The 56,621-nt window shown below is 40.3% G+C and overlaps 1 protein-coding gene across 3 annotated transcripts; it reads left to right on the top strand.

Moving 5' to 3' along the window:
• Window positions 1-1,381: 1,381 nt before the first annotated feature.
• Window positions 1,382-44,632, top strand: CAPSL (calcyphosine like). 3 transcript variants are annotated; one of them, XM_043978195.1, is made up of 6 exons: window positions 1,382-1,502; window positions 24,331-24,467; window positions 30,635-30,812; window positions 31,094-31,303; window positions 34,965-35,068; window positions 43,872-44,632. In XM_043978195.1, exons 2-5 carry the CDS (start codon window positions 24,331-24,333, stop codon window positions 35,064-35,066), a joined length of 627 nt encoding a protein of 208 aa, XP_043834130.1. In that variant the 5' UTR covers window positions 1,382-1,502; the 3' UTR covers window positions 35,067-35,068; window positions 43,872-44,632. The 3 variants fall into 3 exon arrangements, with proteins under 3 accessions (XP_043834130.1, XP_043834128.1, XP_043834131.1); XM_043978193.1 differs by having other exon boundaries at window positions 1,406-1,502; window positions 24,284-24,467; XM_043978196.1 differs by having other exon boundaries at window positions 1,438-1,502; window positions 24,280-24,467.
• The last annotated feature ends 11,989 nt before the right edge of the window (window positions 44,633-56,621 follow it).

Genomic DNA, 56,621 nt, shown 5'->3' on the forward strand with positions numbered 1-56,621 from the left:
GTGATACAAATTTTTTTTCCTTGTGAGAATTGTCATAAGTGATATCATATAAAGATACTTTGTCAGATTTTTTGGGAAAAATTTGTAAGGAGCTGGCAAGTAAAGTATGTTTAGAAAAGACCACTTCTTATGATTGCTTAAGAGAAAACAAAGAAAAGGGAGTAATCAAACGTAAGAGATTGAACTTAACTCTTACTGCAAGGAGAAATATGAAAAAGTTTCTCAGAAATTTTAGTCAGGATCTGGAGTAAATTCAAAGATTAGGGACTGTTTCCAGAAGAAGCGAAGTTATACATTATTATATTATCTTTATCATCATAATCAATAACAATAATAACATTTAAATGGCGCTTTAAAGCTTGTAAAATGCTTTACATGTTTTCTCATTTGATCTTAACAGCCCTTTGAAGTAGGAGCAATTATTATACTGATTTTACAGATAAGGAAACTGAGGCACAGAGAAGTTAAGGGATTTCACCAAGATCACATAGTAAGTGTTGTTTGAGACAAGATCTGAACTTAGGACTATGTTGACAGTGTATGGTGACTGGCAGTGAACTTCCATATAGTGAAAATATCGCAAATAGTTATTTTTGTTCTTGATTTCTTGTTGCTTTTGTTAACAAATTGTTCATATCAGCCAATTTTTAAAAATTTATATAATTATAGGGAATTAAGAGTAATGATTCTTGGGAAAGAAAGTTTCTCTAATGGGGGTTTGAATTAACTGCTGAGAAAGAGATTGGAAACAAGTAAGGAAATATCTACCCCACCCATATACCACAAGGCTGATACATTGGCAAACCTATTGCTTTCTTACCTTGTACAAGGTGAACAAATGGGGCTGCCTATCCAATCAGGTGACTTCATAGTGTGATTTGGGGGGAAGGGCAGATTGAAAATGAACTACCTGTAATGTTACCAGGCCACTCTGCAGTGCTATCACACACTGTAACAAGATCTTTCCAGTGCTAAGTCACACACTGTATGTAACGAGATACTCTTACAAGAAGTCATCTGAATAAGTCAAAAACCAAGAAAGGGGTTCCTTGGAAGAAAGGAGTCCAATTTGCAACATGCAAAAATCATGTGGGCAGTGGAAATAGTAGTCATCCTAAACCCCAAATTTCAAACTGTTCACACTGAACAGTTTCTAGCTACCCTCTCTAATGAGGTATTGAGGCGCTATGGCTTTTACAGGGATTAGCATTGCCTAGACAACAGGTTTGTAAACTTCAAGCTCTGAAGTGGGGGTGGAGACAAGGATTGCCTGATGGGGAATTTTGCCAATCAGTTTTCGGTGTCACTTGTGGGACTGAATCTGGGAGCACAACCCTCCAATTGCAGCTGAGAGGGAGTTCCTGAGAGGCAGGCGGGAGTTGGGCAGGTGAACCAGGGAGGAGGTGTAAAGGGGATGGGAAGAGATGGGTTTTCCCACATGAAAGAGGCAGCGTCCATAGTTTCAGTGTGAAGCAACTGTTTGCAGCAGGTTAACATTTAAGGTAAATTAATTGCTTGATATGTTATGCTATTGTGATCCAGTTTATTTTCTCTAATCCTAAAAAGATGATAGATGTTATGGCACCTTCTGAAGGGGAAATTTTTAAAAGATGAACGTATCCATCTGTGTTATTGTTGCTACTGGGAAGTCATCCTTAGAGGTAAACAGGTGCTGGTTACTGGGGGAGGCTCCTCCAAGCTTTACAAAATGGGGTAATGCCAATAAGGTGCCACAGATCAAAGCTATTTGTATTAAAGTATTAAATTGCGAAGTTAAATCACATTCAATTAGGGGACATCAGACTTAACAAAATTAAAAGATAAGCTGGAAAAGTGCTGAACCTGGAATCTCAAGACCTTAGTTTAATTCTCTGACTCTGCCAATGACAAGTCCCTTAATCTCACTGGACATCAATTTCCATAACTGTAAAAGAGGTCTGGGCTTGACTCCCTTCTAACTCTAAATCTATGATCCTATTAGAAAGTCCTATTGCTAGAGGAGATGATGGATAAATATTTGTTAAAGCCACAGTAAAGGGGATTCCTGCTTTTGGATCCAGGTAGGACCAGGAAGTTCATGAGGTTCTATAATTCTTATATTGTCCTTTTGGATTCAAAGAATCACAATTGAACACTGAGAGGCTTTTTAGTCCATCCATCTTCTGTCTGTCAGGAGCACTGGTGGACTGGAATCCATGTATTTTTAGAGGTCTTGTTTTCTCTTAAGTCTCATTACCTTATATATACTTTCACTTTATTATTGTGAATTGTGGGTACTGTGCCAACACATTGTTTTGGATCAGATGTTACATGTTTATAATTGTTGAGGAAAGGGTAGGCTACTTGAATATATGAATTGTAAGCAACTGCGTAGTGGAGAAAGAGAAGGGAGGAAGGGATTGGAGGAGAAATAGTGGATGATGTGAGTTGAGACATTCATTTGACACTGGATCAAGTTGTTTTTCTAAACTCCCAGAATCTTTGAGCATCTTTCTGAGTAAGACCAACACTTTATAGCAATAATCTTTTTCTTTAAAAAAAAGTGCTACTTACTTGTCAGATTTTGTAATGGAAAAGGACTGGTCAGACTGAGGAGATCACCATCCAGAATATAATAATAGCAACAACAATAATAACTGCTTGCATTTATATGATACTTACTTGTGCCAGGCACTGTGCTAAGCACTTTACAAATATTGTCATCATTACAGATATCATATATGATATTGGAGCAAACACAGTGTTTGTGAGAAGAGGACCGATCCTATTTGCAAAATGATTAGGTCACACAAGAGGGACTGATTCAATTTAACAAGCATTTATTATGCACCTACTCTGTGCTAGGCACTTGGGTAGCCACTGGGGATACAAAACCAAAACTAAGCAGCCCCTGTCAACCTCTCTACTGGGGGATAATGACATCTATACATACAGATGAGTCAAAACAAAATATATACAAAGTTATTAGTCGGATTAAGAAGGAGTATGGGGGCGGCTAGGTGGCGCAGTGGATAAAGCACCGGCCCTGGATTCAGGAGTACCTGAGTTCAAATCCAGCCTCAGACACTTACTAGCTGTGTGACCCTGGGCAAGTCACTTAACTCCCATTGCCCCGCAAAAAACAAAAACAAAAAACAAGAAGGAGTATGAATTACAGAAAAAATCAGGGGCATCTTCCTGTAGGAGGTCACAACTAAGCCATGAAGGGAGTTACGGATTCCAAGAGGTGGAGGTGAAAAGGGGGAGCATTTCTTGAATGGGCTTCGCTCCTCATCTGCAACTGCTTTTCCTGTTTATAGCCTCCAAAGCAACATGCTGGCAAAAAGGATGTCCATGGTAGCCTGCATGAGAAATTCTCTCAGGCTGACATCGTATCTTTTAGCTACTCCCTGGCTTTCCTTGCTTTCCTGTTTGGGAATATTCCGACACAGAAGTTCTTTATTTCCAGTCATGCTCTTTCCAGAGCACAAGGTTAAATCAAACAGAACTTTCTAAAGTGTTACCAGCTGGAAGACATAATTATGAGAAATAAAATGAATGATTCTGTGCTGACTGGCAATGTAAAGGAAGTAGTAGTAGGTTAAAAAAGAGTTGTCTTGCTGCCTTTTGTTTTAATATCATAACCATTTCTGCATATGGAGTCCCTTTCCTTAGCATTGAACCCTCTCTTAAACATATTAAAAATAACCAGTGTGGTAACTGCATCTGACGGGTGTATACAGAATTCTGTTCTCTGCTGAGAGGAGGAAGATATGTTTTATTATCTGTTCTCAGAGATCAACATTGGCTATTCTAATTACTCTGAGTGTTTCCTCTCCTCTTCTGTCTCCTCCTCCTTCTTCTTTTCCTCCTTCTCCTTCTTCTTCTCCTCCTTCTTCTCCTTTTCTGCCTTCTCCTTCTCCTCCTTCTTCTTTTCCACCTTCTCCTTCTCCTCCTCCTTCTTCTTTTCCTCCTCCTTCTCCTCCCTCTTTCCCTCCTTTGCCTTCTTCTTCTCCTCCTTCTTTTCCTTCTCCTCCTTTTTTCTACTCTTTAAAGCATTTTCAGAAAATCTACATTATTGTTGTCATTGTGTATATTGTTCTCCTTATCCTCCTTCACTCTTAAATTCATCTGTCTCTTTATGTTTCTCTGAATTTCCCATTTCTCTTTTCTTTGCAACAATATTCCATTACTCCATAGACTACAGTTTGTTCAGCTACTAGATATACTAATTTGAACATGCGCCTGGTGGTATCACCCTCAGTTGAGGTCCCTCTGATTTTAGAGGAGGCTTTGGCCACATAAAAGATTGATGGGCACCCTGAATTATTTATATTAAACACTCGAGCTAGGTTTGCACTGGGCTCATTTTTGTTTGGTGAGGCAATTGGGGTTAAGTGACTTGCCCAGGGTCACACAGCTAGTAAGTGTTAAGTGTCTGAGGCTGAATTTGAACTCAGGTCCTCCTGAATCCAGGGCCAGTACTCTATCCACTGAGCCACCTAGCTGCCCCTGCACTGGGCTCATTCTTGCCAAATTTAGTGGGAACTTTTACATATGAAGAGCTACCTAATAATCCCAATTATGCCTCATTTTATGTAATAAGTATATGTCTGAATCCTGCCATTTACTTAGACTCCTAAAGATTGATAACAGGAAGGACTTTAGAGATAATCTATTCCAATACTTTAATTTTAAAGATAATGAAATAGGGGCTCAGAGAAAGTAAAACTTCACTTCTGGGTCCCACAAGGTCTTCTTGTACTGTTCACTTTTCCACATGGAAGGAGAGGGAAAATGTCAATGCTAGATGGATGGCCTGCAATTTTTTTATTGGAAACTATGATTTCAAATTCACATAGTAAATTAGCAACATAGCTGGTTCTCAAACCCACATTTTTCTGACTTCTAGGTCATAATTCTTTCTGATATATCAATCTGTATGTAAATAGTCAGATTTTTAATGCTCAAGAAGATCTATGCCTGGCAACCCCTATTATCCATACACCAAATCCATGAGTGGCATCATGGGTCCTTTTGGTGCCTGGAAAAGTCGACACCCAGGTTAGTAAGGGTGATTGTAGGTAGTGTGAGTGGCCTAGTTTAGAGCTGGTCTGTAGTAAATGTTAGACCAGTGAAGGATGGCAAAAGGGCGATGCTCACATTTACCATGTAACCTTACTACTAGTATTTAGTGTCACTGGAATTAAACACCAGAATTGTCATATTGACCTTTGCTTTTTAATCCTTCTGGTTTCTTTGGAAAGTGACACTGGCATTTTAAGGTTGCAGGTTACAGGATGAATATCTAAGTGAATAGAAGGTAAATTTTCATAGAATGGCTGATTGTATTGCTTATTAGCTGTGAAAGAGTAGCCATTAGTGCAGGTATACAGCTTTACACACATTGGTGTTTGGAGAAGACCAAAGAAAGGAATTTCAACTTGGGTAGGTCTAACCTACCCATGGAATAACCCATGGAATGGGTTCGAAAATTCGGGGCTGCAGCAGTCTTGAGGAATATCAGCTGATTTACTTCAATAAGCATTTATTAAACATATATAATATGCCAGGTGCTTGACTGGGTCTGGGGGTTGCAAAGACACAAACGAAAAGGTCCTTGTTCTTGCAGGAAGTTACATTTCTTCTGGAAGAGTTTACCTTCACAATAGTGAGTAACTGGCAGCCCTTTACCTACCCAAAGCAACATAATCATTCAAACTATTTAATTCAGGACCAGTGGATTATTTCCCCTCAACTTGTTTATATCAACAATCAAATATATGCCTGACAAATTTGTGCTTTCCTGTGTGTGCTTATCTCTTTAGTTTGCTAACTTTCGGTCTCTAGGATCAAGATCTGGCAGATTGCCTTGGTTGGGAACAAACTGTGTTTTCCTGGCAAATTCCTTTGGGACCCAGGCTAGAAGAGAAGAGGAACATAGTGACATAGGGAGAAGTATAACTACTTGAAATAGCTTGGACCTGCTGTGATCCTCAATAGACGTCCAATCATGATGAGAACTTGTTATCCCACAGGACTCAAAGCCTTTTTAAACCTGGGAATATTTTCCTACAGCTTCTCTCTATTTCAAATACAATAAGATCCTAGGACACAAATTCAATAAAGCAACTTTCTAAAGCATTATACACTAAAACATTTAATTGTGGGGGTATTGAAATGGTCCTACATAGACTGAACCATAGTGTTCTAAGGGGAATATTAATCTTGGATTTCCACATGGTCCTTCAAACCTCTACTGAAGTTCAAGGAGGTGCCTTTTATACAGGTCAGCAAGTTCTAAATCACTTCCAGGTCCCACGATGAATTTTGTAATCATTTTTTTTTCCCATGTGAAAGGGGAGGACATATGTCAATGCTGGATGGATGGCCTGAGGGTTTTTCTTGGTTTTGGTCTAAAACTATGATTTCATTAGTCAGTGAGTCAATAGGCATTAATTAAGTGCCAGGCATTGTGCTAAGTTCTGGGGGTACAAAGAAAGGCAAAAGCCAGTTCTTGCTCTCAAGAAGCACACAGCTTAATGAGAGAGGCAACAAATAAACAAACATGTTCAAACAAGATATCTACAGGGAAATAATAAATGGGGGAAGGCACTAGAAGTAAAGGGAATCAGGAAAATCTTCTTGTAGAAGGTAAGATTTTAGTTGGCACTTGAAAGTAGCCAGGAGAGGGAGAGATATCCAGGAAAGAGAAACAGTCAGAAAAGATAAGATGCCTGGAGCTGAGAGCTGGAATATCATGTTTGAGGAAGAGCAACGATTCCAGTGTCACTGAGTCACTGAGTATGTGGAAGGGAAATAAGAATACTAGAAAGCAGGAGGAGCAGATCGTGAAGGGTTTTACAATCTCCACAGAGGATTTAAAATTTCATGCTAGAGGTAATAGAAAGTCACATGATCAGACCTCTGCTTTGGGGAGGTCATTTTTACAACTATGTGAAGAATGGACTACCACCACCTTGGGAGAGGGGTAACTATTTATGAACATCCTTAGAGTTTTGTTTTCAAAGCAAAACAAATTATTGAAACAGCATAGTAAGAAAAGCGGCACTAGAACATTTCCCTAATAATAATTATAATAACAATAGCTAATATTTACAAAGTGCTTACTACATGCCAGGCATATGCTAAGTGCTTTACAATTATTATTAAAAACCCTGGGAGGTTAGTGCTATTTTATTCCCACTTTGTAGATGAAGAAACTGAGGAAAACAGAAGTTGAGTGACTTTCCCAGGCTCACTCAGCTAGTGAATATCTAAGGCCAGGTTTGAACTCAGGTCTTCTTGACTTCAGGAGCAGCAGAGTTTGTTTTGCTTAGGAGTAATCACTCCTTTGATTCCCTCTCTTTCCCTCCTATTTCTCTGTTAAGTGAAATGTATTTCTGTACCAATCTCTCTCTCTCTCTCTGTCTGTCTGTCTCTCTGTGTCTGTCTCTCTGTCTGTCAGTCTCTCTCTGTCTCTTTCTCTCTCTTCTCTCTCTCTCTCTCTCTCTCTCTCTCTCTCTCTCTCCTCTCTTCCTATCTGTCCCTCTCTCTGTGTGTCTCTCCCCCTCTTTCCCCTTGCCCCCCTTTCCTTGTTTGTATAAATGCATACTTATTCACCTTAATTATGTGAGATAATTTACCCTAACTTTCTTTCCCTTTCACTAATCTCCCTCTCTTCCCTTGGCATTCTTCCTTACTTTATTCTTCTTTTGTGATCATCCAAACATCACAATAATACCTAGGTCCTCTGTCTAATTAGACTCCCTTTATGATCCCTAATGATGGTAGGGCACAGAGGGGACACATGGATCATCTCTCTATATTAGAATGTAAGTAATTTATTCTTTTTTTTTTTAAGTGAGGCAATTGGGGTTAAGTGACTTGCCCAGGGTCACACAGCTAGTAAGTTTTAAGTGTTTTAGGCTGGATTTGAACTCAGGTACTCCTGACTCCAGGGCCAGTGCTCTATCTACTGTGCCACCTAGCTGCCCCAGTAATTTATTCTTGTTCAGTCAATTATCATTTTTTGTTTTATGTTTACCATTTTGTTTCTTTTCGCTCCCATGTTTGAACTTCAAAGTTTCTCTTCTGCTCTAGTCTTTTCATCAGGAATGCTTGGAAGTCCTTTGATTCATTAGAGATCCATTTTTCTCCCTGTGGGATTAATACTCAGTTTTGCTAGGTAAGTTATTATTGACTGTAAACATAAATCCTCTCTGTTCTGGAATATCATGTTCTAATTTTTCATTTTCTTTATAGTGGTGGCTGCTAAATCATATATGACCCTGACTTTGGCTCCTCAGCACTGTAATTCTTTCTTTCTGGCTGATTACAGTGTTTGTTCTTTGACCTAGAAGCTCTGGATTTTGACTCTGATATTTCTAGGGGTTTTCATTTTGGAGTTTCTTTCAGGAGGTGACTGGTACATTCTTTTTATTTCTACTTTACCCTCCAGTTCTAGGAGATCTGGATTATTTTCTTTTAAGATTTATTGAAATAGAATGTCTTTCTGTGTCTTTGACTCTCTGTCTCTGTGTCTCTGTGTGTCTCTTTCTGTCTCTGTCTCTCTCTGTCTCTGTCTCTGTCTCTCTCTTTCACTCTCTCTCTTTTCCTCCCTTCTTCCCTCTGGTTTGAACTCAAGTCTTCCTGACTCCATAGAGTTTATTTTGCTTAGGACTAATCTCTCCTTTGATGTACCTTTCCTCTCGTTCCCCCTTATTTCTCTGTTAAGTGAAATGTATTTCTGTACTAAACTCTGTCTGTCTGTCTCTATCTCTGTCTCTCCATGTTTTCCAGATAGTTTGATGAGTCTTAGTCATCTCTTGACAGTTTTTGCTATGATATACCTTACTTTTCTTCTATTTTTCAGCTTTTTGACTTTGTTTTAATATTTGTTGCTATTTCATGGAGTAATTGGCTTCTAATTGGTCCATTCTAATTTTCAGGGAATGTGTTGATTGGGCAAGGTTTTGTACCTGTTGTTCCAAACTCTTAATTCACTTTTCAATTCTTCTGTAGTTCCCATTTCTTTTCCAATTTTCCCCTCAAATAATTTCATTTCATTTATAAAATTTTAAAACTTTAAAAAAAACTTCTTGCTTTATGTTTTCCAGGAATTCTAGTTGAATTTGTTCCTAAGCCATGTTTTTCTCTGAGGCATTTCTTGTAGATGTTTTGGAATCAATATCTTCTTCTGGGTTTGTGTTTTGTGTTTGTTGAGTGTCCCATAGCATTATGGTGGAGTTCTTCCTTTGTTTACTTTTTATTCCAGTCTACTTCCTGACTTCAGACTTGATATTAGGGCTGGGCTCCATGGCACCTCTGGAAGGGAGTTCTGGGCTGATCCTCTTGCTGCTTTCTTGGGTTATTTTAGTATTGTGTTATTCTAGGATCTCAGGGAAAAGTCTGGGGATTTGTAAACATCCAGTGCTTCCAAAGTGGTCTCATCCAGGGCAAAGTGTGATTGCTGCCCCACTGACCTGAGCTCTGCAAGTTCTTGACCTGACTTTTGGTCCTAGCAATGAGAGATTGATGTTGTACTCAGCCTCTATCAGCCAGACAGGGAGTTGATCTGGTTTCATAGAAAGAGAACTGCAAGCTCCGCTTTGGCCTCAGATTTCTGTCTTTGGTATTGTTCTACCAACTGGGCTAAATACTAAAACTGAGATCCTGTTCTGCTCCTGGGATCTGAGCCAAACTGTTGCTTCTTAGCTTCCTCCTTTCTAGATACACTACCTTAGGCCTCCTAACCTCAGAATGCCACCTCCCTAGACAGACCCCCCTTTATAATCTGCCCTGGATCTGTGACCCACAACTGAGTAGTGGGCAACATAGCTGCCAATTAACACTTGTCCCTATCATAGAACCCTGATATAGATATAGGGTTAGCTTGGTCTGGATCTGAGATCTCCTCTTGTCCTGGTGCACAGCCTCTCTCTGAGCACTATAGCACTCTGTGCCCAGCATTCTCTTGTTCCAACCCAGTCTTCAGGACTAAAAATCTCTATGTCTCTCCCTATGATGATATGGGCTGGACAAATGACTCCCTGTGACTTTTTCTGTATTTCCCCATCAGAATTAAGTCTGGGGCCCTTTCTAGATCTATTTGGAGGAGGTATGGGTAGAAACTTGGCTTCATTGCTTCCTATTACCATGCCATCTTCCAATCAGTAATTCTTATAAAACTCATCATCTTAGAGCATTGTCAGGGGGTTGGGGTGAGCTGAGTCATTGAACTGTTATATGATATGCCTGCAGTCACACAGATAGCAGGTATGCAGGGCAGGATTTCTTGACTCTAAGACTGGTTCTTTGACTGATGTCCCTTGCTGCCTTTCCTGAGCATGAGCATTAATCAAATTATAAAAAAGAAGAGAAGTTGGAAGTGATTTTACAATTCCCTTCCTAATTCTCAAAGAAAATTGAGACACTCCTGAAATAGTTCAACTCCCTTTCTCCTCTCCTCCCCCAGGTCTGATACTTAACAGCAAAATTCATAGAGTACTTATTAAGCACTGATTATATGCAGGGCAGTTAGGAGGTGCAGTGGATAGAACACCAGATCTGGAATCAGAAAGACTTATTTCCCTGAGTTCAAACCCAGCCTCAGACACTTACTAGCTGTGTGACCCTGGGCAAGTCACTTAACCCTGTTTACCTCAGTCTCCTCATCTGTCAACTGAACTGGAGAAAGAAATGGCAAACCAGTCCAGTATCTTTGCCAAGAAAATCCCAGATGTGGTCATGAAGAGTTGAAAACAACTGTAGATACATACATATATGCAATGCATTGTTCTGAGCACAGTGTGTATATGTATGTTGTGGAGATATGATATAATGTGATATAATAAATAAGGAAGCATTTCAAGGCAGAATGGCCTGCCCCAGGAGGTAATGTGTTCCTCCTCACTGATTTTCTTCAAGCGAAGACTAGATGATCCCTTGTTAGGGATGTGATAGAAGAGACCTTTGTTTAAAGATAGGTATGATTTGCTATCCTGAAGGTCACTTCCAACTCTGAGTTTTTGTAATTCTGTGGTTTTGTAAGATTCAATTCTTGCCTTCAAAGAGCTTCAATGTAGTAAGAGTCATAAGGCATTTGCACAAGAATCACATGCCTTTGATTTTCTCCCTCTAGATGGCTCCCTAGGGAAGGACATTTTCTCTACCTAAGTAGATCAGCAACTATTCTGCAATTTATAGTCTTGGAGTCCAAAAAAAAAAAAAAAAAGATAGGAAGGGAGGGGGGCGGCTAGATAGCGCAGTGGATAAAGAGATAGAAAAAAGGATGGAGAAGAGGAGAGAGAAAGAAGAGAAGAGAGAAGAGAAAGGGAAAGAAGAGGGGTAGAGAGGAGAAATGAAGAGAAAAGAGATAGAAAAAAAGGAGAGAAGAAAAGGAAAGAAAGAAAGAAGAGAAGAGAGAAAGGAGAAGGAGAGAAGAGAGAAGAGAGAGGGAAAGAAGAGGGGGAGAGAGGAGAAATGAGAAAAGAGATAGAAAAAAGAGGAGAGAAGAAAAGGAAAGAGAGAAAGAAGAGAAGAGAGAAAGGAGGAGAGGGGAGAGGGGAGAAAGAGAAAGGAGAAGGAGGAGAATGAAGAGGAGGAGGAAGAGGAGAAGGAGAAGGAGGAGAAGGAGAAAAAGGAGGAGGAGGAGGAGAAGGAGGAAGAGGAAGAGGAGAAGAATGAGGAGGAGGAGGAGGAGGAGGGGGGAGGGGAAAGGAGGAGAGCAGAGATGCTTCTGTGAAATGTATAAGTCTTTGGCCTCTCTCATTCCTTCTCCCTGCCTTTTCACTATCCTTGCTTATTCCAAACCCCCTTTGTATCATGGTTATTAACATATGTATCTTCCTCCCACCATTAGTTCATAAACTCCTTGAGAGTTAAGTCTTTGCTATATATTTGTGTATCCTCAGTGGCTAGCATGATGTCATTAAAAAATAACAATAAATTGATGCTTTCTGTTTTTATATCACAGTGATTATTGAATATATTCCTTTCTCCTCCTCTACCCAGTGAGTTGGTAACAAAGATTAAAAAAGAAATAAAAGGGGCAGCTAGATGGCACAGTGGATAGAGCACCGGCCCTGGAGTCAGGAGTACCTGAGTTCAAATCCGGCCTCAGACACTTAATACTTACTAGCTGTGTGACCCTAGGCAAGTCACTTAACCCCAATTGCCTCACTAAAAAAAAACAACAAAAAAAGAAATAAAAATCCAATGTAACAAAACCAACCAACACATCAATTGTGAATCCCCTGAACTATTCAAAATTCCATACCTACAGAGCTCCATCTCCCCCTCTGAAAATGTGTAACTAAATTTTCTTATTGCTTTTCTCACTTTAACATTGATCATTTTAAGCATACATCAGTTGATCTTAAAAAAATTATTTTAGTTTACATTGTTGTTATGTATATTGTTTACATCAATTTGTGTATATTGTCTCTGTAGATATAACACTAGAGTCAGGAAGACCTGAATTTAATTCCTGCCTCAGGCACTTACTAGGTGTTTGGCCCTGGGCAAGTTATTTAACCTCTGTTTACCTTAGTTTCCTCTTTTGTAAAATGAGGATAATAGTGCCTACTTCACAATACCTTTATGAGGATAAAATAAGATACTGTTTGTAAAGCACTTTGCAAACTTTAGAGTACTATATGAATATTAATTATTATTTTCCTGATTCTCTTTACTTGACTGTTTCACTTCATGTTTCTTCTCATCCTTCTCTGAATTCTTCATCCTTATCCTTTCTTATGGTGCAATAATATTCCATTACATTTATATGCTACAATTTGTCCAGCCATTCTCCCAACACTAGACACTTATTTTGCTTCTAGTTCTTCCAGCACAGTAGGTGCTAATGTTTGTTGAATGACTATTAAATGAAAGCTGTTATGAGTCATTGGTTTTCAGTCTGAGGGCTTGTCTCTTGTTTCTAGAGTTTGGAGTTTTGGAGCCATTTTGGAGACTGCTATTGGCCTCATTGCCAATCAGTGAGCTGCAAAGTTCTGCTAGTTCAGAGCAATAGAATTGTAGACTTCTCTTTGGTCTGGGATTCTTGCCCTAATTATTCCTCGGAAGGCTTCAGACTGGGCTGGTAGCTGGAACTGAGATGTTGGTCTGCCCCTCAGGTAGAGGGGCTGTTGTTTGCTTCTAAACATGTTCATTGCTCAGCATATAGCCTAGGGTCTCTGATCAGTCCTTACCCTGGAATGCTACCACTGGCATTCTGGGATACATTCCTCTCCCCAGTCGGCCATGGCTCTGGGCTCTGTGCCTCAGTATTGAGCTGTGAACGACAGTTAGCATCTGTTCCTGTATCTGCATGGGGCTGGTGTCCTGGTTTGGCTCTGGATCCTCATTTTATTCTTAGCACAGTCTTGGTCGTCTTTCATTCCCTGGGTGCTAGGATACACATGTACCTCTGCATTCCTGTCCCATCATCAAAGTCCATAGACCTGTCTCTGTTTCTTCCTATGGAGACTACCATTTTTGCTTGTATTTCCCTAGCAGAATCCTGACTGGGGTGGAGGACTTTTGGGATGGGGGTAGAAGTGGGTTTTGAGCTCTCCCCTCCAAGGTGAGACAGGGGAATCGTGTCTGAGAGGGGGAATGAGAAGGGGACATTCACAGGAAGATTAGGAGAAGAGGGAAGTGGGGGAGCCCTCTGTCACTGTCTTCCCTCAGCCATCATAGCCCCAGAAGCCACCATGATGCTCTGCTGGAAGCTCTTCTGTGAGTTACTCAGTACCACTCGAGTTGTTTGCTAGGCACTTAAAAAATTAAAAGGATTTCCTTTCAAGGTTTACTCAAGTTTTATTTAAAGTGAAGGCTCTTTTTCTGCTCTTGTACAATGTTTGAGAACCTCCGCTTAATAGTCTTCAGTCTCTCTCAGCTGTGGGAACTTCTATCACTGTCATCATCATAGATTGAGAGCTAGAAATCAAGCCCAATCGCCTCAATTTATAGATGAGGAAATCGAGGCCCAGAAAGGTGAAAGGCCTTGCCCATTGTCACACATATTGTAAATGACAGAGTTGGGTTTTGAACCCAAAGCCACTATCCCTAGATGCCCAGATTTATTCCATTTTTTTCTATGGTCTTCCCATAGTAGATACCACAAAAAACTTTAGTACAAACTAATATGCAAGATATGAAAAGATGGGACTGCCTAGGAAACAATGGATAAGGTCAAGCTCTGCATTGTGAATTTAAAAGATGTATTAGCTAATACCTGCTTAGCAGTCATATGTTGCTATGCTGCTTTGGTGGGCATGGTTGCCAATCACTAGTATTCTCCTCCCCCCACTCACTTTTGGGGTCCGGACCCCTTGGCCGTCCACTCACTCGCTGCCTGTTTTTCCTGGAAATGACTTTTTTTTGGGGCTGGTGGTGAGACAATTGGGGTTAAGTGACTTGCCCAGGGTCACACAGCTGGTAAGTGTTAAGTGTCTGAGGCTGGATTTGAACTCAGGTCCTCCTGACTCCAGGGCTGGTGCTCTATCCACTGTGCCACCCAGCTGCCCCTGGAAATGACTTTTTTTTAAATCAAAATACGCTCAGCAAAAAACATGGTAGAGCCTCTATCTCATTACTATTGTGATGGAGTTTGGTGGAATATCCTAGTACTCTCTGCTTGCTGCTCCCATCTTCCCTTGAGATAAGTCCTTTGTCTTTTCTCCTGGTAAATCATATGTCTTTTCTTTTGAGGTCTTCCATATAATTGACAAATAAAATGGCCTATTGCTTCCAGTATTAACTGGCTAACAAGACTCATTTGCCATGCTCCTCTAGACCTAGAAATAGTCCCTAGTAGGAGGTATGAAGGAGTAGTGATCCATGTTGTTAGAAGGAACACCCTCAATGACTGAGGTCATGGATCTAATGAAGTCATTCCTAAATTGGCAGAAGTTATCCTTAAACCTTTGACTACCCCAGAAATGCAACTTCATTTTTGCTTAAATGATATTGGGGGGGGGCTGGGTGGCCCAGTAGATAGAGCACCGGCTCTGGAGTCAAGAGGACCTGAGTTCAAATTCTGCTGCAGACACTTGACACTAGCTGCGTGATCCTGGGCAAGTCACTTAACCCCAATTGCCTCAACCCCCACAAAAATGATATTTCGGTAGGATATAGGAGGACCATAGGAGCATGAAAATGAGGCAGTCAGAAGCATGTCACCTCTAGCCAGGGTACTGAGACACAAAGGCCAAAATGCCATGGGGCATTGGAGCAAAGGAGAGCCTTACAATGTGGATAGCCAGACAAGTGGAATGCTGAAGCAAAATAGCAACACAGCAATATCTTGCATTTGTTTAGTACTTACAATAGCCTTCTTCTTCTTCTTTTTTTTAGTGGGGCAATGAAGGTTAAATGAGTTGCCCAGGGTCACACAGCTAGTAAGCGTCAAGTGTCTGAGGTCGGATTTGAACCCAGGTCCTTCTGAATCCAGGGCTGGTGCTTTATCCACTGTGCCACCTGGCTGCCCCTACAATAGCCTTCTACTAGTTATATCTGCCCCAAACCTCTCCCCACTCCAACTTCTCCACACACAGATGCCGAAGTGATAGGCTTGAAGTGTTGGTCTGATCATGTCACTCCCCTACTCAATAACTGCCAGGGGGTCCCTATTGCCTTGAAGATCAAATACAAATTTCCTGTTTGGTGGTTAAGGTCCTTTATGATCTGGTCCCAACCTATGTTTCTAGCCTTTTTAAACATAACACCCTTTTGTGCGCTGTATAGTCCAACCAAGGTGCTTTTCCTGTTCCTCACACCTGACATTCCACCTCTGTGCCTAGAATATACCCCCTCCTCATCTCCATCACTTAGAATCCTAATTTCCTGCCAAGTTCAGTTCAAGTGAAGCCATCTTCATGATCTACCGCTGTGAGAAAAGGAAGACTCTGAAGTGTTGGGTGAGGTGGTCCCTTAGTGCCAAACATTCCAGTCACTGTTGCTGACACTGCCTCCCCCCATTCCCCACATGGCATTTGGGATCCTTCTCACTGTGAGGGAAAAAAATTGGACAAATCATACACCAGATACAGGAGGGTGGGGGCAAAGGAGTCCTGCCAAGGTGGATAAGATCCATTAATTATAATTCATACTTCTTTTTAAACTTTTCTCTTCAGGTCAGTCTATTTGTTTTTGCCCATGCTTAACTCACCTCTCCTGTTTCTGCATCTGTAAGCAGTCTTTTTGTCCTGGTTGGAATATTTTCCCTAATTCTCTCATTCTCTCTGTTGTTCTACAGCCTGCACCCCCCCCTCTCTCCTTCCCTCCTTTCTTTTTCTCTTCTCTCTCTCCTCTTCTTTCTCTTCTCTCTTCTCTCCTTTTCTCTTTTTCCCTGATTCCCTCCCTCCCTCTCTTTGTCTTTTTCTCTTTCTCCTCTCTTTTCTCTTCTTTCTTTCCTCTCTCTTTCTCCCTGCATTTCTCTTCTTTCTCTCCTGTCCCTTCTCTTCCCTTTTTCCTCTCCTTCTCTCCTCTCTCCTTTCTCTCTTAGATCATTTAGCCCAAAGCCTTCATATTGTGGTTGAAGAAATTGGCCTAGGTAGATTATGTGATTTGCTCAAGGTCACACAGGTAATAAGCATAAGCACTGAATTCAAGTGCATTGACTCCAAAGCTAATTGTTTGCTTTTGTTCTATATAGTTTATTCCAGCAGTATCCAACACCCTCCTTCCTCCCTCCCTCCTCTCACCATTCACATCACTGTATAACTAAGTCAGTTGCGCATATGTGTACATAAGCACTTGTGTTTATACCAAATTGCATTTGTCTTCTCTCCACCACAAGAATGTAGAACGGGCAGGCCTTGTGGTTTGAAAGGAGGACCTAAATCTTCAACTGAAGTCTGTGGACTGAGTTAGTGTCAGGAACTCATTGACTGACCCATGGGCCTTGAGAGTCAAGCACAAAGCTTTAATGATAATCGACAGAATGACTTGCTGATGAGCTCCAGCAGAGGGATATACATTCCAGTATAAATAGATGTTCTCTCATGAGAACTCCCATTTCTTCTCTTCCCAATTCCCAGTGACATGGATCCAGCTTTTGTTTCCCTGTTGCCAGGTAAACATGTTTCCTTCCCCTTTACTTTGAGATGAGCCCAAGGCACTGCTTCTGACAAAGAATGCTGTGCTATTGTGAATAGTCTTGGAACATGGCTAGGGACTGTGCCTTTCTTTACATACTGAGGGCTTAGCACAGTGACTGGCCCATAATAATTTAATTGTCGACTGACTGACATGATGAAAGTGAAAGACCCCAGTGCAGAGTGTGAGTGACACCTTATCCAGGAGCTGAGAATCAGAAGTCTTACCAGAAATTTGTAGGTGTGCTTTGGGTCCAATTGCATGGCATCTTTGTAGTTTATCTAAGTGACACCAGGGGGCGCTCAAAGACAGCTTAATATCAAATAGGTCTAGGTTTTTCTGAGTACTTGAGTTTCTTTCTTTACTTAAGATCAACTTGATTCTTTCTTTTGGACACTAATGGATCCTGCTCTGATTATTTATTTCTAAGCATGAAGAGGAGACAAATCTCCAAGATCCTTAAGCTCCTCACTTGTGATCAGACCCTGAAATCATCAGTTCTATTCAGGAACAGCAGAGAATAATTGAACAAGTGAAGGCAGCTGTGTTCCAGCAGTCAATCAGCATGCACTTATTAAGCACCTACTGTGTGCCAGGCACTGTGCGAGGTGCGAAGGATACACATACAATGACTTAATCTCTCCCGGCAAGGAGATCACATTCAAATGGTTAAGAAAACATGTCTACATATAAGTATAGAGAGAGTAAATAAAAAGACAGCAACTTTCAGAAGAGGTAGGTGGCAGCTCCCAAGTACATAGGCTATTTGTTTCTATTCCCAGAGGAAAGAGGGCCCTTGAAGTTACACCATTCTAAGAAGTAAACTTGTCCTTATAATGAAAAAGGAGTCAGAGAAACCATAAGCCAGACATTGTGAAATAATTCATGACAGTCACAGTTTAACAGTCCCTACAACAGAACTGAAGATGAGGCTAGACACCTGGGCAGAATGATGCTGTTAACAGAAACAAGCAAGACAAGAGGAGGAAAAGGTTTGAAAAGGGGAATGATAATGAGTTATGGTTGTGACACCCTGAGTCTGGGATGTCTGTGGGATATTCAGTCGGGGGTGTCCAAAAGCTCCTTGGTGATACAGAATGGGACTTCTAGCTGGATATATGGATTTGGGAGTCATCTGTATGGAGATAATGACAGAACCCATGGGAAGTGATAAGATCACTGAGAGAAGATATGGAGAGAGAGAAAGGGGGCCTCTGGACCAAGCTGTGGGGCTAGCTCTGCCCTAGTGAGGAGGCAGGATTGTAATGGTATTCTGTGGAAGGGACCTGAGGTGTCATCAGACGGGGAAGAAGAGAAGCAGGAGGAGGCATCATGTCACACCGGGAAGAGAGAGTACTGAGTAGAAGGGGGCTGATCCTCGATGGCAAATGCTCTTTAAAGCTCAAGAAGGAAGGAGGTGCAGAACGGGCCATTGGAGCCAGTGCTTAAGACATCCTGGGTAACATCAGAGCGAGCAGTTTCAGTAGAATGGTGAGGTTAGAAAGGGTTGAAAAGTGAGTGGGAGGAAAGGAAATGAAGGCTACTACCCTGCCCCCAGTTTCTTTAAGTGGTCTTTTTTTGCATGATTTTCTATCCCCTCGCGGGGCAGCACTCTCCAGGGCACAAACACTATTTTTTCCAATATCCTTCCTAAAATGTGTTTTCCACAATGAAACACAGCACTCCAGGTGGGGTCAAACCGTGGACAACAACAAAGTAACATCATCACCACCCTTCTGCTAAAGACTGAAGTAGCTTTTGCACTTTTGTAGCTCTGTCACATTGTTGCGCTATATTATGCTTGCAGTCTACTAATATTCCCAGATATTTTTCAGATGAATTGCCATATAATCCCCCCACCCCCCACACACGCTCCTCACCTTGTGCTTGCAAAGTTGGCTTTAAAAAAAAACTTCAAGTCCAAAAAAGCAAAATGTATAGCTAGGGAAGGCTAACCATGTAAATTTGGTAGCAGGATACCATATTATCACACCTTCCTTCTAGGAGCTGTCCATGCTATCTCATGCCCACAGTACCCTCCTTTTTTGTGGGGCAATAAGGGTTAAGTGACTTGCCCAGGGTCGCACAGCTAGTGTCAAGTGTCTGAGGCCAGATTTGAACTCAGGTCCTCCTGAATCCAGAGTGGGCACTTTATCCACTTCGACACCTAGCTGCCCTTCACAGTATCCTTTTGATCCATCAATCATCTTTTCAAAAGTGGGCCAGGTATTCTACAGGATGCTGCAGATAATGATAATGAAGGAAAAATATAATAATGAATGGGATAATGAAGGGGAAAAAATCAAGCCATCAACCTCAAAGAACTTATTGGGGGAAACAGTTTGTGCACATACATGTATATGCAAAATAGATAAAAGGTAAATATGAGGTAATTTTAGGTGGGAGAAATGGGCTGTAAAACAAGATCAGGAAAGATCTCTTGTATGAGGTATGGTTGGAGCTGAGTTTTGAAGGAAAATGGGTAGCTAGAGGGTGATAGTGAAAAGGGAGGGCATTCTTGGTGTGGAGAATGGCCTGTGCAAAGGTGTAGGAGATGGAATTTTAAATATTTTGAAACAGACACGTCAGCTGCTTTTACTATTCTGTTTTTTTTCTCAAGGCAATGAGGGTTAAGTGACTTGCCCAGGGTCACACAGCTAGTAAGTGTCAAGTGTCTGAGGTCAGATTTAAACTCAGGTCCTCTTGAATCCAGGACCAGTGCTTTATCTACTGTACCACTTAGCTGCTGATCTATTCCATTTTAAAGATGTGAATATGGAAGCAATGGATGACTTATCAGAATGGCTAATGGACGTCAAGATTCCTGGCTCCAACCACTGCTTTGAAGGAAAAAAAGAAAAGTAAATTGTTGATCCAAGAAATGGAATATTTCAGAATAAGGAAGAAGAAAGGAAAATTGTAATGAAGGCTGTATCAGTTATTCACTTAAGCAAATTAATGATTCTGTAGGGAGAAAGTTTAGGCTGGAGATGCTGGAACTGTGGGAATAGATGGGAATGAGGCCAGGCAGAGAGACTGGAGCCCATCTAGAATGGAAATTGGGAAGCATATTTAGGAGTCCAATAAGAAGCAAAATGAGGATGAACTTCTTGAGGCTTTGGTTCTAGAGAGGGATTTTAATAGATTCAATAGTTTATAGTCTACTACATTTAAATAGTTCCGGTTTCAGAAAGGGATGAAATGATCCTCCAATGAGATTTTTCTTGCCAAAATCACCCATTCCTTCAAAATGGTGATGTCAAACTCAAATAGAAATGGAGCCATTAAACTAAGTCTCCCAGTATTTCATATTGACATAGAAAACCACAAATTAATATTATCTATGTTCTATTGTATTTTATTCATTTTAAAATGATTTCCCAATTATATTTTAATCTTGTGTTTGACACTTGTTTTAGACTTGCCTTCCCTTTACTATAAGACCATTTCACACTAGCCAAACAATCCTTCCTATCTCACACCTATATTTCTGTTCCTCTGTTTAGGAGAAATTATTTTCTTTTTTATATGATTATGTTTATTTTTCTCCCATTTATTTAGAATTTTATTTTTTCCCAAATTACATGTAAAAACAATTTTTTTAGTGTAAAAACAATTTTAACATTGATTTTTAGAACTTTGTGTTCCAAACTCTCTTCCTCCCTCCTCACTCCCTCCCTTAAGAATGCAAGCAATTCAATATGAGTTATACATGTGTAGTCATGTAAAAAAATTCCATATTAGTCAGGTTGTGAAAGAAAAAACAAACAAAAAAACTTAAGAAAAAGGAGCTTTAAAAATTATGCTTCAATCTGAATTCACGCACCATCAGTTCTTTCTCTGGAGATGGATTGCATTTTTACTAAGTCCTTCAGAGTTGTTTTGGATCATTGTATTGTTGAAAATAGCTAAGTCATTCAGAGCTTATCATCTTACAATATTGCTGTTACTTTGTATACAGTACATTTCACTTTGTATCAGCTCCTGTAAGTCTTTCCAGATTTTTTCTGATAGCATCCTGCTCATCATTTCTTATAGCACAATAGTGTTCCATCATAATCTCATCCCACAATTCGTTCAGCCATTCCCCAATTGATGGACATCTCCTCAATTTCAAATTTAACTTTTGGTTCTTTAACTCTTTTTGGATACTGACCCAGTAGTGGTATTACTAGGTCAAGGAGTATACATGATTTTTATAACTCTTTGGCCATAGTTCCAAATTGCTCTACAGAATGTTTGAATCAGTTTACAAGTTCAAGAGTGTATTAATGTCTCATTTCCCCCATATCCCCTACAACATTTGTCATTTCCCTTTGCTGTCCTGAGAAATGATTTTCTTAATGTAATCCCAGTCCCAAAGCCCAATGGTATGGAACCCTCTTCTCACTGGTGGCACTGAATCCTGGGGTTGGAGAAAGTGGGAGAGAGGAGAGCTTTTCCATCTTCTTTAAGTCTGGAGCGTTCTTTGAGTTTTCTTCAAATAGCTGAGTCTTGTTGGGCTTTCTGGTCACTTAGGCTTAAGGGTTGAGTTATACAAAATACAGGCGTTTTCTTGAAGACCTCCAGTGAAGGGAAACCTGCCCACTACCCCTTTTAGGCATCCCATTGCACTTTGGGATATTTCTTATTGCTTGGATGTAAGACTATGGTAAACTTAAATTTGTATTGGTAACTTGTGTTCATAACTGCTAGACGGACCTGGTTCTGAGAGGCCAAGATGGACAAGTTTAATACCTCTTCTACCCATCAGAATTGAGGACAACAATCACAAGCTCCATTAAGTCTTCTCTTCTTAAAGCTAAACATCCTGATTCCCTTCATCTGATTCTCATATTGCATGAACATGTCACCATCCTGGCTATCCTTCTTGGGACACTTTCCAGATCGTCATTGTTCTTCCTTGAAATGAGAGGTCTGAATTGAACATGGTGCTCTAGATATAGCCTAGACTAGAGCTGAGTATGGCAGGGCTACTACCTTGTGATGTTTAAAAAATTTGAGAGATGAGGGGCAGCTAGGTGGTGCAGTGGATAAAGAACCGGCCCTGGATTCAGGAGTACCTGAGTTCAAATCCGGCTTCAAACACTTGACACTTACTAGCTGTGTGACCCTGGGCAAGTCACTTAACCCCAATTCCCTCGCCAAAAAAAAAAATAATAAAATAAAATTTGTTGGGTAACAACAATTTTATTAATAAACCTGGCATGTTTATTAATAAAATAGGTCTGTGGCACTCTCAAATGCCAAAGACCCTCATGGCAGTGGGTTGACAGTTTATATGCCCTTGGAAGAATACATATTCTTAAGGGTGGCAATTTACTCTGATTGGCTAATAATCAATGAGAGAGTTAATATTACAATGAGAGGTGGGTTATATTCCAATGAGGGTCTTGTATATACCTGGATCACCCAAGTCTTGGTCAAAGAGACATCAATTTCCATATCACCTCTGTGACAGAAGGGAGAATCCCCATTTTCCCAGACCTGTCTGAGTAAATATGATGGGCAGGAATCCTCCCATTAGCCTAAACTTGGGATTTCTTTTACTGTCTTTGATTAGATCTTAGCCTTGGTAAGTGTTTGAGAAAGATTCCCCACACTGGTTGATTTCTGAATGAGGAAGTAGAAAAGGGGAAAAATTTTGGTCCTGATTTAATAATTAGTTATTAATACAAGAGAGAAATAATCATTTCTCTGAACCTGCCTAGTCCTAGATGCTCTGCTTCTCTTTAATAAAATAATAGATTCTATTGATCTCTTTTTATATTGCCTACATTTCCCCTTGTATCTATCACCCTTCCCTTACCAAAAAGTCATCCCTTCTAATAAAAACTTTTTTTTTTTTTAGTGAGGCAATTGGGGTTAAGTGACTTGCCCAGGGTCACACAGCTAGTAAGTGTTAAGCGTCTGAGGCCGGATTTGAACTCAGGTACTCCTGACTCCAAGGGCCGGTGCTCTATCCACTGTGCCCCCTAGCTGCCCCCAAAACTTTTTTTTTAATGGAGGGGAAAGAAAGGGAGCAGCTAGGGGGCACAGTGGATAGAGCACTTGGATTCAGGAGGGCCTGAGTTCAAATCCAGCCTTAGACACTTGACACTTACTAACTGTGTAACACTGGGCAAGTCACTTAACCCTCATTGTCCCCCCCCACAAAAAAAATAAATATAAAATGCATTCTTGGTCATAAGGGATAGCTCTCTGGATAGGAAAGGGGGAGGAGTGTATTGAGAAATCTAAGTATTGTAAAAGAAAATATGCATAAAATTAAAAAAAAATTAAATGGAGGGAAAGAATTGAAAAATTTGGCATTTTATACTGTGTTCAACATCCTCTGCCAAGCAGTAGGGGGAGGTGTCTTTTCATCTCTTTTCTTATGGGCCAAGTTTGTTCTTTGCACCTTTGAAATATTTTAATTTTGATTGTTTTGCAGTTGTGGTCTTTTCCATTTCCATAATCATAGTGTTTGGCATTTTCCTGACTTTGATGACTTCATTCTACATCTATTCATCTGAGTCTTTACCTGTTTTTTCCCCTGCATTCTGGTTGGTTCATTCTACCTTTTGCTTTGTTTTTTGCCGGACTTGTGATTTAATGGGTGCGGTTGAGGTCCCTGTAAGGAAACTTTCTCTACCAGGGCAGGTCAGCAACTGATTTGCAGTTTATCATCATAGAGGGTTGCCTAGGGGCACCGAGAAGTTAAGTGATTTGCCCAGGGTCACACATCCAGTTTGTGTCATTAATGGGACTCAAACCCAGTCTTTCTGACTCAGAGGAAGTAGGCCCTCTATCTTCTACCCAGGGAGGCAAATACAGAGGCATCTTAGAGATTTTTTCCACCCTAGAAATTTTGAAAAATATGACCCAACAAAACAGTGGAAATTAGTCGAATATTTTAGAACTACTGGGGATTATTCAGCTCTGAATCCAGTTGTATTCAGGATAGATAAGTAAGCGATACATTTTCCAGACACATTGTCCGTATTTCATAAATATTAATTGAAACAAATCAAATTGAACATGGGAAATTCTGGAAACTGAAGCAATTCTTGTGAAGGTATGACAAAGCAAATCATGAAAAAGAGGGAGTTAGGCTGATGTAAATTCTGTATAGCCAAAGGACAGATCGCATAACTGATTTCTTCTAATGTATATAGTGCTGTGAGCAGAGTTCTAATTCCAGCTCCCTCCTGCAAGGCAGAACTCCTCATTAAAGAATTTGGTGACTTGTGAAAAATCCTCCTTCAGATGTCTGGCACTGCAAGGCACGACCGGGAGATGGCGATCCAGGCCAAGAAAAGGCTTACTACAGCCACAGACCCCATTGAAAGACTTCGGCTCCAGTGCTTAGCCAGGGGCTCAGCTGGTATCAAGGGTCTTGGAAGGTAAGAAGAAAGGAACCAAGAACAGCATGGCATGTTGGGTAGAGTGCTAGACTAACACCAGGGGCAAATCCTGACTTTGCTAATAATTCAGGAATGTGACCTTTTGTCAGACATTTTGAACCATACACTGAGAAAGAAGCAATAACCTCAGGAAAATAATTTATTCTTTCTGAGTCTTAGTTTTTTCTTTCTTTCTTTTTGGTTTGTTTTTGTGGGGCAGTGAGGGTTAGGTGACTTGCCCAGGGTCACACAGCGATTACATGTCTGAGGCTGGATTTGAACTCAGGACCTCCTGAATCCAGGGCCAGTGCTCTACCCACTGTGCCCCCTACCTGCCCTCCCCCCAGCTCTTAGTTTTTTCAATGGCAAAAATGGGGATAATGACACTTTTACTACCTATCTCAATCCAACACACCTCAACTCAAGCACTAATAAAGTACTTGCTATGTGCAGGGTGTCGTTCTAGGTGCTGGAGATGCAAAAAAAGAGCTGATCCAGACCCTGTTCTTGAAGGATATAACAAGATCATAAGGGAAAAGGACATGAAATGAATAACTAGGATACAAACACTCTATGCCATGATGCAATGTCCTGCCATTGTATTAGATGGTGGGGATTCAAAGAGAAGGGTAGACTGTCCTTGCCCTCAGAGAGATTATTTTCTACCTCTGACAGTTGTTGGGTAGAAAGTACCTTGTGATAGTAGTCAGTGTGGAATAATTGGAATGAGGGCTGGCTTGAGAGCTGGAAGATTTGAATTAAAAACCCCAGCCCTGCCGCTTCCTGCCTTTGTGTGACCTCGGGTAAAAGTCACTGACTCACTCTGGGCCTTAGTTTCCTCAGCTGTAAAATGAGGTGATTTGGCTGGATGACCTTCATAATCTCTTTCTATCTTTAAATCTGGGATTTTATGAAACCTTAAAAGCTAATTAGATGTGAGCTGTTACTCTTATTTTGTCCTTTTATCATCCATAAAATAAGGGTGTTGGGTTAGATTATTTCAGAAGACATTTGCAATTTTATGATTTTTTGAGGCCGTATCCAACAGAGATTCTTTGCCATACCTGAAAAGGACTTGGGTGAATACCCCAACCTCTCTAAGAAACAATGTATTATTTCCATCCCTCCCCTTTCCTCTACTCTCTTAAGGGGGGGGGGCAGGGATCAAAACTCTAAGTAGGCTTTGAGTTTATCTTTCTTTGCTCCTTTTTTGGACTCAGAAAGATAGTGAGTTCCAGAAGGGAACCCCACCCCCCAATTTTTGCGTAACTCAGTCATCTTGTAGTCCCATTAAATTGCTCAAATTCAGTGACCTTTGATTCAGTGAATCAATCAACAATAAGCAGGAATTTAGCAAGCATCTATTTACCAAGTACCAGGTACTGTGCTGGGTGCAGGGAAAACAAAAGACAAAAAAGCCCAAACAAATGAATACAGACACACACACACACACACACACACACACACACACACACACACACAGAGGCAATCTTTTCTCTAAAGCACATATGATCTATGTTCACACAGGGCAAAAGTAGATGTCTTTGGTTCTCTTGGCAACCATATAACTTTCACACCAAGAGCTACACACACACACACACCAGGCACCTGAGGAACTTCTTGGAACACTGAGGCATTTCCTGCTGGGTCTGACAGCTGCTGGGCATGGAAGGGAGGGTGCTTGCTTTGGGAGGCTTTAGAGCATCTCTGTGCATTGGTCAGTGGGCTATGTCTATGTCTATGCAGTTCCTCCAGTGAATCAGAGCACAGCACACAATGCAGAAACCAAAGGAAAGATTTGAATATGAAAAACAGGTATTTGAGGGAGGCCCTGGGTCCAGGGAGAATAGCAAATAGGTTTTTGCAGGTCAGAGAAAGATGTTTGTACTCCAGTCTTCACATAGGGTTGGGGCTCTGGGGTTCAAGGCTTATACTGTAAGTTTGCAGCGACAGCAACTGCTGGATCTGTAGATTAAGTCCAGGCATGTCCTGTGTGAAGATGAAAGGTTGAGACAAGGCTACCTATTTTTAATGTTGCAGTGCTAAGGCACCAGAGTCACCGTCATTATTTTGTCGGGCAGAATCCATCTTAAGGTTCCCCTTCCTGGTGGAAATCTAACTCATCCTTGTTCACTGCCCCCTAATCACTGTCAAACATTCCATAGAGCTGGGTGAGGCGGTACCATGGTGGTGTTATCTCCCATCTAAAGCACTGAGGCACGATTTAGCTTGTTTGCACCACGAGTACAAGAACTGTGCTTTTCATAGCTTTTTTTACCCACTTCAGTACCTCAAATAACTCATATTTATAAAGCATTTTGTGGTTTGTGAAGCGTTTTACAAATTCTCAGATGAACCTCCATCAAATGCTGTGAAACAGGTATTATTTTATAGATGAAGAAACTAAAGCCCAGAGACATGGAGACTTGCCCAGGGTCACACAGCTAATAAATTCCTGAGGCAGGATTTGAATCTTCCTTCCTGACACCAAGTATGGCATACTAAGCTGCCTGGTACACAGTATGTTTCTTCTCCTTCTCCTTCTCCTTCTCCTTCTCCTTCTCCTTCTCCTTCTCCTTCTCCTTCTCCTTCTCCTTCTCCTTCTCCTTCTCCTTCTCCTTCTCCTTCTCCTTCTCCTTCTCCTTCTCCTTCTCCTTCTCCTTCTCCTTCTCCTTCTCCTCCTCCTCCTCCTCCTCCTCCTTCTCCTCCTCCTTCTCCTTCTCCTCCTTCTCCTTCTCCTTCTCCTTCTCCTTCTCCTCCTTCTCCTTCTCCTTCTCCTTCTCCTTCTCCTTCTCCTTCTCCTTCTCCTTCTCCTTCTCCTTCTCCTTCTCCTTCTCCTTCTCCTTCTCCTTCTCCTTCTCCTTCTCCTTCTCCTTCTCCTTCTCCTTCTCCTTCTCCTTCTCCTTCTCCTTCTTCTCCTTCTCCTTCTCCTTCTCCTTCTCCTTCTCCTTCTCCTTCTCCTTCTCCTTCTCCTTCTCCTTCTCCTTCTCCTCCTTCTCCTTCTTCTGGCAATTGGGGTTAAATGACTTGCCCAGGGTCACACAGCTCTTACGTGTCAAATGTCTGAAGCTGGATTTGAACTCAGATCTTCCTATCTCCAGGACTGGTGCTGTATCTACTGTGCCACTTAGTTGCCCCCCACAAAACATTCTTAATAAATGCCTATTGACTTGACTAGATATACTGTACCTTAATTCTCTGTTCCTAGAGGAAACAAGGAGGTTCACTTTCTGTTGGTTGCTCTATCCAAATGCTTCCCTTTGTATTTTCTACTAATGTGTCCTTTAGGCCCCTTGTAGCTATAAATCCTGTGATTCTATGAAATACAAAAGACATAAAAGCCTGGCCTTGTTACTTGTAGCAACAGAGAAAAGAAGGCTTTTCTCAGGGACCCTTAAATGAGGGGTTACATGGTAGAATGCCTGGGGGACCAGCCTTGGAGTCTGAACCTGGCTTCCAGACCTGTCTCTGAGGCACAATTACTGTCTGGTCCTTCACTAATTATTTAATTTTTTATTACCGCCAAGCAATTCTCTAAGCTTAACTTGTCAATGAGTTGCTGATCTTAGTTGAGGAATGTATTTTGCCACTGGGAGCATCCCCATGTTAGAGGAAGGAAGACTGAACATTCTTTTGGAGACAGAAAATCATGGATTAGTTATTTCCTTTTCTTCTAAGCTGATTGATATGGGTAGGTAAGAGTCAGTCAGAGACAGTATTTATCAAGAAGTAATGAATTCTCCTCAATTCAACAAACATTTATTAATCCTCTGTAACACCTCCAACTTAAAATTAATTGAGCATGAATAAAACTTAACCCTTCTGAATGCAAATTATGAATGTGCTATTAGTTAATGGCTTTTTGTTGTTGTTATTTAGTGATATCCAACTGTGATCCCATTTGGGATTTTCTTGGCAAAGTTACTGGAGTGGTTTGCCATTTCTTTCTCTAGTTGATTTTACAGAAGAGGAGACTGAGGCAAAGAAGATTAGGTGACTTTCCAGGGTCACACAGATAGTAAGTGTCTGGAGTTGGATTTGAACTCAGGTGTTCCTGAGTCCAAGCCCAGTGCTCCACCCACTGAGCATTGTAAAGGGACAAGAGCATCACAGAACTGGAAAGGACTCAGGGGATGATCTGGCTGACCTTGTACCAGAACAGAAATCTACAGAATCAGTGGTAAATGGTTAGCTAGGCTTTACGTGAAGGCCTCAAGTAGGGGTGGGGTGAGGAACCTATTCATTACTTCCTGGGACAAACTCATTCCGCTGTTTGGAAAAATGTTCATACATCGAGTCTAAATCTGACTCTCTGCAACTTCTACTCATTGTTTCTAGCACTGTGCTTTGAGGACAGACAGGACAAATTCAGCCATGCTGGGCTACCTGCTACACCTCACACATAAGATCTTCCGTCTCCATACCTTGCTCTCCATACACACATGGAATGCACTCCCTCCCTACCCCTTTCACTTAGAATCTCTAGTTTCTTCCAGAGTTTAGCTTAATCTTCATTTCCTACTGTCCATGATCTCCAACCCCCGATGCAAACTCCTTTCCCTGGAAATTAATTTGTATTTGCTTCTTGTATCTCTTCTATTTCTTTATCTATGTATATGTTCTTTGCTCTACCAAATATAAACTCCTGGAGGGCAGGGAGATGTTTTTGTCTTTGACCTTCAACACCTGACACAGTTCCTGAGCTGTAATTGAAGTTTAAAAAATGCACTCCTTGGGGGGCTTCTAGGTGGCGTAGTGGATAAAGCACCGGTCCTGGATTCAGGAGTACCTGAGTTCAAATCTGGCCTCAGACACTTGACACTTACTAGCTGTGTGATCCTGGGCAAGTCACTTAACCCCCATAGCCCTGAAAAAAAAATTTAAAAATGCACTCCTTGATTGACTGACTACCAGAAGTCTCATCTTTTTTGTATAATACTCTTTAAATACTTGAAGACAGTGATCACATCCCCTTAAGTTTTCTCATTTTCCATTCTCCTGGACAGGATAGTTTGACCATTATAACTCGGAAGGCTACCAAACTCTCTAAGGCTTATACTGTCAGAACTATTTGTTGTGGCCCATTTGGGTGGTTTGGTCTTCATTTCAAGCCAGTTTTTTTTTTTTTTTAGAATGGTTCTCTTCATCCAGGAATGGACTTAACACGTATGCATTAGAAAAAAAACTGCTCTTGTGGCTCGATATCCTTTTAGGAAGATGAACATCAGCAGGGAGGCATTGTGGGGAGGTGGAAAGCATGCCAGATAGGTAGGCAGAGAACTTGGGTTTGAATCCTGACTCTACTTCTTATAAGCTACTGTAACTTTAGGCAAATTACTTAATGTTTATTCACCTCAGTTCCCTCATCTTAAGTGAGGGGGATGGACTAGATGACTTCTAACATCCTTTCCAACTCTAAATCTTGGATTCTAGGATTATCAAGGACCTAATTCCTGCATAGTTTGGTTTCCTGCCTATGGGTGGTAGGCATTGCTGCATTCTCCCAAATAGAAGACAGGCAACCACAATGTCTTTTAGCTAATGGCTCATCTCATGAGGGGCAGCTGTGTGGTGCAGTAGATAGATCACTGGCCTTAAAGTTGGGAGGACCAAAGTTCAAATCTCACCTCAGGCACTTATTAGCTGTGTGACCCTGGGCAAGCCACTTAACCCCAATTGCCTTAAACATCTGGAGTGATTTCCAGTCATTCTGATCTATAGCTTGCCACTAGACCCAGGTGGCCATGGAGGAGAGAGTGAGGTCAGTGACCTTGCACAGCCCTCCCTCACTTAAATCCAACTCAGTGTAAACCATAATATCACCCTGATGTCATCATGGTCCTTTTCAAGAGCGAAGGACAAACAACATTTCAGGAAGGTAACTTGTAGCATGTCGTGTATGTGTCTTATTTTAAGTTCCATTTACTTCTGAAAAAGTGTAGAGATTTTTTTTTCTCAGTTTGGTCAGACAAGACAGAACAGAGGGCTAATACTAGTGAGTTTTGCAAAGTACTTTACATGTGTACATTATCTCCTTTCTAAGGTGTCTATATTTTTATGATGAAAAACCTTGATGTTGGTTTCCTTTTTTCTTTTTTTGGTACTCCCACACCTATTTTGCTCTTAGTGTCTGTGTGTATGTGTTTGTATGTGTGTGTTTTCTTCAGAGTATTTCGGATAATGGATGATGATAACAGCCGAACCATTGACTTCAAAGAGTTCATGAAAGGGTTAAATGATTATGCTGTGGTGATGGAAAAAGAAGAAGCTCAAGAACTCTTCAGTCGATTTGATAAAGATGGAAATGGGAAAATAGATTTTAATGAATTTCTTCTCACATTAAGGGTAAGTATCAGAGCAGGGGTAAATACATCTGTACTTGGCTTTCCAACTTTTTGGGCTATAGTTTGGTTTTTTTCTCTGGTATCTGTTGGTACACAATGAAGGACATCAAGGGGGAAGACAGGAGAATTCTGGTTGGGAACTTCTAAGCCTTACCATCCATCATTTGGACCATTCATGGATATGGAGATACTTTTTAAGCCCTGGAGACAGTAATTGAACTCATCACACTCAGTAAACAATGCTTTACTATTAGGTTTGCAATTGTTTTTCTCTTCCCATAGCCCCCAATGTCCAGAGCCAGGAAGGAGGTCATTATGCAGGCCTTCCGGAAGTTAGACAAGACAGGTGATGGAGTGATAACAATTGAGGATTTACGTGGGGTGTATAATGTCAAACACCATCCAAAGTACCAGAATGGAGAATGGACAGAGGAGCAAGTTTTCAGAAAATTTCTGGATAACTTTGATTCACCCTATGACAAGGATGGATTGGTAAGTGAAAGGGCTGAAGCAAGGCGGGCTTGGTTAATTCAATTCTCATTAGTAAATGTGAAAAGGGACCTGTGAGTTTAGAACCAAACCAATTATCCATCATATCTGGCTGTGAATAGGAAGCAAGCAAGCAAGGAAGTTCTGTACCAAAGTTTTTAACATGTTGACAAATACTGAAGTACTAAAAATAACTAACGCAGCCAGATACATTGTCAGCATAGCCACAGAGGGAAAACTCTGTTATCTGATCTTCATGCATGGTCAGGAAAGTGCTGCTTTGTTTAATTATACATTATTCTGATTAACAAAGAGTTACCATAGGTACCATCCATGGATGATCAGTTTCTCAAGAATTGGAAGGCAGTAAAATGGGTTCAACCTTGAAGACACTCACTATCCTCACCATGTTTTAATTGCCACATGATCTAATCTTTCTGAGCATGATTCTGAAGACATTTCAATATCTTTAGTTCCTCTAAGTCACCATTACCAATTTTGACTACATTGTAGAGAGAAGAAAGTAGCATCTCCCAGAGTGGTCCTTAGCCCAAATTTGTAATTACTTTCTGTTCCCATTGCTTGCTCATAATGTACATCTTAAAGACTTGATTTCCTGGGGAAATAAATATTTTCATTTAATAGCATGCCAACACAGAGAAAGCAAAAAAAAAAAAGGCAAATAATTTCAGCTCCTATCACTGATTTCCAGATTGAAAAAAATGGGATACATACTATAGTCATGTTTCCCCAGACTTCCTCCTGCCCTTTGGTTTTCTTATAACAGCAGCTGAGAAGTTTCTTCCGAGTAGGGTGTTAGGAACCCTAGGGCCCTCCCTGAAAGGGACCTTAGATGTCATCTATCTGCTCCCATCCCCTCCTTTTATAGATGAGAAAATGGAGATCCTGAGATTCATAGAACTGGTAAAAGTGTAAAAGGAACCTCTCTTTCACTGGGGGAGGGGTGTGTTCTAAAAGAATAGTTTGACAGGAAGGAAAAAATGGAGGTGGGGAAAAGGAGAAATATATTGTCTTCTGAAGAAATTTCCCCCAGTTTCCCCTAGAAACCTGTGGTGAGACTTTATTACTAGACTAGCAGCCTCCAGCATTATGGACAAAAGAGGCAGTAGAGTCTTTTAAATAAACAATATTTCTTTTAGTTCAGAAAAGTACTTCAGAATGATAGAAAGTACTTTTAGTACTTTCCTCATTCTGCCACTAGCCATATGACTTTGGATAAGTCACTTTAGAAAATCTGATCTCAGTTTCCTCATCTTTAAAATAAGGGGCATTGGCTAGATGATGTTGAAGATCCCTTCTGACCTGAAACTTATTTAGCCAGGAACTATTTTACTCATTGGTTCAACCAATTGTATCGATTTTCCCTGTTGAGTATTCAGTTTAACTTTTGAAGTATAGAGGTAAAAATCTAGGATGACATATTATCCCTCACTTGAAAGAACTCTTTACTTTTGTGGTAGCTAAAGATACCAGAAGTAAACATTTTAATATCGGGTTTAAAGTAAACCTTTCTTTAAATATTAGAAGTATTCCTGAAAATTTTCATCCAAAACAAACTTTTTTGAATTGCACCATGTTTTAAAGGTACTAGGGAAACTCACCCTATGGAGGAATCCTCTTGAAAAATAAGCTATCAGCCCCAGATTTTGTTTTACATTGGGTTCTTTTAGAGCGAGGCATGCTTTTATGGAATAGCCACCAAATTTTGAAGTTTAAGAAATAGTACAGTTATCCCTTCTACATCATGACTTTCCCTATTGTGGTTTTGATTTAATGAGGGTTGGCACGAAAAATTAAATGGAAATTTTTGGGAGTTTTGCAGAAGCTGCAGACAACATGTGAAAGCCAGTAGACAACACAGAAAAAGTTTAGAAACTCAGAAATGCATAAAATATGTATCGTGTTGCATGATATCAACACCCCATAATAGAAAAAGAAAAAATTCAGATATCCTCTCTGTCATGATGGGAGGGCCCCCAAATTTTTGCCTTGATCCATGATTGTGAGGGGTGCTTTTGGGGGGACACTGCCCCCCTCATCTCCTCATTGTGGAAGGGATAACTGTAATACAAAGGCAGAAGAAGGGCTAGACAGAGAGTTAGAACATAAAGACTGAGAAATCTAAAAGAGGATATAGTAGGGGACAACAGGACAAAGATATCTGAAAAACCAAATGAGGAGAGTGTTGAGTACAATAATTAAACCACAGGGGAAACCAAACTATTAGCAGAGAGGGGTCTGGGCGGAAGTTGACATTTTAAGAAGGAGTATGCAAATTGGTTATTATATAAATAAGCCATTAGTGAAGCTAACAGCTCAGATAATAGTGCTTTTAAATTTTGCTGGATCCTATTCCCCTCCATTGATGATAACAAAGTCACTGACAAACGGTGAATTCTGAGATATCTAACCAACATTTTCTCTTTCTCTTTCTCTAGTTACTCTTGGATTTCTTGGAGGCTCTGCTCTGTGAATTATTCAGACCCATTTTTTGTGTCCTCCTCCTTCCTGTTTTAGGTGTTCTGTCTCTTCCTCTCTCTTGTCCTCATTAGCACTTTCATTAGAAAGAAACAACGATAAAATTTAAATCTTAGTAGCTGTAGAGATTTAAAACACATCAAAATGAAATAGAAGAGCAGGTTGCAGCTATGGGCTGCAGAGGGGTTTGAAAAAATTCCTCTCTGAATCTCAGGTGTTCCTGCCATCCTTATTCCTTAAGGTGTAATTGAGGGATGACTAGAAATGTGAATTTCTTAGATAGCTACTCTTTCTACTCATATAAATGATGGTACTCTGAGTTGAATCCATTGGTAAAGTTAGTCAAAAAGTCAAGAAAATAAGTTAGATAATTGGTTGGAATTTGATGACTTTCCCCACCCCCAGTCCCCCAAACCAATCGCTCAAATACTGAAACTGGTAATATCTACAGATCTGTCCTACAAAGGCTTTCAAAAAGTAAGTTGGTCTAAACTCCAAACTTAGATGAAGGCTCTCATCAGCTTAATAAAACTGAGCATAAGCACACATATGAAATTGAAAAACAAACACCAGAAGCCAGTTTTGTCTTCTGCTTGCCATAGAATGAGACATTTGCTTTTTATGAAAGCAGATAATAGAAGATCTGGAATTCTGTTTCAGCACTTAGAACTAAACTCCAGTCTTTCAAAGGCAGAAAATCACTTTCCCTTGCTTAGCCTACCATAGCAACAATCCATTCCATTTCAGTTATGTCTCCCAATGACAATCTTAACCATAGTTAAGAAAGAAAATTAGTTGTGTTTTGAGTAGCAGTCTCATATTTTCAACAGGCATGCTCTTGATCTTAAAGCAAGATGTCATTGATGGTGTACCACTTTTTAAAAAAAATCTAAATTGGCCTAGAAATTGTTAAGCCTTCTTTCTTTATTCTTGTTATCCTTCTCTCCTCCTTCAGCTTTTCCCTTGAAAAGGCACATTTCCTTTGGAAAGTGTTTTTTCTCACACACTCTTTACTGTCCATTACTGGATTCTCTTATTTCAGGTCCATTCCTTAGCTGCTCTAACTTGAAAGCCTTTTGGATTCCAATCTTTCTTCTTTTATATCTAGGTAATGCAGCATGAGATTTGAAGATTTCCCTTTCTGTTTTAAACTTTGCCACTACAGGTTACGCCAGAGGAATTTATGAACTACTATGCGGGAGTGAGCGCATCGATAGACACCGATATCTATTTCATCATCATGATGACAACTGCATGGAAACTCTAAATGTATGAGCTGGGGAACTGGGGTTCTCTTTCCAATGACTTGCTCCCAAGTGACTAACATATGCTGACCAGTGCAATCATATTTACTTCCATTTTTATCCTCATATCACCCAGGAGAGTATTGTTATAGGATGAGATAAGGGCAAAACCCAGAGACCTGGTAACTCAAACTTTTAGGTTGAGATGTTTGCCATAGATCCTTTCCCCACTCTTCCCAGATATTCTAATTCTGTATGGAAAAGCTGATCAGTTTTAGTTGCTGTAAATCTTCAATTGGTTTCTTCTAACAAGTTGTTTTTCCTCTGCAACAGAAGGAGAAAATGTATTTCAGTTTTGCAGTAAAAAAAATATTTAATATTTTTGTTGTTGTTATCACGCTCTATAGCTTGAGTGCAGGCTTCTAGAGGGCAGAAGACAGAAGACAATTTTTTTTAACCTTTCTTTGTGTTCTGGGTGCTTAGCACTATTCCTGACGTATAGTAAGTATTCAGTGAATGCTTGTTGATTGATTGCATGATCTCAAATAGCAGCAGACAGATTTTAGGGGAAAGAACAGGTACAATGAAGAGAATCCTGGTTCTGGAAGCAAAGGACCCTGAGTTCCCTTCGTGCCCATGTTGCTTCTACCTTTATTACCCAGAGTAAATGATTTAATACCTCCTAGAATCTGTTTCTACATAAAATGAGGGAGCTGGACAAGATGGCTCTTGAGGTTTCTTCCTATTCTAGATCTATGAGACTGAATAACAATTTGGTGAAATAAATGATTACAGAAGCAAGTTTTCTATGGGTTACTGAAATTTGCTTGTGTAGTGATGAACACATGAGACATCTTGCCTTTTGCAAAGAAAAGAAATTGAAAAGAAAGCCTACATGTTCTCTGGCTCGCAGCCCACAGAGTGTGGGCACCAGTTGGCATTGTATCACTTGGTTCCCTGGGTTCTAGATGCTGTTTCCTGATGCTGGATGGGCCTTGCTCCTCTGATCTGCTGTTGCCTATTTAGCCAGAGAGTGACTCATCACAAGGACTAGGTGGTGGATATGATCTTTGTCTTCCTCAGTTCTGTTTTGTTTCCTGTTTTACAGGGGTTTGGGGAGTCGCTATCAGATCTCTGCTAACCAATGTTTGTGGTGCTGGGAGGTGTATCTCATCAAATTCAATAACCTCCTTTCTTACAGTTTAAATCCTGGGCCCCATGACTCAAAAATTCAGAGTAGGCTACCTTACACTCTGTTAATAATTATCTTTCTTATTCCCTTGAGAAGAATCCTTTTCTTCAAATGACACAATGTATTTAACAAGCTTTTCAAACCATAAGGCTAACATGAAAATACAAGCTATTATCATTATTAGTAAGCAACTAGATGGCACAGTGGATAGAGCACTGGGCTTGGAGTCAGGAAAACTCATCTTCCTGAGTTAAAATCTGGCCCCTGACACTTAGTAGCTGTGTGACCCTGGGCAAGTCACTTAACCCTGTTTGCCTCAGTTTTCTCATATGTAAAATGAGCTAGAGAAGGAAATGGTAAACCACTCTAGTATCTTTGCCAAGAAAACCCCAAATGGGGTCATGAAGAGTCAGACATGACTGAAAACGACTGAACAACAACAAAAATCATTAGTGGTAGCAGTGGTGGTGCTTAACCTTGAAATAAAAAGGCAGCATAACATTTACCTCTAGGGCTCCCAGCAAAGTCTGGAATTCTCTTTTTGTTTAGCATTATACCTTGTACAGGTAGGTGTAAGGAGGGAGAAAAATGAACAATCTTTTTCAGAACTCTCCAGTACTTTTCCTTAAACATTTTCGGTTTGCTAAATGTTCATATTTTAAAAAACATATTCTTTGTCTTAGTGTTGAGGTGTCAGTTTCAAAAAGAGAATGCCTAGCAACTTACCTGGCATGTTGGGTATGTGTCACAGATATCAATCAGCTAGGCAAGCAATTAAAATGTTTAAAAAAATGCATGACATTAGCAGCCTCAGCTGTCCAGCTTTATCATGGTGTTAGGCTGCCTGAAGTAGAGAAGGCCAAGAGCAGCAAGAAGAAAGAATAAAAGCATTTCCTAGCTAATGACTGGCATCTCATTCTTCAAAGTATCAGTCAATGGCCAGTTGGCAGGAGGGGCTGACTGCCCTTAGGTATTCTTAAGTTGCAGGGGGAGAGCCAGGCAACCTCTGAGACAACCTAGCACCCTGCCCTAGTGGGGCCTTACAGTTTAAGATCAATAATTTGATTTCATTGCAAGAGAAATGGCCTTCCTATGGGGTACACAGGTGTGATTTGTTGTTTGAAGTGAAATGCTGCCTGTGACAGACACTGTCTTGTTCATAGGCTGGGCAACCTTATGAAGCCAAATTAAATTGTCAGTCAATAAATAAATAATTTCAGGAGATTCTTTTTCTTTTTTTTTTTCTATTGGTGAGGCAGTTGGGGTTAAGTGACTTGCCCAGGGTCACACAGCTAGTAAGTGTCAAGTGTCTGAGGCCAGATTTGAACCCAGGTCCTCCTGAATCCAGGGCCAGTGCTCTATCCACTGTGCCACCTGCCTGCCCCAGGAGATTCTTTCTTGAACATTATTACTGGTCATATGAAAGCCAAATGTCAGTTGTTAATTTGTTAATGGTTGTATCGCTGCAGATCCCAGGATTACAGTATGATCATAGATTTAGAACTAGAAGAGGTCTCAGAGATCATCTAGTCTTCCAGGAATTTACTTGGGGTAGAATTCCTGGAGGGGTTGGGAGAAGAAGGTTTACTATTAGATATTTTCCTCTTTTAACTAGTCTTAGCTGGATGCGAAATTCAGTTGTTTTTATGTTTCTGAAGGACTGCAGGTGCTGTCTGCACCAGTACCCTGCAGCAGAGCCCTGACTACCAAGCCCTAGTTTAGGTCTGCCTAGAAGGAGAGCCTGATGTCCTGTGTACAGGCTAGAGGATGATTTTGCCCATGTCTTGGACTTAGGATGCCAAAGGAGAGAAAGAGTGAATACAAAGCAAACCACTCACTATTAGGGTCTAGTTGCTCACAGGAGGCAGGGAAGAAGTATGAAAAACATAAACAATTTCTTTCTGAGCACAGCTAGACTTTTGAATGCAAACACTGAGCTGTGTCTGCACAAAGAAAGTCTAAGTTCGAGATATCAGATTGTGAACCTGATGGAGGGAGATAGGGTGGTGTAAGTCAAAGAGCCCTACTTGTCCTCAGAGCTGGTAATAGTCTCATTTTTTTTTCTCTTGACCTGTATAGACATAAAAGTAGAAAATGATTCCTCCTTTCCCACAGTGCCTGTGGACTTCAGGCTATCACTGGGTTTACCTTGAACCAAGCGCAAAGATCCTGGTAACCACAGTATTTCTGGTCCCGGGTATGGGGTTCCAATTGCAGCTTCATAAAAGGCTCAGAATGCTTTTCTGACTAACAAACCCTTTCTGAGACAAATCTTTCTTCGGGATTTGCCTCCCCCTCCCCTTCTTTTTTTTGGTCCAATGCTGTCACTTTATTTATACAGGACACTCCATGTGAGGAAGCTTTTTCTACCGACACAAGACTACATTTTCCAGATTAGAAAAGAAAGTCCAAGAGAGTTTAAGTAACTTGCCTAAGATTTCACAGGTAGTAAGTGCTAATGGCAGAATCAGGACCCAAATCCTTTGACACCAAATTTAGTGTTCTTTTGAATGCACACACAGCCTCTGAGGTCATCTAATTGATCTCTCCCCACCCCTGCCCTCCCCTTCCCAAGAGGTGAAGAAACTGCTAGTTTTTGAAAAAATTAAGTGCAACTAATTCACTAGTATGATTTTTGCCTATAAAATATAAAGGAATGACTTCTAGTGACAGCAGAAGGAAAAGGAAGGATAGGTCCAAAACTAGGAGATGAGAGAACTGTGAAAGCTATGGATTCTTCTTGGCACTCTCAGTGTGGGCAGTGAGTTGTGGTGAAACAGTTCTTTTGATCAAAGCTGCCTGAGCGTCCTCCTTGCTTTATGCACCTGCTTCATCCTGTGATGTTTAAAAAATTCGACAGACATAGTTTCTGGGTAATTTAACAATTTTATTAATAAGGCTAGCATTTTATGAATGAGAGGTCAGTGGCATTCTTGAATGCCAAAGACCCTCATGGTGGCAGTCTCACAACTCATATGCCCTTGGATGTTCCTGAGGGTGGCAATCAACTCTGGTTAACAATTAATGAGAACGTGAATATTATAATGAGATGTGGGCTCATTCTAATGAGGGTCTTGGGGGGAGGTGACTTAGATCACCCAAGTCTTGGTCAAAGAGACATAAATTTCCATATCATCTGACAAAAGGGAGGATCCACATTTTCCCAGATGTATCTGAGTAAACACAATGAGCAGGAATCCTTCCATTAGCCTACTGTCTTTGATTAGATCTTCAGCCTGGGTAAGTCTTAGAGAAAGATTTCCACACTGGTTGATTTCTGGATGAGGAAGTAGAAAAGGGGGAAAACCCTGGTTCTAATTCAATAATTAGTTATTAAATACAAGAAAGAAATAGTCATTTCTCAATTCAAACTCTTCCATCTTCCAAATTTAGTGGGAGGCCTCCATTAGAGCATAGCACAACCCAGTGACAGTGGCAGTAAACATCATTATGGATTCGGGTTTTGGAAGTAGCTCATGACTGCCAGAAAGGTACAGTGTATTATATACTATGAGAAAAATGACCTGGAAATAATAGGATCTATCAGACCTTAAACTCTCTGTTTCTCTCCCTCTACAATTTTTACCTAAACCAAATTGGGTGCTTTATTTCTCTAGCAGTTTTTAAAAAAATAAAAGGTATAAAAATGAACTGACCAAGCATCTGGATTTACAAAATCCTATAGAACTTAGTGCCTAGCCTGGCTAGTCCCATTGGGTTCCAATGGCAATTGGCCAGCTCAAGGACAGCGGTCTCATACCTTGAAGACTCAAATCATCTCACATGAATCTACCCATGCCATTATCATTGACATTAAATTGTGCCAAGATGCTGATCTTAAGCTTGAAATTAGTTGAGCTGCTCTTCTCTTAGAAACTACAATGCAAGCAATTTGGTGGAGACTTGAAGTGGAAGTTTCAAGTTATGCCTCAAAGCAGAATTCAGACCCACAGCTGAACACAAGTCATAATGGGGGACCCTTTTTAATCTAAAAATGAAAATAATATCTAGCATTTATATAACATTATAAGCTTTGCAAAGCACTTTATAAAGATTAACTCATTTTATCCTCACAACAACCATTATTACCTCCATTTTACAGATGAAGAAACTGAGGCAGTGTTGGTGGCTGGATTTGAACTCAGGTCTTCCTGACCCCAGGTCCAGCAATCTATTCACTGTGCTGCCTACAAAGAACTAGAAAAATAACATAAAATAGACATCAGTGACTGAAATTTATATAGTATCTACTTTGTGGTTTTCCAAACACTATTTGCATTATCTCCTTGTTTCCATAGCAATCCTGTGAGGGGTTAGTACAGGCATTAGTATTCTTCCACCTCAACAGTAATGACTGTTCCAGTTGGCATGGGCACACTTTACCATCTCATGTCATTTTACGACCTTTAAGATATAGAATTTAGAAATTCTGCTCACTGACTATAAACTCCATCCTTTGACCTCTCCCACTCTCATTCTCTCTAAACTTGGGCTTTGTCTTCATTGTGACTGATGGTCCTAGGATCAATCCCTCTTCCAATTTATCTCTCCCATTTTATTTTCATTTTGCTTCTCATCCACCTTAAACGCCACAGTACTTTAGTATTACTAAAATAGTAGTCAATGGTAGACTTCACTAGTCATCATCCTAGAATGTTTTAAGCCCATACAATTCTCAGTCAACTAATTCCCATTTTTCAGAACTCCCACAATCCAACTCCTCATCCCAGACTGCTAAATACTGCTTTAAAAATAAGCCATGAGGGGGCAGCTCAGTGGCGCAGTGGATAAAGCACCAGCCCTGGATTCAGGAGTACCTGAGTTCAAATCCGGCCTTAGACACTTGACACTTACTAGCTGTGTGACCCTGGGCAAGTCACTTAACCCCCTTTGCCCCGCAAAAAACCCCCCCAAAAGCCATGAAATCTAGCTGATTTTACCTACTATCCACCCTTGGTAAGGTTAGCAATAAATGCACCCTCTTTAGGTTTCAGTTAGTGTAAGCAGATGGAGGAGTGTAGGGGGCAAAGATAAAATGCAAAGGGAAGGGTTAATAATGGACTGGAAGTTCTAATGGGTGCAGTGAAAGGGCCAGGCAGAGGAGGTGAGTGACTGAGGAGGAGATGGGATGAATCAAAGGGGAAAGAGGATGTTGTAAAGAGACCTCAGAGTATTTGCATATGGAAACACATTCTACAAACATAATCTCACCTCAACTACTTACTAGATGTCACTTTACCTTTTAGAGGAACGATAGAAAATAGGGATAATGATAGCACCAGCTTCACGTACAGCAAGGCAGTTATGAGAATCAAATAAGATTATGATGTAAAGTGTTTTGAAAGTGAATAGAAAATGTGTGTCTGCCATTAAATGTCTTTTAAATGCCCTCACAGTGTGCACCTGTAGCATTTAGCAATATTTTGCTGAAATCATCTTCTAGATCCTTAGCCTCAGATGGCCTGATACATATTCGATGTAATAAATATAAATGTAGGGACAGTGATTGAATCTATGACTTACTTGGTATGGAGGGAGAAGGAAAGAAGTATTTATATAGAACTTACTATGTGCCTGCCACTGTGCTAAGCACTTCACAAACATTGGTAAGCTTTGATCATTGATTTGTAGGAAACTCCTGGTGATGAAATTCTTTCACAAAATGCATATTGGCATCTTCAAGTCTTCAAGAGTCTCCTAGAGAAGTAGTGTCAAATTCAAGTAGAAATAGATCTCTGCTGGAGGCATGATGACTTCTTGTTGTTCAGTCTTTTTTTCAGTTGTGTCCCACTTTCCACGACTCCATTTGGGGTTTTCTTGACAAAGATACTGGAGTGGTTTGCCAGCTTATTTTATAGATATGGAAACTGAAGCAAACAGGTTTTAGTGACTTGCCTAAGGTAACACAGCTAGTAAGTGTTTGAGGCTGGATTTGAACTCATGAAGATGAGTCTTTCTGGTTCCAAGTCTAGTCCTCCATCTACTGTATCACCTTGCTGTCCTGTATTGAACTTAGCAAACTACAAATTAACTATCTGTTGTATTTTTGTTTTATTAAGTATTTCCCAATTACATTTTTTTAGTGAGGCAATTGGGTTTAAATGACTTGCCCAGGGTCACACAGCTAGTAAGTGTTAAGTGTCTGAGGCCGGATTTGAACTCAGGTCCTCCTGACTCCAGGGCTGGTGCTCTATCCACTGTGCCACCTAGCTGCCTCTCCCAATTACATTTTAAACTGGTTCTTGGGAGCTACATAAATTGTGTTTTATTTGTTGTTCTATCTCTGAACTGAGAATGGCACTCTGTGCATAATAGGCAGGAAATAAATGTATGTTGAATGAATGAATGGACTTCATTTGTAACACAACCTGATAATTTGTTTCCATATTGTTAACTTATGCTTTGCTGCAGCACTCCCACGTTGACATCTTTCTTCTACTGAGTGACTTTGAAACATTTAATATGCTAACAGTTGTAGGAGCAGGGAGAACACCTTTGGCAATTCTTACTGATGCAGCAGTTTCTTTATTTTTGTAGTTTCAATTTTTAGTTTAGTTCTCCAGATATGTTTCCTCTTCTTCGCTAATACTTTTTTTTTTGTATAATAGTGCTATTCAAAGTGTCATTTCTTGTCCTGATAATGGCTTTGCCAATTCTGGATCAGGATTAGCATGTTGTTTCAATTGAATTGACAGGTGTTGTTTCATTCACTTATATGGATAAAGTACTGTTTAAGTTGAATTCTCTCATTCTTTTTAAACCTGATAACTACTCCATCCCCTCCCCCAACTAAGAATAATAGTTTTGAAAATTTGATGTAATGTTCCTTTCCCTATAAGGCTGGATGGCTTTTGTTCGGTAACCTAAGGAAGTTCCCAGGAAGCCACTGCATATAGCTTTAGGACTTTTGAGGATTAGTGACAGACAATCTTTTTTGATATTGCTAAGGAAGTGGGGTTGAAGTGGGAAGAGGAGCAGAGTTCGGGAGTCCCTCACTCCTTCAACTTCATGTCCCATTGTAGATAGTACAGGTTAATGCAGAGACAGCACCCCATCCTCCCCTCCTTAGTAACAAAATAGAGTTCTCAGGCTTTGCCAGTCAGCTTGTGAAGTCAGAATAGCTACTTTTCTCGAAGCCTACCACCTCTCTTTTGGGTGGCCCTTTCCCTCTTCTCAGCACTTCATGCCTCTAATTGTCATTTCCATCTGTTACCTTTGGGTGGTCAGGGAGTTTCTGTTTCAGTGTCCTGGTGAGTCTTCCCTATATGAACAACATCAGTGTTCAGTTCCCATCTGGATGCTTCCCCCCATTCTCTAAAGGCTCTGCTCTCTGCAAGTTCAAATATTAGCAGGTGCTAATGGGTTAAAGTATTACCTCTTTGAGGTGTGCCCTTTAACAAGTATGTCCCAGAAACCCACTTGGATCTAATATAGAATTGTAGTCATCCCGTGCATTGTGTGGAAATGTATTTATTTATCAGTTGTCCTGTTCATGCACACCATCCTGATTCTGCTTTTGGGTTAGTCAGGTCAAGCAGTAGCATCTCCCACCTACCTTTAACCCAGAATGCTCCTTGCTTGTGCCATTCCCTGACTTTACTTCCCCCTTCCGCTTTTTCTTCTCTTTCATATGCAGGTTTCCCTAGAAGACTTTTTGGACTATTATGCTGGGGTTAGTGCTTCCATCGACAGTGATGCATACTTTATCCTTATCATGCGCAAGACCTGGAGATTGTGACTTTTTGGTTCTTGCTTCTTACTGGAATCAAAGACTGTCCACGGGATGATTTTTGAAAGGATTTCAATTTAATTAATTCTGACAATGATTATGTATGTGAACTTCTGAATGATTTGCCTTTTTTTGTCCTAAGCAGACATTGGCTTAATTTACCTTAAGGAAGTTATGTAACTGCTATTATTTCCTCACAAATAACCAAAAAAACTTATTCTAATCATCAAGAGAGAAAGAACAGAGGCATGGACTTGGCTAATGTTCAAATAAAAGAACCACATTTTAAGCAGCCTTTAAAAATTAAGACTATATCTGTTACCCTATATGGGTCTTCTTTTCCCATCAGGAATCAGCATGAACTGGGGAAAATAATGTATGTTTCATAAATTACTCTAAACTTACTGTGTGTTTCTTAGTGTATCCCTTGAAAATAGTTTCCAAACAACTTGAAGACATACTTCATCCTAGGATTATTCAAAACCAAAACCAAAACCTAACATCTATATTCAGACTTTAAATCATGGTCTCAAATGCACACACAAGGGTTTTACATGGGGACTTAGACACAAATATATGCGCTTGGATGGACCAGGTAAGTAAGGAAAAGTGAGGAGGTACTAGCTCCTTTAGGTGCATTTCCATAAATTCATCCAGCAAGAGATGGAAACCATATGTCGTATCAGTTCATTAGGTTATAAACAAATACAAATACCAGGTCTATGAGGACTCATAGTTTTTGATGCTCTCTCTGGGGCATTAATCTCTGGGACCTGTATTCTATAGTCTTTCTTGAGAAAGTACAAGGTGCGCCTTCTCCATCCCCTCCTTTTTGACAGATGAGAAGACTGAGGTACAAAGAAGTTATGTGACTTGTCTAAGGTCATTCTGCTAGTGGCAGAGGAAGAGTCCTCTGACTCTAGAGTCTGAACTCTTTCCACTGCACCCCAATATCTTTGAACTATTTAAGGGGATTCCTGGAGGGGGGATAGAATAGAGAGAGCTTTATTTTGCTAGGTGAAAGAGCTTTTTAAAAAATCTTGATTTAGGAATGATACTATAACTTCTGACTGTAGTAAACTAATGAATATAATTAGATATTATTTCAGCTAGAAAAGAAAGTTTAAGGAGAAAAACACTTGGTGAAACTCTACTTAGCTTTCAGGTTTAACCCCCAGTCCAACCCTTTTCCAAATGAAAAATGTACCCATTCACCGTTGTGGTATTTTTTTTGTTGGTTTTGTTTTGTTTTTTTGTTTGTTTTTGGTGTGAATTTGAGAAGCTCATCTTCATTTGAACGTGAGAAATGGGAAAGGGAGAAGAGACAAATGGGCCAGAGATGGCAAAAGAAAGGAAGGAGAGAGAGGTTGTGAAGTTTTGGGATGGTGCAGAGACTGAGCCCAACCCCGCCCCCCCCCCGTTTTTTCAAGATTTTAAATACTCATCATTTTTCTTTTTCTTTCTTTTTGGTGGGGCAATGAGGGTTAAGTGACTTGCCCAGGGTCACACAGCTAGTAAGTGTCAAGTATCTGAGGCTGGATTTGAACTCAGGTCCTCCTGAATCCAGGGCCAGTACTTCATCCACTGCACTACCTAGCTGCCTCCTACTCCTCATTTTTAATGCAGTGAATTACACTCCCTCAGATGATGATGGAACCAAGGGAACTGCTATGTAAAGCATTTTCAGAAAAAAAGTAGAAATTTACCTTGAGAATTTTGTTGAAAAATTTCTACTAGGAATTTCAAGTGTGAACTTCTGTTAGTTTTTTACTAATGAATTAGGCTCCACAGAATCCCAAAAGGCATCTAGTAATTTTCTAAAGTGCCTTACTCTCAGATGTTTTCTTTTGTCAGGAACACTCTTTTCTTTTCTTTTTTTCATAAAATTATTTTATTATTTTCCAGTTACATGTAGAGATAGCTTTCAACATTTGTTTTTATAAGATTTCTAGTTTTAAATTTTTCTCCCTCCCTCCCCTCCCTTTCCCCTTCCCAAGACAGCAAGCAATCTGTTATAGGTTATATATGTACACTCACATCAAACATATTTCTGCATTAGTCATGTTGTGAAAGAAGAATCAGAGCAAAAAGGAAAAACCTCAAACAAGAAAAACAAACAGAAAAATAGAAATACTATGGTTCAGTCTGCGTCTAGATTCCATAGTTCTTTTTTTCTGGATTTGGAGAGCATTTTCCATCATGAGACCTTTGGAATTATCTTGGACCATTGTATTCCTGAGAAGAGTCAAGTCTATCACAGTTGATTAACACACAATGTTGTTGATATTGTGTACAATGTTCTCCTGGAGGAATACTCTTTTCTATGAAAATGTTAACTAAGTACACATGGGATGTTGCTCTTCATGTATTCATGCCCTCCAGTCTCATCCTTAAGCATATAGCAACACTGTCCCTAATTAGCTTAGTTGGTACAGTGGTGCTTCTTAGTACTATCTCTAAGTGGGGAGCATTTAACCCTGTGTCTGAGGATGAGTAAGCACACCCATCCTTTTGCTGCAAGGCATTTGTTTTTGTTTTCACTTTTCTTGATTTTGTTTGTTTTTTGTTTTGTTCTTTTTTTTGGTGGGAAAATGAAGGTTAAGTGACTTGCCCAAGGTCACACAGCTAGTAAGTGTCAAGTGTCTGAGGTTGGATTTGAACTCAGGTCCTCATGAATCCAGGGCCAATGCAGGAGCTTGCCTTTGAAACATTCTTTCCTGCCTCCCCATTGCCAGTGAGAGGTCTGTGCGAGGAGAAAAGTCGAGTTTATAGTCTCATGTGTTCCCTAAATTCAAATCTGGCCTCAGACATTTACTGGCTGGTGACCCTGGGCAAGTCACTCAACTACAACTTCCAAAAACAATCTCTTTAGGATCTACTCAAATGCTGTCCTTTTCAGGAAGCTTTTCCTTTTAGTGCCTCATTCTCAAGTCACTTTATGGATGGTTTTTATTTTGGGGATACACTTATTTATGTGTATGTTTCTACCAGTAGAATATAGGCTCCCATATTATGTAGAATATTCTATGTTTTATAGAATACAGGAGGGATGGTTTCCATTTTATCTTTGTATTCCTAATGTATGGTGTGATGTTTGGTACATATTAAGCACTTAATAAATGCTTACTAATTAATCTGTAAGACGAGCAATTTGTACTGTATAGCCTCTAAGACATAGCATATGCTATTATTTTTTGAAAAAAAAATGTATCTGTGATCTAGTACATTGGTACAGTTTCATTGGTATAGAGGACTTTCAGATGAGAGAACTCCCTTTGCTGGGGCAGGTTGGTACCTTTTCTGTCTAAATGGTATGGTGGTTTTTCCAGGCTCAGATAGCCCAACACATGCCCATATGTGGTTAAATAGAATATAATCTAAAAGTGTAATAAATATGAGTGGAAGGATAACAATTGGTTCTGTGATTTCATTGGTCTAGGGAACTCCTGGTGAGGAAAGTTCTTCTACTAGTGCAGGTTGGCATCTTCTCTGCAAATTAGAGTCTTCAAGCAATGTCTGGAATACTTAAAGTGGCTCTCCAGGGTCACACAGCAAGTGCATGGCAAAGACAGGACTTCAACCCACATGTTCATGGCTTCAAGTACAATCTTTGTCCTTTATGTCATGCTGCTGAGGTGGCATAGAGTGTCAGGCTTGCAGTCAGGAAGACTAGTTCCTGACTTCAAATCTGGTCTCAGACACATATTAGCTGTATGACTGTGAGCAAGTTGCTTAACCCTGTTTGCTTCAGTTTCCTCACCTGTAAATGAGCTGGAAAAGGAAATGGCAAACCACTTCAGTATCTTTGCCAAGAAAACCCCAAATGGGGTCATGTAGAGTTGGACATGACTGAAATGACTGAACATTAATAATTAAATAACATTAATTGAAATTAATATTGACATTTGTAGAGACCCTTAAGGTTCATAAAGCACTTTATAGTGATTATCTTATTTGATCCTTACAACCACCTTGTGAAATAAATGCTACAGAGATTATTATTCTGTTTTTATAGATGCGGAAACTAAGAGTGAGAGAGAGGTTAAGTTACTTGCCCAGGATAACACAGCTGGTAGGTGTTTGGGGCGGGATTTGAACCTATGTGACTGCAAACCCAGCACTCCCATCCACTATGCAAATAAATGCAGAAATTTAGAAAAGTTGGGCCTTCAGAACATTCTCCCTCCTTTGTGGCTGCAGTGGTTAGCAATACAGTTGGAGAGGTGACTGTGAATTAGGAAGTTGGCTGATTATTTGAATTTTGCTTGGCAGATGTGCTAACTCTCCCAGGGCTGAAGTTTCTGACTCTGTAATTAAGTGTCTGGAGGGTGGGCTTCTGGAAGCATGTTGTTAAGTATATTATGAATATGGCATCTAAACAAAGAAATAAAAGAGGGCCAGGGCCATACAGAGACAAAATTATGCAGCAGATCTTTGTTCATTCTTTGTTTCCTGCCCATAAAGTCCTCCCCTCTCTTATTTCTCTATCATGGTCTTATTGATTCTTAGAGCATCCTAGGTTGCTCCAGACAAGTAACATCTTTCTCCTCAGATCTCCTATGGTGTATATTGACTGTAAAACATGGAGTTGGACAACTTGGCCTCCAAGGCACCTTCTGGGTTCCAAAAAAATATTGATTTTTATTACAAACAGATAGGGGCTGGATCTATGATTTCTTCAGTAAAGGGAACTACCAGGTGACGAAACCACCTCTACCAAATGTAGATCAGCAGCTTCTTTGTAACTTATAATTTAAAAATGATATTGTCACTTTATAGGTTCATCTAATTAACAATTCAAGGTAATAAGTGAGGGCAGGAGCCTTAATACTTTGCTCATGATTGATGTTTAATATATTGGTTAGTTGAAGTTGCTTTTCTATAGTCTTCCTTTCCCGATCCTCTCCTCTCTCTCTTAACCAGCCACAGGTCCCCCCTCTTCAAAGATCTTTCTTAATTTATAGCAATTCCCCCCGCCCTTCAGATGCTCCAGTATCACCTCATGACTTCTGCCTGTCCTGTAGGTTGACATTTAAACCTGTCTTCCCTAAAACACATCTTGTGTTTCAGACTCCATTTCTTCTCAGTGTAATGCCCAACCCCAACTAACCCAGCCTTTGTTAAATTTTCACAGGGCTTTGCTTTCACCTAGTTATACCATTTGGAAGTCAAACTGATGAAGAACCTATTAATTTCTTAGTAGCTAATTTTAGCTTCATGTATTTTATCTCCCAAAGGGCTTTGTAAAGGAAAAAAATGACACGTACTGGTCAGGATCCTAAGAAGGTGTTGGGATTGTTAGATGTACATGGAAGAATTTGGGGAAGTTACACTACTATGTCTGGGTGGCTTTATCTAGGTGTCCTTGTCTCTAGGTTAATTTATATGGCAATCAGGAGCATTATTGGGGCAGAAGGGAGTCATCACCCTTGCTCCATACAACTTCTTTGTAGTTTTATTGGGTGGAATCTCCCAAATTATTTGATAAGATACAGCCTGACAAGTGGTTATTTGACATGAAAAATATTTGGAAAAAAATTGAGAAGTTTAGCATTTTAGAAAAACAAGTCTCTAACCAGCCCTAAGTCAAAGAGTTGACAGGTTCCAGGGACTTTGAATAAGAGTGGTGGTTTCTCTTTCAAAAGGGAAGGAAGGTTAAATTAGATGACCTGTAAGGTTCCTTTCAACACCCTATACTAGTAGAGATGCTTAACAGAAAGTGGAGGAGAAGGATTGCATTTGTTTGTCCCCAAACACTGAACCTCCAAAGGACAGATCTTGGAACAATGCAAAGAGGCAAATATATGATTGCTATAAGAACAAATTTCCTGATAAATTGGAGTTATCTAATAGTAGAATGGGTAATAATAGTGGAGTGGGTAGATGGTAGGTTGCCCCTCACTGGAGGCCATCAAATAAACTCTGGATGATAACTTGTCAGGTGGAGAGGATTCTTGTTCAGGTTGGATTAGATTGCTTCTGAGGTTTCTGAGGTCCCTTCTAATTCTCATATCCTGCTAATCTGTGAATAAGACAGAGAGGAGGCTTAGCACCTGAGGGGGCAGTATATTTTTAATTTTTAAAATTTTTTTATTTTTTAGTGAGGCAATTGGGGTTAAGTGACTTGCCCAAGGTCACACAGCTAGTAAGTGTTAAGTGTCTGAGGCAGGATTTGAACTCAGGTACTCCTGATTCCAGGGTGGGTGTTCTATCCACTGCGCCACCTAGCTGCCCGAGGGGGCAGTATTAAAAGTAGTTGCAATAGCACTCTCGCTTCAAGGTCAGGGAATTATATATGTCTAGGACCTATCAATCAATAAATCAACAAACTTAAAAAAAAAGTCTGCTATGTGTCAGGCACTGTGCTAGGCACTAGGAATACGAGTATAAAGGAGGAAACAACTATTCTCAAGGAGCTTGTATTCTAAGGCATCATTAATAGAAGAATGGTTAAGGGTATTTTTTAATGGTCAGCAAAATGGAGATGAGATTAAGTATTGATTAATAATAATTTCACTTTAGTAGAAAAATATCAGATTGTATCTAGTTAGTTGGGAAGGTGGTAGTGCCATTTGATAGTAACAAGGGAGATAGGAAAAAGGGAAAGTTTTGTGGGAAAGATAATGAGTTTGATTTGGGGCAAATGGATTTTAAGATATTTATGACATACAATTTGAGATATCTCATAGGTAGTTGGAGATGTGTGACTGAAGGTGAGCAGGGAGGTTTGGGCTGTATAAATAGATCTGAGAATCATTTTCAAAGATGTGACAATTCAACCCATGTGAGCTGATAAGTTGACCAAATCAAATACTGTAGAGGAAGAAAAGAGAAGGACCCAGGATAGAGCCTTAGGGGAGATCCATGGTTAGCCAGGATGACCTCAGTGAAGATCCAGCAAAGAAGACAGGTAGGAAGAGGACCAGAAGTGAATAGTTTCATGAAAATCTAAGGATGAAAAAAAAATTTTTTTTTTTAGTGAGGCAATTGGGGTTAAGTGACTTGCCCAGGGTCACACAGCTAGTAAGTGTTAAGTGTCTGAGGCCGGATTTGAACTCAGGTACTCCTGACTCCAGGGCCAGTGCTCTATCCACTGTGCCACCTAGCTGCCCAGGATGAGAAATTTTTGCTGAGAAAAAGGGTGATTGGCAGTGTCAAACACTGGAAAGAGGTCAAGAAGGATGAAGAATGAGAAAGGGCCATTAGTTTTGCCAATTAAAGATCATTAGTAACTTTGGAGAGAGCAGATTCAGTTGATGAGGTGGGAAGTCAGATTGCAGAGTCAAGAAAAGAATGATGAAATGGAAGTGTAGGCACCAATTATAGACAACTTTTCAAGGACTTTAGCCATGAAAGGGATGAGAGATATAGGATGATAGCTAGCTGGGATGGGCAGCACCAAGGAAGTAGCCAACAGAGAGACATTGAAGATAAGTGAGAGACTGTGGATGATAAAGGGGATAGTATGCTGGAGAAAATAAGAAGGAAAGGGATCACTTGTGCCCAAAGTGATATTGGCCTTGTGAAGGAGAAGGTCCAGCTTTTCATGTGAGATAGAAGAAAGAAGAAATAGTAGCAGAAGACATTTAAGTGAATTGAAATGAGGAGAGAAAAGGGAATTCTTAGGTAATGGCCTCAATTCTTTTCAGTGAAAAAATGAGGCAAGATTCTCAACTGAGAGGGTTGGAAAGGGGGAGCTATGGCAGGTCTGAGCATGGATGAAAAAGTCTGGAGAACCTGCTGTGGTGAGTGGAGTAAGTAAATCACTTAGGGAGGTGTAAAGTGATTGATTTGCTTCTGTGAGGGCCCAGTTGATATTATGTACCATAAATCCATAGTGTACCTGGTCAATAGGGTTTTGTGATTTTCTCTACCTCTATTTAGTTGCATGAAAATAGGAGAAAGAGTACCAAATGGTCAGAGTAACCCAAGGTTGGGGCTTAGTAGGGCATGAATAGCAATAGAATAAAGAGGCAAGAATCTTCAGAGTAGAAGAGAGTGTAGAATTAAACTGGATTACCAAGGGATCAAGATGGAGAAAAGAGAGGGGCAGCTAGGTAGCGCAGGGGATAGAGTACCAGCCCTGGAGTCAGGAGTACCTGAGTTCAAATCTGGCCTCAGACACTTAACACTTACTAGCTGTGTGACCCTGCGCAAGTCACTTAACCCCAATTGCCTCACTAAAAAAAAAACAAAAAAAAACGATGGAGAAAAGAGGAGAGCATAGACAATATGGGGCAATGGCCCAGGAAAGACTGAGGAGTGGAGGAATAGAGATCACTGTCAGGATGAAGAACAGTGATTGTAAGGCAGAGGGGAATATGGAATGATAAAGGAGTATGATCAAATTAAGGAATTTTAGAGCTCATGATGTGGAAGTGGAAAATATGTGGGTAATGGCAAGATCAAAAGTATGACCACCTCCCTTTGTAGATGAAATGGGATGGAGGAGCAGACCATAGAAATGAGTAAAGTGAAGAATTTGGAAGTTAGGGCGTTTGAGGGAATATCAATATAGTGAAAGATTGTGAACTAGGCACTGGACTCACTGAGGAAGGAGGAGAGTCTCCCTAAGCTGGTAGAAAAAAGCCACCAGAATCTTGATTGAGGGATAAATATGGATTGAATGAACCTCAGAGGAGGAAAAGGTTAGTTAGGGATGGTGGTAGAGGGAGAGCCTGGTAGTGATAATGGGAAGCAAGGAGTATTTCAGCCCCTCCCCCCACCATGACCAGTGAGTTGGGGGTATGTATGAGTGAAAGTGCTGACCAGTGCTTGAAAAGGCAGCTCAGATACAGCATCATCAGGAGGGAGCTGGGTCTTGGGGAACACAAGAAGTTGGAAGGAGTGAGAAAGGGAAAAGTTAAGATAAAAGCAAGTTTCTGACTTATGGACCAGTCATAACAGAGAGTGAAGCAAAAGGTGTTGGGTTAAATACATTACTCCTCCTACTTGGGTATGAATGTTTTTCCCTCCTTGAGCCCTCTCTTGATGTCCAGCTTTGTGAGAGATGCTGCTGCCAAGTTCTATAAGGTCTAGAAGATACACCCCACTATAGGCAGGAGAAGAGAAAGGAGCAATTTGAGGTGGGTCTGGTCTTGGAAAGGCCTCTAAAGCACTGTAGAAAGCCTTGGGGGACAGGAAGGGGAAGGAGGTGAGGAAACAGAAACCAAAGGCCTGAGGCCTGGATAGGGCTGACACAGGACACTTTGGGGGGCTCAGGAGGGTAAAGACCACAGTCAGGGGGCTATATTTGAGCTAATAGCTGGGTGAAGGCAGAGGCCCTAGGCATGCAGGCTGAATTTGAGGCTCCCCAAGAAGTTTTAGGGGCAAAGGCAAAAACCATATGCAGAGCAGGACTGCACTGGGGAAAGCAGCATTCACTGGGCAATCCCAGAGGCAAAGACAGAAGCCATGGGATAGACATGTGTGTCATTGCATCAATAAGTATATAGTCTTTCAGTGTGCCCATACTCAAAGCCTTACCGGCTTAGTAAGACTCGCTCTTCAGCGGCATTCTTCACATTGTCAGTTTGCATTCAACTAGCATAAACTTCAAGAACACAGGCATACCTACATGCTTCAATGAGACATGGAGTAGGATTGTATATGTATATGTATGTGTGTACCTGTATACATATGTGTATATGTATGCATATATTTATATGTATAGGCATGTGTATGTATACGTATGTGTGCATGTGCATGTATGTGTATACACATTTGTATATACATATACACATACATATCATATTATATATCACATATATTTATATTATATTTATCATATATATTTAAAATATCATATATCATATATTATTATTCAGTGATTATCTTGTGTTATTGTTAGTAACTGGAGAGGCTAATATTCAGGAATGTTACATAATAATTCATTTACTTGGAAAAATAAAAGTATCCAGGCATATCCTAGAATCCTTTCCTTTCTTAGTTATCCATGCTCATAAGAAGCATTCAGATGATACAGTCAGAACTCAGACATTACTGCTCCCCTTGGAATAGAGACTCAAATCCTGGGCACATGCTTATAATGAAGAAAAATAGTACATGAGGTAGCCTGAAAACCCAAACTCATAAAGGGATAATAGTTTTCAGAATCATAGTTCAGCAACTGAGAATGGCTTACACAAATAATCCACCATAAGTAGGTCTCCATTTACTGGTGTTCATAGAGGACACAAAGTAACAATTGAATTTTTATCATTTAATTAAATAAACCAGAATAACATACATTGGTTACTTATTTGGACACTTAGCAGCTCTGCAAAATGTATTTCATGCACATGGAAAAAATGAGCCCAAGCCATGACCTTTGGAGTAATGAATTATAGGTTTTTTTGTTATTTTGTTTTGTTTTTTTTTTTAACCAGCAAATAAATGTTTGTAAATCCACTGGACTTGTCATGGGTTCCTTTGCTATGTAATTCTTTCAGTACCTCTCTTGACATTGACACTCACCATCGTCCTGACTAGCCCCAAGTCATTATGGCCCTTCCCATATTAGTACTTTCAGTCTTGTGTTATATCAAGCTCATGGTCCATTCATTCATTGATGAGGATTCCCACATGGAAACCAAACAGGAACAAGAGGCAAAGGACCATAGGCAGCCCCAAACAATAATTCAGCCCTTTCCCCCCACCCACCTCCCAAAGCAAACCAATTTAGGGCTCATTCTCCTCCTTTCTTATACAGTTCAACTGTGTCCAATATCAGACCAGCCCAATGATGCTTTATCAATCTCTTTACTAAGTTATGCTCAGTGCAAATCCTACTGGAAAGAAAAGTAACAATACACATCTTTATTTTAAATGTGATCTGAAGATGTTTCTTCCTTTCAAAAGTCTATTAAAGATTGTTCATATTCTCTACTTGAACAGAGAAAGAGACTGGTTATATTTAAATGCTGTATGGTGCAAGTCAGTGTGTACATCAAGCAATAGCAGCAATTTTACATGTAATGATCATGTTCTTCATAATAAATGAAGAATAACTGTGGCTTCTTTTGGTTCCCTCCCTCCTTCCTTCCTTCCTTCCTTCCTTCCTTCCTTCCTTCCTTCCTTCCTTCCTTCCTTCCTTCCTTCCTTCCTTCCTTCTTCTTTCCTTCCTTCTTTCCTCCCACTCCATTTCAAATCTGGGTCCATTCATCCCTCTTTAGGCAGCCTGCTGACCCTTCACTCATAGAAGCTTCACCACATTGGTTTATAGACAGTGCAAATTCCCAATTGACTTTTAGTCATTTTGTAGCTCAGAACTTCCATACTCAAATGATCCACCAGTTTCACCTTTCCAGCAGTAAGGACTATAGGTATGTGTCTGCTCTCAAATGCGTCTATTTTCACTCACACTCAGCATTTCAAATAATAACATGCTATATCAAATCATAGAATAATAGAATGTTAGAGATAGCAAGGATCTTAGAAATCCTCTAGTACATTGTTGGTGAATATAGTACATTTCTTCTTGGCTCCAGTCCATTATTTATGTAAAAGATACTCTTACACCTGGGTTCTTGTGCTGATTCTACTACCAACCTGATGTGTGATCTTGGGCAAATTATTCAACTTTGATTTTTGTATCTCTCAAATAGGAATAATAATACCAGCCTCATACGGTTGTTAAGAACATCAACTGAGATAATACATATTGTTGTACAAAGCATGACAGTAACATAATATAGTGATTATAGTCATCATCATGGCACTAAACTAACTAGGGGAGGGGATGTACTAGATCTATTTAGCAACATTAATTCCCCAGCTTCACCTCTCCCCTTTTAACCTGTCTGCCTTATATTAAGGGATGAACCTAAGAGGAGAAGGACAGGGGACAGCAGCAAACATAGGACTACAATAGCTAGCTGCTCTATTCTCAGTCCTTGAGATTTGAATTTAAGTCTTATATCTGTCATATTCCTTGTATGTTCATAGTATGCTAAACATGCTTGAATTTCCATCAAACTAAGAGAGTCAAGAGGTAAAAGCAAATATGTCTATAAGGTGTCCACAAATTGTGACTTCCAATGAAATCCACTGAAGATCCCTAAAATGACCACTCTACCAACAAATTCAACATGCTTCTTGAAGTGTTTTGCCATTTGCTAAATTTGTGGAAGATCAGGACATTTTGTGGATAAGACCAGATTGTTGACTCACTAATGCTAAAATGAAGGTTTATTCATCCACTCCATGTGCTGAAATGTCCTAACATCCAGGGTTAGCAATGAGATTTCTTCCAAAAAACAATAATGGCAGGTTACAGTGAACTCTATACTCTAGGTAATTCAGAAATCATTATTACTATACCACTAATCAAGTTCAACTTGAGGATTATCATTATAATGTTTTTTGTGGGGCAACGGGGGTTAAGTGACTTGCCCAGGGTCACACAGCTAGTAAGTGTCAGGTGTCTGAAGCCGGATTTGAACTCAGGTCTTCCTGAATCCAGGGCTGGTGCTTTATCCACTGCGTCATCTAGCTGCCCTTGCACCACCTAGCTTACCCAAACTTGAGGATTATTATAGAAAAATAGAAGAGGTTTTGTTTTGCCCCCTAAATGGATTGTAGCCAGTGAGGTAGTGATTTCCTCAAACTGTAGAGAGTTGGGTGAAAGTTTGGCCAAGATGATTGTTAAGGTGTCTT

The sequence above is a fragment of the Dromiciops gliroides genome, chromosome 1, assembly GCF_019393635.1.
Source record: "Dromiciops gliroides isolate mDroGli1 chromosome 1, mDroGli1.pri, whole genome shotgun sequence".
NCBI lineage: Eukaryota > Metazoa > Chordata > Mammalia > Microbiotheria > Microbiotheriidae > Dromiciops > Dromiciops gliroides.

What these genes read in the sequence shown, in the direction of transcription:
- CAPSL (XM_043978195.1), top strand. Translation starts at nt 24,331, where the DNA reads ATGTCTGGCACTGCAAGGCACGACCGGGAGATGGCGATCCAGGCCAAG. An exon ending in GGTATCAAGGGTCTTGGAAG is followed by an intron (nt 24,468 to 30,634) that starts GTAAGAAGAAAG and finishes TGTTTTCTTCAG; the next exon opens with AGTATTTCGGATAATGGATG. An exon ending in CCTATGACAAGGATGGATTG is followed by an intron (nt 31,304 to 34,964) that starts GTAAGTGAAAGG and finishes TTGCCACTACAG; the next exon opens with GTTACGCCAGAGGAATTTAT.